Source organism: Vigna unguiculata, chromosome 11 (genome assembly GCF_037176805.1).
Source record: "Vigna unguiculata cultivar grain cowpea cultivar isolate G323 ecotype 2 chromosome 11, ASM3717680v1, whole genome shotgun sequence".
Classification (NCBI taxonomy): domain Eukaryota; kingdom Viridiplantae; phylum Streptophyta; class Magnoliopsida; order Fabales; family Fabaceae; genus Vigna; species Vigna unguiculata.
This window is the reverse complement of record NC_140802.1, coordinates 5,881,698-5,953,786: the sequence shown is the minus strand read 5'-3', so window position 1 is coordinate 5,953,786 and position 72,089 is coordinate 5,881,698. Positions and strand designations below refer to the sequence as shown.

The 72,089-nt window shown below is 32.3% G+C and overlaps 6 protein-coding genes and 1 pseudogene across 8 annotated transcripts; 3 read left to right on the top strand and 4 right to left on the bottom strand.

Moving 5' to 3' along the window:
- The first annotated feature begins 3,976 nt into the window (after nucleotides 1–3,976).
- Nucleotides 3,977–5,829, top strand: LOC114168304 (uncharacterized). The gene is made up of 2 exons (XM_028053067.2): nucleotides 3,977–4,394; nucleotides 5,033–5,829. The coding sequence occupies exons 1-2, from the start codon at nucleotides 4,090–4,092 to the stop codon at nucleotides 5,514–5,516; spliced, it is 789 nt and encodes a 262-aa protein (XP_027908868.2). The 5' UTR covers nucleotides 3,977–4,089; the 3' UTR covers nucleotides 5,517–5,829.
- Nucleotides 5,830–9,370: 3,541 nt separating this feature from the next.
- Nucleotides 9,371–14,545, bottom strand: LOC114170114 (uncharacterized; annotated as a pseudogene).
- A 2,492-nt stretch (nucleotides 14,546–17,037) lies between these two features.
- On the bottom strand, nucleotides 17,038–21,253 carry LOC114170113 (uncharacterized). The gene is made up of 11 exons (XM_085669172.1): nucleotides 21,091–21,253; nucleotides 19,532–19,680; nucleotides 19,185–19,452; nucleotides 19,007–19,097; nucleotides 18,801–18,928; nucleotides 18,627–18,726; nucleotides 17,919–18,042; nucleotides 17,605–17,775; nucleotides 17,454–17,513; nucleotides 17,293–17,352; nucleotides 17,038–17,208 (listed from the first exon to the last, which is right to left on the bottom strand). Exons 1-11 carry the CDS (start codon nucleotides 21,251–21,253, stop codon nucleotides 17,038–17,040), a joined length of 1,485 nt encoding a protein of 494 aa, XP_085525298.1.
- Nucleotides 21,254–23,254: 2,001 nt separating this feature from the next.
- On the top strand, nucleotides 23,255–32,926 carry CYCB3;1 (cyclin b3;1). 2 transcript variants are annotated; one of them, XM_085668550.1, is made up of 23 exons: nucleotides 23,255–23,386; nucleotides 23,550–23,616; nucleotides 23,715–23,778; nucleotides 23,873–23,905; nucleotides 24,366–24,423; nucleotides 24,545–24,593; nucleotides 24,677–24,767; nucleotides 26,691–26,748; nucleotides 27,233–27,290; nucleotides 27,372–27,426; nucleotides 27,554–27,580; nucleotides 27,675–27,729; nucleotides 27,876–27,924; nucleotides 28,004–28,097; nucleotides 28,951–28,996; nucleotides 29,302–29,643; nucleotides 29,724–29,843; nucleotides 31,154–31,243; nucleotides 31,352–31,513; nucleotides 31,602–31,658; nucleotides 31,949–32,047; nucleotides 32,203–32,381; nucleotides 32,458–32,926. In XM_085668550.1, the coding sequence occupies exons 1-23, from the start codon at nucleotides 23,372–23,374 to the stop codon at nucleotides 32,591–32,593; spliced, it is 2,004 nt and encodes a 667-aa protein (XP_085524676.1). In that variant the 5' UTR covers nucleotides 23,255–23,371; the 3' UTR covers nucleotides 32,594–32,926. The 2 variants fall into 2 exon arrangements, with proteins under 2 accessions (XP_085524676.1, XP_027909431.2); XM_028053630.2 differs by having other exon boundaries at nucleotides 27,666–27,729.
- Nucleotides 32,927–35,756: 2,830 nt separating this feature from the next.
- On the bottom strand, nucleotides 35,757–39,817 carry LOC114170730 (ribosome biogenesis protein BRX1 homolog 1-like; the record flags this gene model as incomplete). The annotated part of the gene is made up of 8 exons (XM_085669143.1): nucleotides 35,757–36,112; nucleotides 36,206–36,304; nucleotides 36,387–36,455; nucleotides 37,785–37,909; nucleotides 38,126–38,204; nucleotides 38,475–38,616; nucleotides 38,811–39,013; nucleotides 39,671–39,817. Coding segments are annotated over 8 exons (996 nt in total), but the record flags the coding sequence as incomplete, so codon positions are not given.
- LOC114168911 (S-adenosyl-L-methionine-dependent methyltransferases superfamily protein) lies at nucleotides 39,814–46,513 on the top strand. 2 transcript variants are annotated; one of them, XM_028053883.2, is made up of 8 exons: nucleotides 39,814–40,066; nucleotides 40,488–40,713; nucleotides 41,634–41,768; nucleotides 42,565–42,787; nucleotides 43,433–43,619; nucleotides 44,213–44,397; nucleotides 44,645–44,782; nucleotides 46,169–46,513. In XM_028053883.2, the coding sequence occupies exons 1-8, from the start codon at nucleotides 39,970–39,972 to the stop codon at nucleotides 46,295–46,297; spliced, it is 1,320 nt and encodes a 439-aa protein (XP_027909684.2). In that variant the 5' UTR covers nucleotides 39,814–39,969; the 3' UTR covers nucleotides 46,298–46,513. The 2 variants fall into 2 exon arrangements, with proteins under 2 accessions (XP_027909684.2, XP_085525268.1); XM_085669142.1 differs by having other exon boundaries at nucleotides 39,915–40,066; nucleotides 40,474–40,713.
- Nucleotides 46,514–48,657: 2,144 nt separating this feature from the next.
- Nucleotides 48,658–52,988, bottom strand: LOC114169545 (ALA-interacting subunit 3-like). The gene is made up of 8 exons (XM_028054750.2): nucleotides 52,588–52,988; nucleotides 51,911–51,969; nucleotides 51,748–51,822; nucleotides 51,546–51,656; nucleotides 51,348–51,418; nucleotides 50,521–50,818; nucleotides 49,729–50,018; nucleotides 48,658–48,847 (listed from the first exon to the last, which is right to left on the bottom strand). The coding sequence occupies exons 1-8, from the start codon at nucleotides 52,661–52,663 to the stop codon at nucleotides 48,793–48,795; spliced, it is 1,035 nt and encodes a 344-aa protein (XP_027910551.2). The 5' UTR covers nucleotides 52,664–52,988; the 3' UTR covers nucleotides 48,658–48,792.
- Between the last annotated feature and the right edge of the window lie 19,101 nt (nucleotides 52,989–72,089).

The window sequence follows — 72,089 nt, the reverse complement described above, 5'->3', positions numbered from 1 at the left end:
AGAAATCCTTTGTGATGATCGATTATCTTTGGTAGTTGTAACTTAATTTTTCATATTCTTAACCTAATTTTGAAATAGACTTTTACAAATAAAGTGATAAGTTTTCCTTTTTAATTATTTAAGCATATTACTAGAACCACAACAAATCTAACCATACTACTACTAGAACCATAGTGAGTTAAAGTTATTTCATTTTAAAAAAAAGCTACAATCTCTTTAAAATGTAGAATCTTCTCCTCCTTCTCTCTAAAGTTTCTAACATTCTACCCTTTTTTTAAATATTGAAGCATACTATAGGACTCCCGATGATAAGGCCTACATTGCTATCTGATCACTTTGTTGAACAAAGTAAGTTCCATTTTTACTTTTTTCTAGAATAGTTGGTATTGGGGTTTGCATTTAGGGTCATTTAGGGTTGCATGCTTAGTTTTAGAGCTCTTGATGAATCTTTGTTTAATTAGGGTTGTTAGGGTATTATTAGATCATTGATTTGAGTCCTTCTTGTGCAGATATTGCCTTTCTCTATGATTAGGAGTGTTTAGAGACTAAGGGACTATGTTTTTCTTGTAGTAAGATAAGGGAAGTTAGTTTATTTATAATGATTGTCTTGTTTAAATATTGATGATTTGAGTTGTGATGTTATGGTTTTAAATTGTTGATATGCTAGATTTTGATTTGGATGGGTTTATCTGTTTGATGGTGGTTTGTGCTTGTGAAATTGGTTTGATTGTGTTAAAATCATCTAATATGATATACCTAAGGTCTATTTTTAACTAAATAATGATTTTTTCACCAAAGAGGATCTAAACCAACCTAAACTGGGAGATTGGGTGACCTAACTTAGTTGAATCAATGTTGTTTACTGATACAACGTCAGGTGGTACTACCGAATCATCAAGAGCCATTTGAAAAACACAAGTCAGAGATTTATAAAGGTCTAGAATGTCAGGCGCTACTTCTGAACTATCGGGCACTCTAAAGTTAGTGAGTCCTAGGGGGGTTAGCGCTCGACGCCACCCACCTAGCGTTGGGCGCCACTCTTTTAGTGTTGAGCACCACTTACACACTGTTGGCTACCACCCTGTTCTAAGTCATCTTAGTAAAATTGGGATTCACATTTCCTTAATCGTTGGATTATGGTGAAATTTTTGTAGTTGGTATGAGACATATGATTGTTTACTTTGACTATTTGGATATTTGATTAGAGTTTTGTTATTAGAACAACCAATCACTCACAATTGCTTTATTTTTTAGGTTTCTCTTGGTTTCTCAATTGTTAATAACATTACTACTTTGGTGTGTTGGCCGATTTTATTTGTGATTTTGGTTTTACCTTGGAATAAAAAAAATGTATATTGATAATTTGTGATTTGTAATAGGTGCACTTGGGTTTTGATTGTTGGAAAAACGAGGTTGATATGAAATGTAAAGTATGTATATTGCTATATTATTAATGATGGATAAGTGTGATATGAAATATAAAGCATGTATGTTATTGTATTGTGAATGATGACATGTGATGAGAAAGTTGTATCAAATATGTGATTGTGATGTGTTGAATGTGGAATGACTTTCATGGGAGAAAATTTTTAACTCTTGTGTGTACGTACAGTACATTGATTAGGGACTCGCTAAGAAATCATCCAGACTTTACTAGGTATTCTAACTCATATAGAGGAAGATATTTAGTTAGTGAGAGTCGATGAAGATTCATATGACATGAATTGGTTTGAAATATAACATTTGTTCGCATGTCATAGTGAACTTCTTGTCATGTAAGAATACTATATAGAGCCATGTTATTATAAGTCAAAATATATTGAAATCCTTCAGAGGTAGTTGTTGTAGTTTGTCTACATAATGATGCATGATTGAATGAATCTATTGTAAATGATTGCTTGTTTTAAATCAAGTGATTTAATTATAAGTCTTTTTTTTTTTAAATACGCTAGCTTAAACTGGTTTGTAATTGTTTCTTTTTGCCATGATTGGGAGCAGAGGATAATGTTGGTAAAGAACTCATGAGTGATCTAACCTTGGAGTAGAGTAGATGTGGACAACTACTATGGATTACTATTTCGTATTGTATGACATTCCTCCTTTTAATAAATTATATTTTTAAAAATTATGTATGTATATTTTGAGGAATATGGTGATACATAAAGCCTTTCCTGGTATAGTCTTGTGTTCGATATCAAATTATATGATGCTCTAAATTAGTAAACAAGTGAGATGTTATTAACAAAATAATATGCATTAGAAACATTTAATATGATTTCAAATATTATTTAGAAGATAGTTTTTAAATTTAAGATAGTGAAGACATAATTTATTACATCATTAACCAAATATTATTTTAACTTGTCATCAAAAACCTGCTTTTTTTATTAGATTTTTATTTTTCAAGACGTTCTTTAATTCTCCTCTAACAATATTTGAGTTCAATGTCAAACTCACTATTGAAGTCAAATTAGTGAAAAAATCAAAATTTTCGTTATGGCCATCACCTTTTCGGTATCAAATATCAAGTTCAGATAAAATTTTCTAAACTTTGATAATAGTATTGTTTTTAATACAATCCTAAATTTTTCGTTGATTTAAAATCGACAAAAAAAAATGTAAAAGTATTTTTTTAATTAATTTCTTATAAGCTTTTCAAGAATAAAATTAAGAAGAAAGATAATTAAAGCACGTAACGCTTTATGGACCAATTCCATAGCCTGGATAAATTTAAGAGAATGAATTGCTATTTTTTAGTTATAGTTAAAATTTAAAATAAAAAATGGTTTAAAAATTAATTTTCTTATGTTATATTCCTTAGAAGATGAAAACATGTAATAGTATTTAGAGTGAATATTGTATTCAATATTAATATATTTCGGTTTTAATATCATAAAAAAATTAATTAATTCAAAAACTTTAGTTTATTTGGTTGAAATCTTTTAAGGTTTGAAATAATTAAACACCTGTTTAGTTTTATCTTATATTTACTAAAAATAAACAAATTAATGTTAATATATAATTAATTTTGTAATTATTTCAACTCTACTCACATATAAATTCATGGTACATGCTAACACAAAGTTAAATTACGCATAATAATTGATAATGAATTCAATTATATTCATTCTTAATATAGTTTAACTAAAACTAATGAATTTAAAATTACTTTTTCCTTAGTATACTGTATACTATAAATAAAATGACAGAATTACTTAACGGAATATTTAATCTAATATTGATTGTAACTTAAAAATGATTCATCTAGTAATTAAAATTCAATTACCAATTATAAGGCATAAATATATAATAATCTTTCCAATCAGTTCATTAAATACATTAAATTATTTAAATACTTAAAAACCATTTATAAAATTAATTATATTATAACAAACCACACCACCTATTTTTTTTCGCTAAGTGTTCAATTTTGTCATAATATATAGTGATTCAAGTGAAAAATAAAGTTTAATTAGTCGGATAATAAACACTTTATTTAGATATTTTGAGTTTGATATCTATTTTTTAAAAAGTGTTAATTGAGTCCCAATTTTAAAAAAAATGTTTTAATTAAGTAATTTTTAACAATAAATTATTAACACTGTTAACAATATTAATATTTAAAATGATTTACAAAATTAAGTATTAATATTTATATCAAAATTTAGTGGTTAAAATCATAAGTTAAGTTAATGACTTTAATAATTTTTATCTTAAAAAAATTGATTAAGACATTTTTTTTAAAAGTTGAGACTAAATTAACACATTTTAAAGACAGATACCAAATTAACAAATCTAAACAATAAAAATAGGTATATTAGACTTATTAAATCCAAAAACAATGCAAAATGATAGCGGCAAACATGCGAAAGGTCAAAACTTTGTTTTTTCATTTTTTTCATTTTGATTTCATGGGCACACTCAAAGCCACTCAAAATAGTTACCAATAACACAATGAAAGGCTCAAAATTCAGCTTCAGCGCCACACACGTCACCAATGCAAGAGACGAAAACAACACAACTCTCTCTTTTTCTCTCTCAATCAGATGAAGTGCTAAAATCTTGGATACCCTTTGAGCATTAAAGGCCATGGCTTTTCTTCTATCTAACCTCAAACCCTCTCTGCTTCCGCAAACCAAATCAAAACCCATTTTCCAAACGCTTTCATCAGCAAAAGCAACAACAACATCTCAGGCTACTACTTCTTTGTTCTTTTCCACCCTCCAAACTCCCACTGCACAGGTTGCTCTGGGGAGCACACCAACAACTGGTGCCAAAGATGAGCATCAGCAGCAAAAAGATGAGTTTTATCTCAATCTTGGCCTCGCTGTGAGGACCCTCCGAGAGGACATGCCCTTGATCTTCGTCAAAGACCTCAATTATGACATCTACAGGTCATTTTCTCATCTGGGTATCTGGCTTTCGTACTTGAGATGTGTGATTTTGGTGTTATCTTTGTGTGGTTTTATGTTTGATTTAAGAGGTTTCATATTGGGGGAAATGGGTTATTAGTGTTGAATTTGATTATTCTATAAATGATTTTTCTTCTTGTGTGATTGTGTGTGGATGGGTGATTTTCTGTCACATTTAAGATGGTTTTTGAGTTTTCATCTTTTAGGTGTGTGCTCTTGTGTCATGTTTGTATGGTTTTCTGTTAAATTTAAAACTTTCCCGGAGAGTAAAAATGGGTTTTTCAGTGTTGAATTTGTTCATTTCAGTATTTGAATTTTCATCTGTGTGTTTCTCTGCTGTGTGTGTATGTGTGTGGTTTCTGTTAGACTTAACATGTTTCTTACAGGGAAAAAAACTGGGCCTTTTGGTGTTGAATTTGATAATTTCGGCATTTGAATTTTCAACTGAGTTGAGATGTGTGGGTGATTTTCTGTTAGATTAAGATGATTCTTACTGGGGGAAATGGACTTTTGAATGTTGAATTTGATCATTTCAGCACTTGAATTTTCATCTTTGAGACGTGTGCTTATGATGTAGGTGTTTGAGGTGTGTTTTTTAAGGTTGAATTTGATTATTTCAGGGATGATATAACATTCAAGGACCCTTTGAACACATTTACTGGTATTGAGAAGTACAAATTGATCTTCTGGGCATTGAGGTTTCATGGTAAAATTTTGTTCCGTGAGATTGCTCTGGATGTGTATAGGATATGGCAACCTTCAGAGAATGTGATATTGATCAGGTGGAACCTGAGGGGTGTGCCTAGGGTTCCATGGGAGGCTAAAGGGGAGTTTCAAGGCACATCAAGGTACAAATTGGACAGAAATGGGAAAATTTATGAACACAAAGTTGATAACTTAGCATTCAATTTTCCACAGACCCTAAAACAAGTTTCAGTTTTGGATTTGGTCACTGCCTGCCCTGCAAGTCCAAACCTAACATTTTCTTGGGGTTCTGTGGATTCCAACTCTTCTTCATGGATAGAGTTTTATCAAGCTGTTAAGGAAACATTGGATCAAGAAGAGGTGTTGCTGCCACAAGATTGTGTGGCTACATGTTCATGATGATCACTTTTAGTATAAACTGTTCCATAGATGATATGTTATATACTACAGATTGTAATAGATTGGTTAGATATGATGAAATTTGGTGAATAGCATAAAATGGTTTTTCTCTAAGGACAAAGTGTATATAGATATAGGCAGTGATGCAGATGAGTACAAGTTGCCAATTCTGATGTTGGAGGAAATGAATGATTTTATGTCAGGTGAGTTTTCACAGATGAGATAGATCTATATGCTATAATCAGAATTTTATAATGCAGAATTGTTTTGATTCTCTTACAGAATGAAATCTTGCCATTTTTTTTGTTTCTCATATGATTGATTAAAGATTGAACATTCTGAAACTGATAAATTTTTACACTCTTTTTCAGCCTACTTGTAACATAGTTTCCCTGTAGTTAATTCTGTGCATATTTATGTATTTGTAATGGTTAAAATCTATGCATGAAATGAAAGCCATTGTATAAATTTGATTCCCTTGACCATGAATTGTTCTTCAAGTTTAATCTATATCTGGTGAGTCAGATATACTGTCTTTAGACACATCTTAGCTTAGTTGCATTTTTTATTGGGGTAGTGTTGATACAAAGATCTTCTTAATAATGTTTAGGCAAATCAAAATCAATAAGTTAGTATCTTATTCTTCTAAAAATAGGTGGATTTACTTTTTGTACACTTACATTTTAGATTTACTTCTGGATTATATAATTTGGAGAAAAAAATGACTTTAATATCGTAAAATCAGAAAACCATTTTTTCCTTTAAAAAAATTTAGATTACACAATCTGCAAATCGAAAATGACGTCCAAATTATGTAATCTGGAAACCAAAAATGACTTCCAAATTTTATAGTCTGCTTTCATTCATATCGTCTAATTTGGAAGTAATTCTTTTGAGAAAAAAAAAACTTTTGAATTGCAAAATTCAGAAATCGGTTTTAGTTTTTTTATCATCTGATTCAAAAATTATTTTTAACTTAAAAAATTGTATTCCGAAAGTTAATTTTTTAAGAAAATAATTTTTGGACTGTATAAAATGGAAAATAATTATAGTGTTACAAGGAAAAAGTTATATAGGTGCACGAAGAAACCCTCTTGATGATCTTATTATACGTAAATCTATACCCGTAAAACAATTCAAAATATATTTAATTTATTATAAACTAGTGCTACCCGTGCGTACGCACGAGTGGTGTTTTTTTTTTTTTTTTTTTTTAATGTTGTATTTGTAATAGAAAAAAATGTTAATTTTTTATGTAATGGGTATTTTTTTATGATAAATATCGTTAGACAATATTATAGTTCATAAAAGTAATAATATATGAACAATACATCGATGTTAATTTAACTTTCGTAGTTATGTAATTCAAATTTGGTTATATACGAATTTAGATATTTTATTTCGTATATTTATTTGCATTTTAAGACAACAGACAAGATTATATGCTAAATAGTATGAAAAATTGTTACCTTTCTTTAATTTGCAACAAATAAGTTAGTTTTTTTATAATATAAAAATGTGTTATTTTAGATGAGTAATATTTACTGGAAAAAATTAATAATTCTCTCATAAAACAAATAAGTAGTAATCTTTAATTCATCAAATAATAATAATAATAATAATAATAATAATAATAAAAGTAATAATTAGTACTGTCTGTATTTCAACTTATCATATATTCAGGATTTTCCTTATTTTTTAAAATTATATTAAGGAAGCTAATATAATTATGTATAATAAATTTTAACTTCATATTATAATTTTGCATTAATTAGTATTAAAAATAAATAAAACTTTTTTGTTTTGGTTGTAAATATTTTAATTATGATTTAAGGAGGTAATTAATATATTGTGAGATGTTTCCGGAAGAAAATATTATATTCAGTTTTATGTAGAAACTGCATTAGACTTTTCGTTTCATTCTCATTCAGTGTCACAGTCCTTGCCTTCTCTGGTTCGTTCTGTGGGTGTGGGAGAAGATGTCATTTTCGAGTAAATACAACTTCAAAAATCTGTCCCAAAACTCTATCTACTTGCTATATCCGGGTGATGTAAGTAGCATTTTACTTTTGCAATTGATTTGCGTTATTAATAATTATATAGCTTTTTTGTGAGCTTTGATTTTGTGATCGGTACTTGTGTTTTGTTTCTATTGATCTTTGAAATATTATTGATGCATTATTTGTTCTTTTGTCTTACATGCATGTCTTATATTGTCGTTTCCTCGCATATATGGACATTGCAGGGGTTTGGGGATTTTGAAGATGGTTTTATGCTTGAATGGGGAAAGAAACTGATTCTTGGGACAAATTATTTCACTGATCCAATGGGGAATGTTATGAACTTAGAGTTTGAGGAAGATTTGATAAGAAAGGGAATTTTTCGAATACCACCTTATTTTGAGGAATTTTATGAACTCAGAGACTTGCATTATGTCTGTACTGTATTTTGTGGTGATATATATTTTCGACTGAGGATTTTCGACCTACAGTGGACTGAGATAGAATATCGAGGTCTAGGTGATAGTTACATTGCAGAGGAAGATTTGGTGTGGTCTAGGTTCTTGTCTTCTTTCAGGTTTCTCTTAACTCCCAAAGAGGTGAATGTCTAGCATTTATCATTCTTGTTTTGTGTAAAAATAACTATTTCATATTCTAATCTAATATTGTATGATTTTCAGGGTACAGTCTACAATTTGCTTGGATGCTTATTTTCACCTATTCTGGGAGAAGAAAATCATTTATGGCCAGGAGATGGAGTTCGTAGATCCTTGTTCTAAAACTTTCAAGTTTAAGTTTGATGTGAAACCTAATGCGACAACGATTTTTCGTGGTCCAATTGGGAAAATGTTTAAGTACTATAATCTAAAGGATGGAGTCTACTTGCATATGAATTATGTATCACTGAATGTTTTCTTGTATAGGTTATTTTCAGTGGAAGGAATTGAGATTGCCTATACTACAAATGGTGCATCTTGTTCTGGTACTGCAAATAATGCTGCAGATGTTGTAGACGAAGAAACTGATAATTCCTTAATAAAATGTTTGAGTGCTTATGATGTTGGTGCATCATCGCTGGTATAGGACTCTGTTTTATTTATTTTAGTAAAGTTATTTGATCTTCTATTATATTTTGCAGTTACTTATAATATTTTTACTGCCTCTTTCAGTATCTGAATGCTTCTTTCGTTGCCACTACATTTTCGAGATCTAAGAAGGAATACCAATTATCAAATGGTAATGGAATGTACTGGCAGTGTTCAATTAGATGGGCTCAGAGATCGCGCACTGAATGCTATCTAGGGTGTGGATGGAGGAGATTTGTCACGGAAAATAAGTTATGCGCTGGTGATAGGATAAAGTTGGAAGTTATGAAAAATGAAGACAATTTAATCGTAGTTCAAAAAATTTAGGGTGTTGCTGGAATATTTAACTGGAATGTTTAACTTATGTATGATGTGGTAATATTTTGGTGCACTTTACGCACAAGGACATCTTTTTTTGGTTGGCACTTGTATTTTGGTATGTATGTCAACATTTTATTTAAATGGATGAACTATGGGTTTCTATATTAAACCATTTTTTTTAATCACGGTAATGACTAATGGATTTAGTTTAAATAATCGTAAATCTTGGATTTTTTGATCAAGTGTTGTTATAAAAATAAATTTTAAAGATAGAAAAGTAAATTAATTTTCAATAATAAGGATCAATTAGCGTGATTAATTACATTTAGAAATGAAGATGGAACATTAGTTAATAACCTATATTTTAACAGTTCATAATACCTTCAAAAACGAATACGGGTTTCTATAATAGTATAATGTAACAAACTTCATAAGGATTTGTTTTTGACTAACCCGATTTGCTCTGAACCCTAGAAACTGCAACATATAATTGACCATTGCTAAAGACTGGTTTTGGCAAATATAATCCAACCGAACACAAAGATTGCCCCTGTGATTTGTTAATTGTCATTGCATAAGATAACATTATAGGAAATTGCCTTCTGATTAATTTGAATGGCCAAGGAGATTGAGATGGAGACATAGAAATACGTGGAATATAAACTTCGTTACCCTTTTTGTTTCCACTTATAATCCTTGCTGCTATTACATGTTTTTGCAACATTGTAATAATTAATCTGCTTCCGTTGCACAGTTCCTCTGATTGATCCAAGTTTCTTAGCAACATTATAGGAGCTCCAATTTTGAGGGTTATTTGATGACTTGGTAAGCCTAATGTAGTTAATGAATTGAGGAATTCTGGAGTAATAACATCATATTCATTATTTATTGAATTATCTGTCTTATCAATTGTATCTGCACTTATGTATTCTTGTTCTTGTCCTGCAAAATAGTCATTGTATTAATTACTGGAAATATAATTCATATTCAATATCTAACATATGTGACTAAGAGTATCCTAATATTTACCTGGAATTAAAGATAATATGTATTTGTTGATTTCTTCTACTGTCTCTATTCTACTGGCCAGTATAGCTCTGCTCTGCAGGAAATTATCATTTGTATAGTTCTCTAATAGATTAAGATATAGGCTTAATACAATAGCTTCAATTGGATCGTTAAAATCAGAGATCAAAAATTCTGGTGGTATTTCAATATCCACAACACCATCATTGGGTTCACACAACATACCATCACCAAGTTTCACAATCCATCAGAGAATTCCTGAATTTCTGATGTTGAACTGGTTTGTAAACCTGGTTGTAGAAGTCTCATGTTCTTAGTCAATGTCAATACTTGACAATGCTGCCATAGGTATGAAACATTGATTGTTGCATGTACAATGTCTGATCTACTACCTCTAGGAATGACATGTAATATCTGTCTGAAATCACCTCCAAAAACTATTACCTTTCCTCCAAATACTAAATTTGGTTTCATTTTGTCTTTCATTATGTCATTTAACGTTCTGTCTAGAGTTTCGAAACAGAATTTGTGTGCCATTGGTGCTTCATCCCAAATGATAAGGTCAGCTAATTTTAGTAGCTCTGCAGCTTCAGAACCCTGTTCTATGTTACAAATTGAGTTTTCCATGGTTGGAATTGGAATTCTGAACTTTGAATGTGTTGTTCTTCCTCCTGGTAACAATAAAGATGCTATACCACTTGATGCAACAATTAATACGATTTTTCTCTTAGATCTCAATGCTGAAGAAAAAGTTCTTCACATGAAAGTTTTTCCTGTACCCCCATAGACATATAGAAAGAACATTCCTCCCACATTTTTAATAACAGCTTGAGTACCTTTTTCAAATATGTCCTTTTGTTCCCCTACAATTGTAATTCAGATATTAAGTACTCAAATAAAAAATCTACACATGAATTTTTAATTATGTTATACCTGTCATGCGATCGTAATTTTCCTGAAATACATTTGCTTCAGTGACAACATTGTAGTCAAGTTCTGAGTACACCAATCTGTTCCCACATTGAGCTATAAAATAACCATCTGGATATGACATTGTTGGGAATTGTTTTAGGCTTCTTCTATTGGTTTGTAGGAGATCTTCAATATGGAATAACGTTAAATTTCGCAATATATCAGGTGATAATTGCAGTTCTGCATTTAAATACATTGATTTAAGTCTACATTTTGCTTAATGCACTAACTTATTTCTTGAAGTTTAGAAATTTAAGTGAAACGTACCTGGATTGCCAACTTTTATTCTTTCCCTATATAATATGTCATCAGATAACCAATTCCAAGTTTTTTTCCCATAGATCATGTGGTTTGTTAACACTATTGGACAATGGCATTGTCACGAAAAGTTTCCTTAGATAATTTCCACTCCCCCAATCTTTTGCTTCTACATATTCCTTATCATCTACTAAAAATCCCAAAGATTCATATGCTTCTCTAAAGGTTGAATACAATATATTGTCCACCATCCTGATATGTTCATAAGATAAAGGACCTTTGACAACAATTAGCATCCTCTTTAGATAGTATAATTCCCTTGTTGATGGTGGAACCCAAATAAGTCTTCCAATTGTGTTTCCTATTTTCCTGGGTTTTCAACATCTGTCTTTCTTGACATAGACAAATTTTGACACAATCTCTGGGTATGTCAAAGTTCTTGCCAGTTCATACTTTTTGTTACATTCCATCCAACTCGTGAACATTAATTATGCAACAGTTGCTTTTCCTATGACTTCATCAATAAACTCATCATCTTTAAAGTACACTGATTGTTCTCCGGGAAGATGGAAAAATAATCGTTCAACAGCTGGATTCCTGCCATGAATAGGAAATGAAAATATTCTCCAACAGGCCTCGGATAGTGATATATATCTACAATCAAGATATTGTTTAATTTCATCTCCTGACTGCTCATGAAGAGAAGATCCATTGGTATTATTAACTATAGCAGCTGTAATTTTGTCATAACCCTTGTTGATGTATTTGAATAAGTACTTAATTGAAGTACTTCTGTTGCACCATTCAACATTTATATGACTTTCATATTTAAGTAACAATTTAGGATTATATGGAACCACAGATCGATTGTCTAAAGAAACATGATTCTTGACCACACATACTCCATTATCTCTTCTTCGATATTGTGGAAATCCATCTTCTGAAATAGTTGTACTACTCTGAAATTTTTTAGGAAAAAACCGTGAGAATTTACCATTCTTCATGCAAGGAAGGGATTTATTTACTACTCCACAAGGACCATGAATCATATGTTCCTTCACACATTGATGTAGTTTTGCATTTTCTATTGGGCATGGAATTTCAGCTGATATTACTTTATCAATATCATCAGCGGTTGGATATTTGTCATTCTGGTGCAAAAAAAGAAGCAGATGAGCATGAGGTAGACCACGCTTTTGGAATTCAATAGTATACATGTCTGCATTGTAAATTGATTCAATTAGTATATCAATGAACAAAAATATTTTTAGGTTATCAAATAATAGGAATAAAAAGATATACATCCAATGACCCTGCCCAACAAATGATTCTTCGTAAGATCTGTTAGAAGATGATCAAATTTGATTCGGAAAACCCTTGCAATTAAGTCTGGTCTATCAGATGCAGCTAAATTTTGTTGTGATAGAATTTTGTGTATTTCAGGCCACTTGGGATTGCATGTAAAAGTAACAAATAAATCTGGAAAACTAGCATGACTGTAAATTGCCATTCCATCAAAATAAAGTTGTTCCATAAATCGTGTCTCACCAACAAAAGTAGAAGGTAGTACAACTCTTTTGCCTTTCGTAGATCCTTCTTCTTGGGTAGTTGATTTTGATTGGAAGGGGTTATCGTACTTGTCCACTCTAAGCTTCGATTGGTTGTTTCTTATGAATGATAACCTTTCAGACTCTAGCATAGTATATCCATCAACAACAAATTGTTGGAACAATCGCCTAGATCTTAGTAGTGTCTGTGCTTCTAATTCTCTACTCTGAATCCGAAAGCAAAATCATTCCCTTATTGTCAAGCGATTTCTCTTCATGTTTTTTGAAGTACTTGTGACTCGATGATTAACATCATGCCTATAACCATCTTCCCCGTATGGGAATAGTAAAGGATAATGGAATCCTAGGTAGCTCGTGTGAAGTTCATTAATTCTTTGCAATTTTTCACTTCTATTTTCCATTATGATATCTCTTGGGGAAGCATTATCAATGTCACCAACTATTAGTGATGCTACTTCAGAAACGTTAGGTATATTGTATAACATTCCATCCTTATTCCTATCAGCAATTAGCCTGAATTTAAGGTCATGGAAAGGTTGTTCTCTGTAACGGTATCTAGCAACTCGAAATGATTTTGCATGAACATTGTATTCATCTAACATTTTTTTCAATTTGTTTACAATATCTACATCAATTTTGTTGTCATTGCTGAAAATGAATAGAATCTTAATTAATACAGCATCCAAATATCAAAATGCTAATACAAAAAAAATTAGCTTCACGTACCTTAACGATTGAATTCTGTTATGTGTTTCATTTTCAGTATCATAAATATATAGCTGGGCAAACTTAGGCATTTGTCCTGCAGGTGAGAGCAAACTACCTATTCTATGACAAGCTTGCCCTTGGATCTTTAGGTTGGATGGACCATGACCATTGTTATAGCTGTTATCAACTTTGGCACCTGGTGATGTAAAAGCAAACATCATATTATATGTACGAATATGTTGTTGGAAATTTTTTCCTTCTCTACTGTTGGAGTCAAACAATAATTGCTTCAAAACAGTAGGAACATCCTTCAATAGAGGTAACTGCACTTTTCCATTTCCACAACACAAATGAAACTTTGGAATTGCAGAATGTTTATGCTTGTCTATCCTTTCTTCATACCACATGTATGTTTTACAATAGGGGCACATGTATACTGGGTCACCTATATTTGCATAAGAAGTGAATGTGTATTGTTTATTTAGTAAACATATATAAAAAACCAATAATATAGTGAAGTAAAGGATGTAATTAGTAGATATCTTATCTTTCATCTAATTGTATGGAATAATCAGTGTCCGAAGTTGTATATGTTTTTTGCTTTCGATGTTGTTAACTTTTTCGCAATTTAACGCTCTGTTCAACTGTCATAATATAAAACAGTAAGAATTAATGAATTTTAAAATTTGCTAGTATATAAATTAATTAATACCTTGGCCATTGTCTGCAGTATCTGTATAACTACTGACTTGACTTATTTCTTCAGCCATATGAAAATGAGATGCAGTGAAGGAGGATTGTTCACAAGTACTACTCATATTCAATGAGCATTGATTATCTTTTTCCTGCTCTGAAAAAACCATCTGAAACCTAGGCAATAGATTTTGTCGATGAGAAGCATTACTATCTGGAACTGCATGTGTATCTTTATGACATTGCACTTTTCCAGAATTGTTAAGTCTTTCTCCAGCGAAAAATTTATATGTAACATCAGAGAGTGGAGTACACAATGTTCTAGCATGTTGGCTTTTAGAAAATACACCAAATTGTTTACCACATTTCTTATTCATCTTGTTTTCTTTCAATATCATTTTTTGCTTCAATCTTGCTTGGGTGCAAGAAATGTTGGATATTTTTTTATCAGCATCCATTCCTGTGTTTTTCAATATCCAACACAATCACCTCAGAATAAATTTTAAAAAATTTTATTCAAAGAAACTGAACAATTAATGCATATTGTAAAATGTACAATTATATTTTCAAGGAAAAAAAACAAACCTCTTGGCTGTCTAGTATTACTTTTTTATTTTCATAGACATTGCAGTAGTTTCATTCTTTTTGTTGCTTCTGCAAAGTATCATCCCTTCATTGCAGACCACATAACTTACATGTTTTATGTTGTAGTTATTGGAATTAGTAAATTAAAATGACGCCAAATAAAAAAAAACAATGGATATTTTTTAAATAAATCTATTTCATATATTGTCGTGTCAATTTAATGAAATTAGTATATGCAATGAGTGCTTAGTTTTTTTTTTGTTTTTAAAAGTTAAACTAAATAATTAAAAGGTCAGAGTATTAATTACACTGACATTTCATTACCAACCGTCATTTGAAACGGTAATTTTATTTAAAGTTTAATATTTATGTCATGTCCTTCGAGTTCTTTGCATTCCATTGTCCAATCATTCTGCATTGCATTTCAAAAATTTATTCCAATGGCTTGATCTTCTCGGAAGGCCATGATGTACTACCATCCATTCTGGGTTTCGGTCCTTAATCCAACAAAGGTAAATTTTTGATTTATTTGCTTTAAACTATGTATCATCTGTTTTCAACCATTGATATCAAAAAACAAATGCAAAAGGTGTATATATATGGGATTTTTTGCGGAGCGGCCATTCTAGTATGCATTTTCTATAGAAAAAGGAATATACTCGAACCCATTTTGGAAAGATTGTTTTTTTTTCTTGGTTTATTATTTGAAAAAATTAGATTAGACAGTTATACTACGTTCATAATGTTTCATTCCTTTACTTCATACATATTGCAGGAATACATTCAATTTGACTAAGATTTCTTTGTTTACTAGTCAAAAGAAGTTAGACACAATCTAAACTACTTAGTGGACCCAAGAGGAAATAAGTTAGTTGTCCGCATAGGTGAAAGTTTAGTGCCTGAAAACTTCTTTTGTGGAGGTTATGAAATAGCAAGTTTTTACAAGTTCAAAGACAACTATTATGTTGCAGTCAAATATTTAGAAAACAGAGTGTTTGACTTAAGGATTTTCGACATAGACATGACTGAAATACAATACCCTGCTCTAAAAGATCTGACTGATGTCACACCACATATCTCATTGCCCAGATTCTTCAACTGTTTCAATATCAAATTATCGATACAATAGGTAACATTATCGCATCAATATTATTTGATTGTAACTGGTTGAGAATGATTTCATATTAAAGATAAAGAGGTGTTATTTATGCTATAGGAATTTATAATGCTTGTTGATGCATTTTCACGATTTTGGGGTCCAACGTTTGCGTCTGATAACTTTGAGATGATTGACCCAGTAGGAAACATCCACGAAATTACCATTGCAAGAGGATTCTTGCATATGCGTTATATTAGAAAGGGAATTCTATAGTTTATTAAGTACTATGAAATCAAGAATGATTATGTAATGAGACTAACTTACATGGGAGATTACAAATTCCTAGTAAGGATTTTTGATTTGGCTGGTGATGAAATAACTTACATCAACAAATCAACTGATAGTTGTAGTAGTACAATGGAAAGCAATGATGAAAATCCATTTTACTTTTCAACAGAGAAAACATTAACTGAAAACGATATTCGCTCATCATCACTGGTAAGTCTCATTGCTTCTGAAGTTATTTTGTTATATGAATTTATAAAATTACTTGACATATTCACAATTTCATTTATAGTACTTGGATGCACAATTTGTTGATGTAGCCTTGGTAAGGAATCAGAAAGTGTATAACCTCAGCAATGAAAATGGCGGTTTATGAGAATGTAATATTAGATGGAGTAACAGATCGCGTATGGAATGCTACTTAACTTGAGGGTGGAAGCAGTTTTACGTTGATAATGGACTGGAAGCTGGAAACAAACTGATGTTTGGAGTTGACAAAAACCGTTCAGGAACAATTCATGTTTTAATCACTTAATGTACACTATGAATGTTTATATGTTAAGTTTGATAATAGTTTAAGTAGATTTTGTTAAATTTCTTTTTGAAAGACTATATATGATTCTGTATGTTTACAGACCTACTTAATATAATTTCCTTTATTATCAACCATGTATAGCCCTTTAATGAATGTTAGTACCTATAATTTTATCAATCGTCTACTATATACTATTGGAAGATGTTTCGATACATATATTCAGGAATGAGTCCAACATCAAACAAAACATAACAGAATCAAGCACAATGTACTTTAACCTAATTTACAGAACATATATAGCTAAAAAAGTGCTTAACCATAATTGTTCTAAAGCACACAAAATTATATACATCAAAACATATACAAATCAGACCATATAAATCAAATTAAGTTTTCTCCTTCTTGATAAGCTTCTTCATCTTAGTGCTGGATAGTTGAGCAGAATCCATGTCCTGAGAAGATTCGTTGCAATTTTCACTACATGGCAATAACCTCTTTCCTGGAGTTCCAATTACAACATAATCCGAATCATTATCACCAGTAGCACTCAAACTCATCTACAAAATTAAGAATAGAAAAATCATCATGTCAAATACTCTATAATTTACATTATGCATAAAGGAAATTGAATATGAATATACTATATCAGTATCAGTGTCTGCAGCCAAATTACAAATAGCTTTCTCACGTAATTCTGAAATCTACAAAACGAACAAAATCACATATCAATTTATGTAATATCTATTTAAAAACTAAGATTCGGATTAAGAAAAAATCGTAAACTGCACCTTAATATACTTACCATAACACTGGAACTCTCAGATACCAAATCCATACTGCATTTATCACTACTATCATCAATCTACATATACAAATACACATCAAAATATTTTACATTTACATGTAATTCATATACGAAGAAATATATAAATCATTTCAAAATTAATATTTACTTGAAGTGGAGGGATAAAACTTTTAACATGTGCCACTATTTCTGAAACATTTGAAACTTTAATGACAGATGCACACTTAGTTCTTGGTTGGGTTCGAACTTTAAATGCAAAGGTACAACCTAGCATTACATCCAATGCATCAGGAAAGCAAAGGGGTTCATCTTCACCAACCTATTGTAATTAACAACAATATAATATAAAACCAATTTCATTTCATAACAGTAATTGACAACAATATAATATAAAAACCATTTTTTTTTCACACCACTAATAGCAGATACAAAATAAACAATGCAAAATATAAAAAAGTTGACCTCAATCATTATTTTCTGGAAATCAACAACAGACAACCCAATGATGTTGCTACATTCTTGGTCCCATACAACAAAGTTAGCATAATTGTTTGAATCATCACAGACCTGGACTTGGAGCCTATACCTAGAAAGTAAAAAAAAAAATTACAATTAACAACTAAGATAGATTACATAATGTAAAATACAATATAACAATATACCAACTTGAAAACAGGCAGTGCATTATCCTTATCACAATAAGTGCACTTGAAAGAAACTGCTTCATAAGTCCTTTTGTTGCAATTGTTGCAAACCATATAATATCAGCCCTCATTATCTAAGTTAAACTTAACAGTCGTTGCAACAGTCACGCATACAACTTCCTATATCAAAAGAAAAAAATTTAAAGTTAAAATCCTTTAAACAACAGAAATGAAATAAAGTTATTCCTCAAAACTTGTTTTCATACCTTCTTCATTGATGGGATTTCAGACAAACTTTTCACTTAACATTTATATACAAAACGTTCAGCATCAGTATATTGGGAAGACTGAGTCAATTGACTTGCACACTAACTCAATATCACTTCATCAAGATCAATTCTGCAAATCAAATAAAAAATACAAAATCAACTATTGTTACTATATGAAAAATCATTCCAATACAAGTTCAAATAATTAACATGGTTTAATATTTCCCAGTTATTGTTTGAGTATTCGAATATATTACTCTTTCATTCGTTTCTTAAAATGAACTATTTGAGGAAAATCATTTTCCATGATCAACTTTGTATCATTCCACGTATTAGAAACAGAAATTGGCCATTCACCTACATATGAAAACCAATGTTACAAAAAAGAAAAATCACAGTCAAGGAAGAAGATGTTTCATAAAGAAATGTACCTGCAGCTGGTTTGATTTTAGCTTGAGTAATGATAACCACAAGCTTCTCCGAATTAGGTAGCTCATTAAACATCTGTACAAACTTCTTGTAATAATCATCCCACAATGTACAACAAATTGCAGCACCACTGCAACAAATAAAAATTTTTCAGTTCAAATAAATCAAAATATTAACAGAATATTACAGTACAATTATATTAGTTTACCTCAGATCCACCAAAGTAAACACCACATTCTTTGAGTCTACATTTTTGAACTGAGGCTTGATTCTCACATTCTCAACCACACCAATCAAATCTCAATGACACAATATATAAAATAGGGTTAGTATGACTATCATACGCAAATTTGTTTAAAATAAAACAGTTATCATAATTCTCATACCTATAAGCAAGTCAGGAATAAAATTGCCACTAACAATCTCTTTTATACTTTTAAAGGTGTAAGCCTTCATTGGAAGTTTAGCAATAGCTTGCGACTTCACGGATGTAGCACCAATAAACAATAACTTGTAAGGATGCTCACATACTCTGTATTGTCCTTCATTTTTCAGTATCTTGAAATTGTGCATGATATATGTTTCTCCCTCAATCAACTTGCTATCCCATAAGTCAAACTCCTCCCTGCGAACAATGCAATGTATTTTGTTCGCCTACAATAAATAATCAACATAAAAAATTAAAATATATAAGACATCAAAAAATTAAAAGGTTTACTCATGAAATACTTACATTTTCATCCATCAGAATCATCTCCAACTGAAGAGTAGAATCACGGGACTGAACATACCAATGATCAACAACTTTAACTGCCAGCTTTAGAGTTTCCCTCTTACCATCAATATCTTTAATCATATCCAGCTTCTTCGCCACTGCACTTTCTAAAATACACCAAAAAATTGGAAAAAAATAAAACATCAAAATATTTGTTGTAAGAAAAACGAGCAACAGAAAATATTCAAATAAACACAACAAAATAAAACAAAATAAAAAACAACAAAGAACTATAACAAGCATTAACTACAGAATAAAAATATCAAACTACTTAAAAGCAAAACGAAAACAATGAACAGTAAAAAAAATGGATATGCAAGAACATAAATATAAACTGGAGTACATATCATGAACAAAAACAAAAATTTCAACAAAAAACAACCTCTGAAACCTTTATAAACAATGCTAAAAAAACTTTTCACATCATTCTACCATTACCCATAAACATTGCAATAAAGAACATATACAAAAATACCTGGAGTAAGGTTAAAAAATGAAAGGAAGAAAGAATTGCAAAACAAACAACAAAAGCTAATAACAAAACTTCTTCCATATTTATCACGTAAACTTCCTTCCAAATATCATTCTATCATTACCCATAAACATTGCAACACATAAAATATACAGAAATACTTGGAGTAAGGATAAAAAATGGAAGGAAGAAAGAACTGGAAAACAACAAACAAAAACTAATAACACAACTTCTTCCATATTTATCACGTAAACTTCCTTCCAAAGCAAGCTTCTGCCTTCAAACCAAGCTTCTGCGTTCGAAATGAAAGGTGGTCAAATCAGATGCAATGTTTCAGATGCATTTAAAAGTTGGTGAAATTACCAAATACCCAAACACAAATTCACTACGGAGGAGAAAAGAGGGACAAAACAATAATAACGTTTTCAGCTGGTTAAACCATTCCAACAGGGTACCAAAATGACGAAAAAACCTATTTATTGGACTCATGTAAGATAATTAGATAGGGGTGTTATGGTAATATCCCCAGTAGTTTGTTTTCTTAGTTTTTAAGTAGATTAAATTAGTTTTTATATTACTTTTGGATCACATAAAAACAAAAAGGAAGTATTGTTTTTATATTATATATATATATATATGCAATTTTATTACAATAAGTAATTTTAAAGATATGGACGATATTTAATAATTTTATTATTTTTTAAAGATAAAATCATTGTTTGTACTATAGTAAAAAATAATCGCATTACAATAAATAAAAAATTTAATTATAAATTACCAGTAATATGTTAAAATCAAATTACACATGTCTAATTAAATTTTAAATATTAAAGAGTGAATTATCGAAGCAAAATAAATTTAACACTAAACTAATTATAATCAAAGGATAAGGACTAAATATAGCACTGTTGTTTGGTAAAATAATTTTTTTTTTCATGACCAAAACTCGTGATTGATAGAAGGAATAGTGTGAGAACCCCCTCTGCCACCACTTCACCATAAACAAAACACATTCTCTCTTTCTAATACCCTCTCTTTCCCCTACTTTTTCTCTGCCTTCTCTCTACCAAATTCACCCAAAGAATTACTGCAGTAGGTCTAATCCTCTTCCCTGTTGCAGAATTTAGGGCTGAAGCAAGATCAGAACCACTTCCCCAAGTTGAGTCTTCCTTTCCTACGCGTAAGTCAACTTGTATTTCCCCCCTCATATTCTGATTTTCGAATTCTAAGTAACTCCAGCATTCTGGGTTGTGGTAGAATCTGTTATCACCATTTGCAATTGTAATTCAGTGCCTTAGGTTGGGAGTTTGAGGTATTCTCTTTGGTTGAAGAGTCAATTCTAGTGGAAATTTCCAAAGGTAAGGGGAGTTAGCTAACTTTTACTCAAACCATTTAGAATTTGTCTTAATAAGTCTGAATTGCATGCTTAAGTATTGAATTGATGATTGAATTGCGTGATTATTGTGTGTTGTTGAGTTTGTGATGAATCTGGACTCTTGCATGTAAGAACAGGCTTGAAAACTGGTATTTTCGCTTGGGCGAGTGGCTCTCACCTGAGCGAAACTATCAGAGAAATCACCCATGTTCCTGCGCGAAGTCTCGCCTAGGCGAGCTGGAGTCGCTTAAGTGAGAGTTGTTCTCATCTAAGCGAACCAACCTAGCTTGAGCGAGAGTTCGCCCAAGTTTTTAATTTTGCCACTATTAGAGTCTCGCCTAGGCGAGATTGACTCGCCTGAGCGAGACGGCCTCTCGCCTAGGCTGGATTTTCTAGCTTGGGCGAGGACCACTGTAGTGGATGGCTTGAAGTCCTGTTTTAATGAGTGAAGTGATAAGAAGTATTGTAATTATGTGCAGTTACTCTCCTGTATGCTTGAAATATTGTTATGAATATAGTGAGAATCGAATATTTGATGATTGTGAAGGATGAGAAGTTGTGTTTGTAATGGAGTTTCAAGGGAAATTCATAAGAGCTTGTTAGTGTGTGTAAGGACATGAGGAATCCGTATTGGATGGCATCCTGAAATTCCAATAATCATTCATGCTCATGTAGAGTAGAATGGATTATGTCGTGAGGAGTAGCAAGAGGTCCTAGTCTTTGGACTCAATAGAGCCTTAGACGCGAAGGGGACTTACCCTATGAGAGGTTGGGTGATAACCCCTTGTGTCCAAACTCTGCAGAGTTTGGGAACCTTCACAGGTGCAAGCCACCAAAAGCTCCAATGTCGCTTACACAATCCGGATATCGAGTCTAGAATTTTATTATAATTGCAATATGTTTGTGATTGATGTTTTCAATATGAATTGTACGTTTTTCTCTCAAATCTCAGTTTGCTCACCCTTATCGTTCATGTATGTTTTTCCTTATGTTTTCTCCTTGCTATGATCACCTGCTGTTGGTGTGAGCAAGGCCGAGTCCAGATGATGATGCTCCTCTCTCTAGCAGGAGCTGAGTGATCGTTGAGTAGTTCCGTGGTAGTTCTCATGGATTAGATACCATGTAGTTTTGAGATGTTTTAGTTTATGTTTGAGTACCTATGTTCTTCACCAGAAATTCATAGGATATGTTTTTGGATGACTGTATCAGTTGTATAATCTATATTGCTGCTCTCTTTACTATCTGCTGTGCTTAATCATAATATAATATTTTATTTGATAACGTGAAAAACTATTAAATGAGATGTTACAAATAGAGAAATTAGGATTATTAGAAATGAATAAAGTCTTTTGGTTGATGAGTAAATATTGTAGAAAAGTATTTATACAAAATTTTTAGAAATTAATAACATAATATGTTGTTTTTACCACAATAAATGATTTAATAAAAATAACATGATAGTTTATTAATTTCACCCAAATACTTATTTAACTCGAGAAAGTTAGTTAGTTTCTACTTCTCTCCACGGGAACATTTTGGTGAAAAAAATTAGTCAAAAATCATTTCCCATAAATATTATTTGCTACAAATGTTATTTTTTTTATAATAACAAACTTTTCAATTTCAGAAATTAAAAAGAATTCTTCTATCAAATACCAAAATTATTTTTTATATAAATCATAATGAATTAATATCGTATTTGCATAGACTTAAAACTTATTTACTATATAATTAAAAATAAAAAGAAATTCCTATTTATTTTATTTCATGTCTTTTGTTTTTTAAAAGCAGAAGGGTATTAACGTAAAAGCACGTAAATTCAAAATCTAAAGACAAAGGCGCGTGATTTTCTCATTCAATTTTCACTCGCTCTCAACGGTACATTTTTTCTCTCCTTTTTTCCTCTGCTTTTTCTGCATCAAGCTCTTCAACACTTCAAACCAATACCTCAATGGTTTCTCTCACGGTAGGGGTTTCACTCTCCAATTCTCACTATTTCAATTTGCACCTTTCAATCATTACACTACGATTTTCAAATTTCGCACAATCCTGCTATTATTTTTCACGAGGTTTTCACCTTCGATTCTGCCTTTAAACCCTAATTCTTGTTTGGTTCTTTCATGCTTCAGGGAAAATCGAGAGTGGGCTCAACTCGAGCCTCTGTGGTCGGTGGTGCTGCCCAATCTCGCCCAAGCGGTATATATGTATTTGTTTGATTTTTTTTTTCCTGTGTTGTTTTTTGTTGTTCCCGAAATGTTATATGCTTTTGCTGATTTTGTATGTATATTGAGCAGTGGGTGGTAGGAATTTCAAGGTTTTTTCGGAAATTGACCGGACTAAAGCTGGTGATGGGAATACGTAAGTATTTTTTTTTTTTTTTTTGTGATTGGGAATTTATAGCAAATACATATGTGTAAATATTTTTCAGAACTGATTTTGATTGTTTCTTTAGGACTTCTGCCAGAGGAACAGTTGCAAGTTCAAGGTATGGTGCCTTAGTGGACTTAAAATGATGTGCTTTCTGCTCCATGGGTGGTTTCTAGATGCTAAAATCGTGAACAACTGTAGAAATTTAATGTTGTCAAAATGATTTTGATTAATTGTTTGCTTTTAATGAGATATCAGATAGATAAGGAAGCCCTTTAGTCGTGTCATATCAGTGAAAGGGGTTTTAGATAGCCGAGCTTTTAACGGCCTCTTGAGGTCAAATTGGATGGGCGTGTCTTAAGATTGTATCTTTGATGCTATTCATATGAAGTATGAATCTGCTGGCTTGTTTTGTGATTTTTATGTCACTGTCTGAAACGGTTGTTTTTTGTGAAACCGTGACAACATATGGCAGAATAATATTCATTTCTTGTAGATGTTCCTATATGCCTGAAGTATGTAAAAGCACTGTAGTGATCTATCTATATGTTCTCTCTGCTCCTTTGCAATTTATGCAGAAGGAGTACCGTGGTAGCAAGCAAAGGGAATATTCTTGGTAGTACCAGTAATCCAAAGGTAATATAAACATTCTGAACTTCTAATAGTTTTTGAGGTCTAAATATTTTGTATTCTTGAGTCTGTCCTTGGTTACATTACACTCCATATGTCTAACTATTATGCAACTTTAATGGTGAAGGGTGGTATCAAACAGAGTATGGATAAAAATAGTGGCAAATATGGTACTTGTAAGTGTTAACTGAACTCATTTTGTGTTAAAATTACGTGGAATAACACACTTCTCATTTTCTCTTATTCTGGCTTCTTATAGCAAATACAGCTGTGAGAAAGGCATTGTCTGATGTTAGCAATGTTGAAGAAAAGTTCACAGCAGCTCTTGGGCATGCTAACTCAAAAATGAAGTAAGAATCATATTTATTGTGGATAGAAAGAAAGTTAAAGGGAGGTGCTAGTATTACACTGTTTAAATAGAACATTTGCAAGTTATTTTTGGATACTTATTTTGTACAATTATATAAAAATTTCATATATATTTCATCTCACATATCAGCTGATATACAGTCCACTATTAACGTCATTCTTTTGTGACATATTTTGTTTTGGATTTTCTGATAGATTGCTCGATAATATCCAGTGGCAACCTAAACATTTTCACCTTTGATTTTGTTTGAATATCTAGAAATTTCCTCATAATATTTACTGTATCTTAGAGTGTGTTAAATATCTCTTACGAGTGGTTATGGATTTCAATTTCATGTTTCATGGATTTTTCACTTCATTAATTAGGTTACGAGTGGTCTAGTATTAGTAAAAAATAGTGGTTTATGAAAGTATTTTCTCTCACGTCATATCACGTCAACTGTCAACCTTTCTCGTCCATGCTGGAACACGTTTGCCCTAGATATCTCCGGTTATATCCAACCCCTTGTCCCAATTGGCCACCTTCCCGTTGCTATGTGTCTCCGTTGGACCACCGACTTTTCTTGTTTGGTGGTAAGATCCATTTCTTCTTTCCGTCAGTGTTGTCCGTAGTTCTAGACAATATCTAGTCTAATCGTGATTTTGTCCCGCTTCTGTCTCAAATGTAGTCCAAACCCAATTCAGCTTCATTTTGGCGCATCATTTTTAATTTTCTTTTCTTGTTAAATGTAACAACAAACTTATTAGCTTTGGCTTTTGACTTCTAGTATATTAAATGATCCCTTGGGAGTGGTTTCATATTTCATAGTATATTAAATGCTCCCATAGGATTAGGAGTCTACATTAGAATAAGTAAGGGGTTAGTGTTTATATTATTTTTTTGTATCATGAATTCATGTCTGTTTTAGATTTTAAGTAGTTTAACTCTCTTTGTCCTTCCTATCTCAATCCTTCAATTTCAACAAAATGTCAAAACTAACTACACAAGTTGGTAGGTTAACGCAGACGAATAAGTTTCTGCACAGAAGAAGAAAGAAGAGAGCAAGAAAAACACTCTGTGAACAACCCCCTTCCTTTTCTTATTCTTTTTAAAAACATAAAATAATAATATAAACAAAATAAATGAAAATAAAAATAATATTATTAACAATGGAATTAAACTAAATAATATTAATGCTAAAATAATTACTATTATTGATATTGTAAATATAAATATAAATAAAACCAAACTTTCTTTAAAGTTTATTTTTTCATTTTCTCTTTTTCAACTAAACAACTTCTATTACCATCCCATTTTCACCTATTTGTCTTCTCTTTTGTCACCTACCTCTTCTATTTCTTTTCTCTCTATCAAACACACCTAGTCTTGAAATCACATTCAATCATCTTAAGTTTAGATTATTAATTAGTTTATTCTCTGTCCTTCTGTATATATCCTATCATATAAAATACTTAAGCTGATGGGTAGAATCACATGAATATGTTATAATTAAGTAGCTTAACGTACCTTCTCACACAAGAGATCTTTGTTCTTGAGAACTGTTCAATGTTCAGAGACCTGTCTTATCAGATTGAAGCTTAATATTCCTCTAGAAGAATGGGGCCAAAAACAATTTTTTGCATTTCTTTACTATATGGTCATAGTGATGTTTATACTAGGCATAACCAAGTCTTCTAGGTGCTTAAGCTCCTAGATGGAAAAACTCTTGAATTATTTCATATTTTAAAAGCTTTCATATCTTTTAGTCACATGGACCTTTGACATTGAAAGAATTTGATCTTGTGATGTTTATTTTTGTCAAGCAGAGATTGATGCAGTATTCTCTCCAATTGCTTGATAGTATATTATTTCCTCTAGTGTTTGCTTTATTATTTGATTTTGTATATCTTATGTGCCTTTCCAGGGTTTCAACAGGTTCAAGTACAAAAATAGTGGGTGTATCTTTGAGGAAGTCCATCACGGTATGTTAACCACTTAACCAATCTTCTGTTAAGCCCAAGTTTATTAAACATGATACGTGCTTTTTGTAGAGGGGTACTCCTTTTACTGGTGTTAGTTATAGACTCAATACGCCAAAATGACCCAATCGATGAAGTTTTGGCTATGTAATCTACGAAGTGAAGTATAAAAGAATAATAAAGTGAAAAGAAGTCCTACAAAACCATCAACCCTAATTTCACACTTCTATTTTCTCTCTGTTTAAAAAGATATGATTATGCATAATATTTTTTTAAAAGTTGTTTTTCTGTTTTTCCAAAGAGCTCTATCAAAGAATATTTTTTCCATTCGGCAGCATCAACGGTGGTACATCTTAACTTTTTTTATCATGCCGAGATGGTCATGGTAAAAGGGAAGCATTTATAAAATATAAACATTAATTTAAACTTCCTTGGGTCTATACTATGATGAAGCACTGATAATTTTTCTTGTTTAAATTTAAATTAGGGAAGAGTGCAAAGAAATAATAGTAAAGCTGATGTTCGGTTAGATGCTCTCAATAAAGGTGACTGATTCATTACCTCATAAATATTTTTATTGTATTTTGTATGTTTAGAATATCATTTAGAGGTTTTTCTCCCATTAGATGATCAGAAGAATAATACAAAAGGAGGTCAATCAGTTTTTTCCACAAAGGACAGGTACTTAGGATACTTTCTTTTGTTCATCTTACATTTAATAGGATATTAAAGTTATTAATGGTTGACTTTTATGCTTCCAAGAACTTCATTACATAAATTATATTGCCTTTTATTTTATATTTTGCAGGTTTACATGGAAGACTACAGCTACGAGGTTTCTTAATATTTCATTTTATTGGTTCAAATTAGTTTTAGGAATGACGTGAACTGAAACCAGTATATTCTTTGTCTTTTCCAAGCACTTCAAGGAAGTCTTTACCGGTACCAAGCAGGGTAATCAGAGAAGATACGAGTAAAACGAAGGTAATATTTCTTGTTATTGTTTGTCTTTCCTAGTGCTAGAAAGTTCCAAAAAAATATAGCTGTGCTTATTCAGATTGCCATGTTATTCTTTTTCTTTTTTCAAAATCCTTTTCCTTTTCTTATACTTGCACTTTGCTTCCTTGCAGGAAAATGTTAGAAGTTCTCTAACAGCAAAAGGCCAAAGTTGTCTTCCCTGTAAGAAGTTTTGGCATAGATAAGCACTTTGAAAAAATGTCTGCTATGTTAATTAAACTTAGTATGTTATTGATTTCAGCTAAGGCAACAACAAATAGAAGAGAGAGTTCCCAACTGGTTAATGCAAGAAACCATCTATGGAAGAATCGAGTGAGTGATGGTTTTGTTCTGACGTAAGTGATAATTAATCATGTATTAGCTTCGTTCCTGCTTCCTCTGTTGTAAATTATGCACTTCTGGTACATTTTATCTGTTTGATTAGCTTTAAGCTGCAAAACTGAGGAATCTAGCTAGTTAGCCTATATAATTACGAAGTGATGTCTAGAAAACCTATACTAACTAGCTGCTTCTTCGACACTCTGCATTTTTGATGGGCCACATAAGGAGGCACTTGAAGGCGGTGATATTTAGATTACTCCTTTTTAGCGTAATCCACGTTCTACGATGTTGTTGATCTTTTGGACTATCTAATGTATTCACAGTATATAATTATGAAGTGATGTCTAGAAAACCAATACTAATAGCTGCATTCACACTCTTTATTCTGATGTAATTGCTCCTAAATGTCTGTTGTGAACTGTCATCATGGCTGCTAATATTGAACATTTTCCAATAGTACCTGCTAATAACATGTTTAAACATTCTGATATTGAATTATTACTACTTTCTAACAATATTAGTCATAAGTGCCCGTAGTACTCCGTTTAAAAGTTTTTGACATGTCCCCTCGAATAAACAGTGGCCTTGCAGCATATACAATGCACGGGCTAACCCTGCTCAGATTTTTTTTTTCCGAAGAATATAGGACAATAGGAACTGGACTTTAGGGTTTAGGAACAGGAAGACAGATGAATGATTTTATATCTACAGAATCTATGAAAGAGGAAATCATTATCATATTTAGTTATAGCTGAATGACTGTATATGCTCATCATTAACAATTAACATTCTTTATAAAAGATTAATTATCAATTTGATATATTTGTATATTAATTTTTCCTTTCATGCAATTCACCTGTTATACAGGGTTCAGCCTAATGTTTCACATGCATCCTCAAGGAAGTTTGCCAAGGTATGTTGGCTGCACTCTGTTGTCTGTAGTCTGCTGTATAATTATTGATAAGGCCGAACAGTATAATGTGGTTTGGTGAAATAAAATATACCAGAAAACCTTTTAACGCATACATGTATATGATATGATTGATACATGCACTGTTGTTCAAGCTTTAAATATTTTACTTGGTTCATTTAATGACAAGGAAGTGTCTTCTCAGTAAATAATTTCCTCTACATTTTGATTTTTTTTTCCCAACTTTGTGAGAAGTAATTGAAAATTTGTTGTAGAGTGTGAAACTGAGTTTACCTTGTTCGTTTCAGCCAATTGTTAAGACCACACTCAAGGCTTCCATTGCGCAAAGGACTTTAAAATCTAAATCCATATCAGCTCAGAGTAAATTAGAATCAATTTTTGCAACGTCATCTCAGAACAAATCCATATCAGCTCAGAACAAATTAGAATCAACTAGTGCAACCTTATCTCAGGAAAAAGAATCAGTTTCTTTGTCTCTTCCTGGGAATGGCTCGACAGTTTCTGATGATGCAAATCAAAGACATCTTCCATCTGAGAGCACTCTAAGAACTGATTTGTCAGAAATTATTCCAAGAAAAAAATCCAGCCGCCGAAAATCATATACAAGTTCATTAATCGAAGGATCTAAGGTTTTTGATGCTCAAATGAAACTACTAGTTCTTTTTTAGTTTCTGTAAATTTAAATGACATGTAACCTCTTATTTTGCAGTTTCTCAAGGAAAGTGAAGTTAGAGAGCAAGATAACCTACCCAGTATAGATAATGAAAGCAATCAATTTGAAGTTTCTGAATACGTTGATGACATATATCAGTACTATTGGGTTACTGAGGTAATACTCATCGTGCCTGTGATGTCAGCTCCTTTTTATGTTATGTTATCCTCTTTGTTACCCATTACTCTAAATATGTACCTTTTTTTAGTAGTTGAGTGAATATCTTCTGTGATGGTATTAGATGTACTTGAGAGGTGATAATATAACATGGATGGTTGAGAGGTTGATACTTGTAGCAACTATGAGACGTTGATGCTTCCTCCATTCTTTTACTAACAATCTTTCTCCAAGTGCACTCCTGCCCCAGTTGTAGTATTTGAAATTCTTGAAATTTTGATCTACTGCGATTTTTGACTTCCCCTACAACGATCTCATCTCATAATTATTAGTCTCTGCATGCATTGAATTTTCCAACCTATCTTCCTTACTTTTTACCTTGATTCTTCTTCAAGAATAGCTCCAGCTGCATGATGTCTATGATTCAGCTATTTTGTTTGCACTTTGTTATGTTACTCGTTACTCTAGAGAAATAATTTTCTTTTTATAATTGAGTGAAGTTCTTCTCTAATGAACATGCTTGTCTCTTTCTTTCTATTTCCCTCCCATTCCACTGCAGGCTTTAATAGCTCCACCAAGTATGGAATTAGTAAATAATTTTCTACAACAGACATTTTTAGATTTGTAAGCTTCCGAGGACTATGCATTTAAGAATAAAATCCCACGACGGATGTAAGTAGTAAACGTTTTACTTTGTGATATGCCCCCACCAAGCCTACATATAGAAGCTTTGGTGGAGCCTTTAAATCATCCAAAAGTCTTTCTATAATTTTAGTTTACTTAGAGAAAAATTAGGAGGGAAAAATTATTCATCTTTTTGAGGTTCTTCTTATCCTTTTTTTTTTCTCATTTCTTACTTTGGCCACTGAGTTATTGTTTTTTACTGTAATTGGTACCCCAACATTTCCAAAAGTTGACTGTATTAAATATAATTTAAAAAAACTTGACAATCGACCAGCAACTATCGTAATCAGCACTTCCAATATATACTGTTTTTTTTTTTTGTTTTATATTTTAAAAATCCTTTTATATGGAGGTCTTGATCAATTGTAATTTTTTATTTTGATGTTTTACTCTTCTCCCATATGCTTGAATAAATACTTTATTATACCAACAGAAGGAGATGATGCAACCTTGTTCAGCATCTGTCATCGTTTGAATGACATTGTTTAATTGATTTTGTGGCTTACTTTTTGGTGTAATCATGATACCACTAGCTTTCATCTATACAAATTTATATTTACATTTTATCAGTATCCTCTAGTATCAAGTAAAGTTTTTATTTATTAAAAAATTGCTTTCAACTGCAGGCACGTAATCCAGCTCTAGCAAATTACATGTCAATTCAGACTGACATCACACCACATTTGCGGGGCATTTTGATCAACTGGCTCATTGAAGTAAAGGATCTCCATGGCTTTTCTTTCATCATGTTGTTTCTTCCTTTTTCTTGTTCTACCGATTACTTATCAGTCACTTTCTTTGTCTATCATCATTGGCTATTGTAGGTACACTTCAAATTTGATTTGATGCCAGAAACACTGTATCTCACTATTACGTTACTGGATCAATATCTCTCCCTGGTGACTATCAAAAAGACTGATATGCAGTTAGTTGGTCTTACAGCACTTTTGCTGGCTTCAAAGTATGAGGATTTTTGGCATCCTAGGGTAAGAAGACATATTTGAGCATTTACACTTTTGAAGAAAAGAGGACATGCTTTATCGGGCTCATTTTTTTTTGTTGGATTTGTTCCAGGTCAAAGATTTAATTAGCATCTCTGCTGGGTATACTAGAGATGAAATGCTTGGAATGGTAAGAATTCCATATTATTAAGCATACGTAATTGAACTTCTCCCTTTCATCGTCATGTTTAAGAGTGAACTTGAATCTTGATATATTTCATAGCATGTGATGAAGGAATGGCTTAGCAAATTGGTGAAATTTTCATTCAGATAATACAGATTGATCGAACTATTCTTTTTTGCTCAAAAAATATGAATGAGGAAGTTTACACGCGGCAATGGATAAATTCTAAAATTTTCCCTTTGCTCAATTACTTGAAGTTTTATTCTAATTTGTCGTTTGGTTCTCTTTACATACAGGAAAAACTTATTCTTAGAAAATTAAAGTTCCGTCTCAATGCTCCTACTCATTATGTTTTTTTGGTGCGGTTTCTGAAGGCTGGTCAATCAAATAAAAAGGTATGTAATTCAGCATGCATGGTCGTACAAATTTAGTTTATCATTGCAGCTTGACGTTATTAGTAAAAAATCAATTTGAATATGAAAAACCAAACAGTATTTGCAGGAACACATGAAGTTTGATTTCTAACAATTTGTCTTGATTTATTTTCCAGATTGAACACATGGCATTCTTTCTGGTTGACCTATGCTTAGTTGAATATGAGGCTTTAGCATTCAAGCCTTCATTACTGTGTGCATCAGCTCTGTATGTAGCACGGTCTACTTTGCAAATATCTCCACCATGGACCCCATTACTTCACAAACATGCGCGTTATGAAGTTTCACAGCTCAGGCATTTACTCTTAACTTTTTCTGTCACTTTTAAAATTTGGGATGAATTCCATTTATGCTGACTGTAACATTTGTAGGGATTGTGCGGAAATGATACTCAAGTTCCACAAAGCTGCAGGGGTTGGAAAGTTGACAGTTGCATATGAAAAGTACTCTAGACCACAACTCTGTAGGGTTGCAGCAGTGAAACCTTTGGACGTACTTCCCCTGTGATTTGAACTCTGCTTGGTAGTTCCTATAAACTCTTGGCACATAAGCATGCACACTAAGATAGGGTTTGCATAAGGAGAACCGTTGGATGTACTGTGATTTGAACTGTGCTCTAGTTATGCATCTGTTACATAATATGATATTCCTATGAACACTCTAGTTATAGTATTCCTATGAAATCTCGAGGTTTTATTTTGGTCGAGGTTTTCTTGTGTACAAACTTGATTCTAGATGTAATGGGGTACTTTTTTTCTGTTAGAAACAAACTGATATTGCTGTTGATGTTCTTTTAAGGTCAACCTATGGAAAATATTTATTATTTATCTTCAGTTTAAAGAGACATTTCACTCGATTATCATGAAATGAAAGATGAATTTATTTGATTGATTCATTTACAGTATATAAATTATTCATTGAATTATTAGTAGGTACATCAAATATAACAATCACTTAATTTAATTTTGTGAAATAAATTACAGATTGATTTTTTTTTTTTATCAAATAGATCATCACTGAATAAGATTTCCAAGTATTCTTTAAACATATTAAAATATTAATGAAAATCAAAGGAAAATGGAATGGAAATATGTTTTTATATTTTGTTTAAAGTAAAATTAAAAATCATTAGTATTTATTTATTTTTATTACTGTAAAACTAAAAACTGTAAAAGGAGAAAAAAAAAATCCAAGAGCCGCCAAAATTGATTATGTATAAATTTGTTTGTAGTTATATACTTTTTAGGAAGTACTTTCAAATAAAACAAATAGATTTGTTTTACTAGTCATGATGTACTTTTACATCTAAGTTAGACTAAATCTCTAAACATGTATCATTATTTGAAAAATTATTAAAATAAAATAAAAGATGCAAAGAAATATACAACCTTCTATGATAAAACCAAATCTATAATAAAACTTTTAAAAAAAATTATACAATTTTGGACATGGAAAGATGAAGCTTATTATAGACTAAAAATCCAAACTTGTATGATAAAATAGGATACTGAATATAACCTTCTAAACAATATAAAAAATTTGAAATTGTGTATTTTTTAAACAAGTATAAATATTTGGTTTATTTTTCTCTTAACACCCAAGGCATAGTCGAAATAGAAGAAAAGACCAAATCAACAAAAGAAGAATCACATCCTATCTAAAACTTTCTAGAATTAATAATTCATGCATACTTTAACCACAAAACACAAAAAACAAGGTTAGGCAAAACATACACACTCAATTTTCTCTCAAAGCGAATGCTAATTCTCAATTTTAAAGAAGTAACAAAAACATCAAAATGAACAAAGATAAACCATACCCCAAAACTAATATTCTGCGTGAATAAAATTATGTACATCTAAAAATGAAGAAAAACTACCAATATATTTTCTACTACTTTTGAAAATATCTAAACTTTGCGTATTCAAGACAATCCCTTTAAGTGTCATCTTACTTATTTTGATCCAATTAATCATAGAAGGCTCTTAAAGAAGAACTTGAATATTGGAAGAAGATTTATCGTTAATAATAATAATATTTAATGAGGAATTTCTTTTTTTGTATTTTACTTCTATTAATATTTTAAAAATCCGTAGAAACACTCATTTAAAAAAAAATGAGAAGTATTAAAATAAAAATAAAAACACAATAAAATAAAATAGAAAAAAAACTAATAGGTAAAAAAGGCTCAACTTATTTAAAAAAAAAAGTAAGTGTCCATATTCTAATTAGAATAAACAGTCCATTCATTATAACAAATATACTATTAATTGGAAAAGAATCACTAAATATTTTAAATTTATAAAATAAAAAATAAAAGATAAAATTCGTTGTTGGTAAAGGGTTATTGGCTAAACTAGTTTAGGTGTGATGTGATCGTGCTTACCACAAAGTTAGACTTAGACCACGGTCTAATGGAGAAGGGAATTACTTCTTTTATTGCTAAATCTTGATAACCAAATAACAAATGAATTACAAATACATCAAAGGTGTTCTAAGTTTGATAATGAGTTGTTGTCAGTAATTTTTTTATTTATTATTATTATTTTCTTACACGGTTTTTCTTCACAGTTATATATTTTAGAATGAAGAAAAACCCTTCCTATAGTATATTTATACAAAAAATTGGTTATCTTATTTAAACTTTTGTTCTATGCCGAGATATTGTTCAAGCGAAATATCATCAATTTATAAGTTTTTTAAGAATATATCAGCTAATAAATTTTAAATTTGATCAATTGAAAAGTTAAAAGCTAGGCATAATTCAAGCACATGCTTTATATCGAACTGAAACTACTTGACGGATTAACTTTCCAAAAACATTACAAACAGGTGTATACTTTGATTTATAAAATTCGTGTAGCTTAAAAGGTTATCGAGAAAAAAAAAGTTAAATATATTTTTAATCCTTGAACTATGTAAATACATAAATTTAATATTTTAATCAAATTTTTTTAAATTTAAATTTATTTGATTTTTTAAACACATTTCATTTTAATATTTTAGTTTATTTATACTGTTGGACATATGTTCATTCCGATATTGACTAAGAAACACGTCTGAAATGTTAAATAAATTTAAAAAAAAAATTAATTTAAAGGACTAAATCCATACATTTCTAAAAATAAGAGACTAAATTATATTAAGATTTCCAAAAGAAACTAATTCTAATATTCACTAAAAATTAAAGGACAAAAACATATTTAACAAAAAAAAAATAGGAATAAAACAATAATTTTTATGTCAAGAATATTCCTTCTAGAATAAATTCTAACCTCTTTCAAAAAATTCATTCCAAAATAATAAATTTTATTGCAAAATATTTCAGAAAAGATAATTTGTGGTACAAACAAGTTCAAAAATTTGTTTAAAGGCATTTGTATTTTTGGGCCTTGGAGCCCCTTCTCTTTTGTTAAGAAAACCAGAAACAAAAAACACACCTAAATTTAACGACGAATAAAGAAGCCAAAAATCGATAATTCTGGAAAGGGAACTAAAATACTTTCAATACCTTTGTTTTGACAAAGAACAACCTAAACAAACTATATTGAAAACAATAACATGGTAAAAATGTCTACATATTTTTTCAAGCATAGGCCAAAATTTGATTCAGTTTTCGCGAGGGAATGAAAGCTCAAATGAATGTTTCTCAAACTCACAATAATAAACATATCATTCAAACCCAATCTTACTCAAAACTGAAATCTTTCTATGCCAAAATTTAATTTCCACAAAATCAATGTTTGATAAGAGAACAACAAGCCCCCGCAAGAATTACATGCATGCTATGGAGGATATTGCTATACATATAAAACAATTCACATCAAAAACTGTTCCATATAAGGTGGAATATGGTTTTTTTTTCTTACTCTTTAGCTGCTGCTGCATTTAAAATCAATCTTTCCACATATCTGCAAACTCATCAGGCTCCAGAGGATTAGACATCTCATGCATTTTCCTCCTTGTCTTTGCTTTGACCTTCTTCGCAAACTTTCCAGACTTCTTCTTTTTCTCCAAAGCCCGAATCTATCACAACCAGCAACCAATGACAGATATTATTATTAGTAGTAGAAAGCTTCAGAAATTCTAAGCATACATGAAAAATAAATTGATTGGTACCTGATTTGGAGATACATAGAATGGATTCTCATATAATGTTGGGCCTCCAAAACTGCCACCAAATATTTTAATTGGGTTCAAGCAGAACCGTGGACCCACCTAAACAAATAGTTTATACACAGATTAAATGAATGTTAGAAATTGAAAGATCAAAATACACATCAACAACCAGTTTTCAGACCTCAATCAATGTCATTTTATCAAGGCCTCCCCTTGGTAATTTGTCTGATTCATTATGATGAGCAGAAATCTGCAAGGGAATAAGGATGTAACTTTTCTCGGTAGGCATCAGCAACAGGCAGCACATAATACAATATTGTGTCATGAAAAAATTAATATTATATGGTTGGGGAAAATGAGACTACATCATGTTCGCATTAAACAGGAGTATTGCGAACAACTAATAATAACAATTATCTTCTACCGACTATGTCATGAGTATAACTGTTAACTCACCTTTTAGTCCATTAAAGGCTAACAAAACCCAACTTATCCCCCTGATGTAGTAGAGAAGATGACTTGGGATCAAATCCGAGGAAATGGTGCGTGTCAAGTTTTAGATTGTAAAATTAATCCTTTCTAAAATGAATGATAATGCAAATGGGGGAAAAAAAATTAAAACTAAATGAAAGTATTTGAATGAATCTACATGCATGATGTTTAAATGCTAAAAAAAATATGACTGATGCAGAATGATATTAACAATGCAGAATTTAAAGGTTAAATGCAAGTGACTAATCTATTATCACCCACAATGATATGCATTTAGAGTTCAAAAACAGAAGCAAGAATTAAATGGCATGCATGAGAACCTAAGCTAGGCAGATAGGGATGGAATGTATTGAATATAGGAATTGAGATTAATCTCCCTTGTGTAGAAAATACACATAGAGGCTGTATTTATAATCACGGTTGTCAAAATCGCGACACAAAACGTAAGATTGAACGAGTCTACGATCTTTTGCATCCTCTCCGATCCACTTAAAACACGCAATCTTCAAGGATCGCCGTTGTAAATCGCAACTCGGCTGGGAGTGGCCCCTTCCAATCGCGATGGTGCTAATCCCTTCCAAACAGTGAGGAAAAAATGAGCAGACCTTGTGGCGACAGTGACAACTGTAGCAACAACGCCCTCTATCACCGGCGTCGAGTCTCACGGCAACATTGACGGCGACTTTCGCATCTCGCAACAGCAGCACCAGCTTCGCATCTCGCAACAGCAGCACCGGCTTTACATCTTCGTAAAAGTAGATGGACATAACAATAACATCAATTGAATTTTCTCCGATCAGACACAATAAATTGAGCAAAAGCTCCTAGGCAGATATATGACAACCAAAATGTATGATCCCAGTTACATTGGTAAAGAGCACATGAAGCAGTTCTTAATTAGGCCCGAAATTCATGGTGTACAACTTCATGAACCTACAAACTAAGATGAAATCATCAAGCTAGCCTTTACCTTATGAAAATGCAAATACCAAAGTAATCAACATAAGTTAAGATTTCCTATTTCCTCGGATTAAACTAGATGGACAAAATCGAAAAAAACTTGCAACGAAAGAAACCACCCACATACCTGTAATAACATCTGCTTTAACAGTCTCCAATGTGCATCCTTTTCAAAATTTGCAGAAAACGTCAAAAGTGGTCGGGAACCTTTTAGGTGATTTCCCGTTAGTTTCAACTCCTCCATTGTATGCACTGAAAAAGCAGTGGAGGAAAAACGAAGATCACTAAAAGTGTATAAAAAATGGTCGAGATAGATAGAGAGAGAGAAACAAAAAAAAATCATAATTCACTGGGAAGAATAACCAGTGATGCCTAGAGTATACAGACATCATAACTCACTCTACATAATGGGAGCAAGCAAACTAGTGTTATATTAACAATACGACAATGACGGGATCACAAAACTACCTGCACTAACTAAAAATTTTACAGATGGGCCACTGGGGCATTTGGCCATCCAGAGATAAAGATCTTTTTGCTTCCTGCACTGAAATTGATACGAAAAAACGAGAGCAGACACCATTAGAATATAACAAGTTGACCAGACTCAAACTCATGACTACCATATTGTATTGAGATAGCATCAACAGTTGTAACCAACAAAAGAATTCCCCTACCTATCAGCATGCTTCATATTTTCCAAATAGTGCAAATATAATGCAAATACTAGTCTAGAGAACAGCACAACACATCAATCCTAAATTATTGAAGTAACACAGCACTGAAAAAACTGTGTTGTTGCATATAAATAAAATACCTCAAAAAATAAACACGAGGAACAACTTTTGAGCTCAACAAGCTCGTTAAGGGTAGCGCCTTTAGTTTCCTTTGATTCTACCTTGTTATCCTTCTTGCAATGCGGCATAAGTGACACCAAGTTCAACATCAAATGTCGGTATCTACAAATTAATGCAAAATAAACACTCCGCCCATGAATACCATACACCATAACAATATACAAAACCGAATTCACTATACAAGGTGTCTGTTCTTTAAACTTTGCACATCAAGACACAAAAATAGAGTAATCCAAACTAGAAAAAGCACACAAAAATCTGTAACTAAAAGTTATGGGGTGTGTATTAGGTTGTACCTGTAACTGATGCGTCTAGAGCAAGTGACCAAGACCTTCTCTTTGTTCCTAAATATTGGTGAAACAACCTTATTGTCGTCCACTTCATCAGTGACTTGACTCTTATCCTTCCAACCCAAAAGGGTCCTCGCTGGTCTCTCTGGGGCAGCATCTTCCTTTTTGGGCTGTGCAACAACTTCACTACTCTCAATGCGCTTTCTCTTCTTTCCCAAAACCAAAAATGGTAATCACAAAAACATAAAAAAAATTGTCAATGACCCTTGTCCTGGCATAAAGCGAAAGCCAAACGACATCATATAACTGCTCGACTTTTCCGGTTAAATTCATACTAGGCTTACGTATATCAAGAAAAGGTGCGTTTGCCAATTCTATAACATTCCGAGTAAATGACGAATGATCAGTACGAATCTTAAATCCTTCTAAAATAGAAGCAGTAGAAGAAAAAGTAGAAAGAAGATTAGTATTCTTAAAGCCAGCACCACTAGAACTAGCATCTCTTTCATTCAAAGACAGATTCAGTTAAAGCGAAGAAGATCGTTGTTCTTCTCGACTAACTTGACTACTTCGTTGAATGTAGTCATGTTAGGGTCGCGAACACTCATGTACCCTAAAGCAGTGTAGTTAGAATCGTAAGAATAGTACGGTCCGAATAGAATCGCGATTCGTTACAAAATTCTCCCCTACATATAACCTGAATTGTTCGTGATGAAGGAACAAAAACTGAAAAAAATCCGAAAGAACCACGTAGGAAAAGAAACTCAACGAAAATGAAAGTTCAGGGGAAAAGATAAACAGTGAAGAAAAAATGAACAGTGGAGAAGATGAACATCAACTAATAGAACCGCAGAGAATAAACGCACATGTGGAGATTGAAAAACTGGATTGAGATTTCGCCCGGTGGTGGCTACGAATGGATGAATGAGTGAGTTGCTACAATGGCGCAAAGGGTTTTTCTGCACAAAGGGTTTTAGAGTATTTAATTTTATATTATATGTTATTATTATTACATTATAATTTTAATATAGTATATAACAAATAATATATATTTAGTTATTTTATTTTTAATAAAGTGAAATTACACAAAATAAAAAAAAAATTCTAGAGTCTTTTTATTTTCTTCCATACTAACCAAATCGCAGAGAAGAACTCCGAAGAAGAAATGAAGCTGCAGACGCTGCTGATGAAGTCACTCTCAGTTTGTTCTCTACCAGCTTCTGCTTCCACCCTTCAACAAATTGCCCTCCATCAACCAAAAGGTGTCATTTTTTTCTCCTTCTCCCCCCGAATGTTATGCATGTATTTGGGTTTTTTTGTTCCTCAGTGAGAGAGTGAGCTTTTTGTTTCTCACTAGTTCAATTTACCAACTTTTTTAAATTAAAAGGAGTTTTGGAGAGAAGGGTAATTGAATGAGGGTTTTAAGTTGTAGTTCTCGTAATCGAAATTGCAGAAAATTATGGGCAAATGTTGTTCATGCAGTTACAGAGAGTTCTGTACTAATATCTTAAGCTTCGAGCTAAGAAAAACGTGGAACGTTTTTGAAGAATGGTTATTTTATTGATTAATGATGTTTTACTGAGAAAGCAGGAGGTGCTATGGATTAGTTCAAGAGTCATACATGGGAAAGTCATATTCTTTTAAACTCACTGAATGATTTTATGAATAGTTTGGGTTTGGTAGGTGTTGCAAAGGTTGTGCTGAAAAAGGGGAAGACACAAATCTTTAAGGATGGAAACCCTATGGTGTACAGTGGAGCTGTTGATAGAATAATCGGGCGGCCACCTCCTAAGACTGGAGATGTTGTTCTTGTAGCAGATGGGACCGAGAAACCAATTGGATGGGGCTTGTACAACTCGGTTTCTATGTTCTGTGTTCGGCTCATGCAGCTTGAAGATGAAGCTACAAGGTTTGTACATATATGTATATGTATATGTATGTGTATGTGTATGTATGTATATGTATGTATGTATGTATATTATGTGTTTCTTGGCAATGTGCTACCTTGATAAGCAAACCAAGACAAGAATCTAAAGGTACAAGTAACTCTGATAAGAACCTTGGAAGAACAACACCACAAAAGTTTGCTATTGTAATTGGAGAGTCCAAGGCTTAGAAGCCTCACATTCATATTCTTTCTGTGTGGGGCTCAAGTCCTAAAACTTGCCCTTGGATTCTAACATTCTACCATGCTCAGCACAGCCTTGGTGCCCATGCAAGTTTGCTGTGCCTCATTTGCACTATGAGACATGGTGGAAAAGGCTGTGATACTGATTGATGATTACAAAAACACTTGAGGGAACTCACCCTTCAATGATAATACCCAATTCCCTGTTATAGCATTGTTCTTGAGAACTGATGTCTCGGCTACTCACACTCTTTGAAGTTCACGGAGTGATTTCCTTTTTGGTTAGAACCTTCCACTGGTCAAAACCCTCCTCAGTAGCCCTTTCCGAGACACAAAAGGCAACTCTAATACTAATCGATAAGATCCTTGGGGAAACCACAGCACAAAAGCTAACTATGTGATTAGGGAGCTCAAGACCTTATATACCCCACAATAGAAGTCCACACTTATTGAGTCAAGTCCTTTACATTGCATTTGGATTGGATCTAACAAAACCTTTGATAATAATGTTCTATTAGCATGACATCATTACCAAAACGTGAATTGCTTAAGCTAAAAAATCTTGACATGATAATATTTACCTGAGAATATATTTTCCTAAATTTCATAAGAATTGCAATAATGCCTGAATAACTATAATTCTTAACATTGCTTTTCCATTGCATCGCTAGACCTCTGATCATTAATTCTTGATAATACAGTGATTCATATTGTGCACTGAATATGGAGAAACTGATTGAAACAAGAATTGATGCAGCTGTTGAAGTACGTAGAAGGTTGGGTCTTCCATCAGTCCACACAAATGCATACCGTCTAATCAACAGTGAAGGTGACAGGTGAGAGATGAAGGCTTTAACTTTTCTTTTTATGTTTCAAATTGTCAACTTTAATGTACCCTATCAGGCGCTCATTTATGCTAAAAAAATAAGAGTAAGGATCAGAATATGGATTTGATTTGTAGCACCCTTGCCAATGTGGCAAGGTGCATAGGATGGAGGGGGAAATGGTCAGAGTGCAAAGATAAAGGGGAGGGGAAATTTGGGAAAATGGCAGGGAGTCATTGGGTGTGTTTTTGGTGGAGCCTCTGGTGTGAGTGATTCTCATCTAACTTAGATTATTAGTTAAGTATGCTATATGTTAAACTTCATTTCATGATTTTCTTTAATAATACACATAGCATGCCTGCGTTTACCATTATGGCTACCAACCACTTTATAAATTGATGTATCATATCTTCTTTATTTTGCTAAGTGGGAAAGAAAACTGAGTCAAATAGTGACGAGACCATGTGTTTGAATGATGTGGAGTTGATTTATATAGGCTAGTTATATTAATTACACATAATGAGAATACTAGGTTTCCTCTATATCAGATAATCTATCTCTATAGAATTGCTATGCAATAAATACATGATATTTATCTTTATTTTCAAATCTTTTCTTGGGATGTTAACAATAATGTAGTTTTGCACAGCCAAGTACCAACAGTACATGGTATTAATATCTGGCACATGTTTTACCAGATGCATATATCTCTTTTTAGTTGAATTTCTATCCTTACAGCTTCAAATGCAAAGTAGGTCTAATCATGAAGATTGCATGATTTTGAATTGGGTTTGACTGTTCCCTACAGGTTATCAGGATTGATAATTGATGTCTTTGGAGATGTAGCTGTTGTAGCATCATCTGCTGCTTGGGTTGAGAAATACAAATCAGAGATAGAGGCATGTCTCGGGAAAATCAATTATATCAATCATATAAATTGGAGGCCATCTGTTGATATTTTGAAGGAAGACGGGGTGAATGAATCTGAATTAAAAGAAATGCCTCCATCTACATGTCCTGAAAGAACAAAGGTATGCAACGATCAACAATGCAATTTTTTTCTTTACTTAAACCTTGGGGGCAGGGCATACGTTGTTTTGTATGGGAAAGGCTAAGCCTGAGTTTGATCTTAGTAAAGGAACATGTATTCTGCATAGTCAACAGCCTTACTATTTTCTTCATGGATTTCTTTGCAGTCATCAAATTGATGTGTGGCACAAAATAAATAGCACAAACACAATAAATAATAAGTGCTCTATAAGGTTAATCACAAAGTTTGAAGAACCACTGAATCAACCTTCTAACATGTATGTGTTTAATGAAAATGTAATTGAACAGAACTTGTTAAATGGAAGCTGTGATGTTTTTACAGAAGGACGAAAAAAGCACACTGGAATTTCCATATTGAGTGAACTTAATATATTCTTTTGTGTTTTGTTATTCTCGTATTATGTGCATCACTTGTATATTTTTGCTCCACAATGTGTTATAGTCATATAAGGTGTCCAGAACTAAGGATCTGAAAAATATGACCTGCATTTTCACTTCTTAAAATATTTTTTTGTGAGTGTGTGCAATTTGCTGATTTGCTGTGTGTCAGTGTGTGCTCATGAAGACATGAAATTTACTGATTTGCTGATTTGCTGATTTTGGGACATGTTCTTTCTATCTGTCAGATTGTGGAAAATGGAATTGTATACACAATTTCACTTAAGGGCCAGAAGACAGGATTTTATGCAGATCAGCGTGAGAATCGGCAGTTTATATCAACAATTTCAGATGGTCTAAAGGTTCTTGATCTTTGCTGCTATAGTGGTGGTTTTGCTCTAAATGCTGTGCGTGGAGGTGCTTTAAATGTCACTGGTAGGTTATATGTTGTTAGTTCTCATTTTTTTTTTTCTAATAAGTGTCACTGCTTACGATTGACATTATAATGCTGTTGATACTTTGCTGTTTTACTGTCTCATGCTTGAAATTTGGAAAGGAAGGATGCATACACCTTACCATTCTTGAGCTAGTGATGTTAAGTATACCGACTCTAATACAAACTTGGAACTAAACTTCTCATCCTGTTAGACAAGAAGATCAAGAATTGGAATGAAAACTTAAGAGTGGGAATAGCTGACTCTATAGTTTGTCTCCCTACACGATATATAGGCCCACCCTAATATGTTACAATAACCTAAGAGCTATTCTGTATCACTGCCAATAGTTTCTTTTTTCTTTTTTCTTAAAAGTAGGTGAATTTCTTTTTACTGGCTTGAAATACTATGAGTCTTCAGAAGTAGATTTAAAATTCATCAGTAGCAATTGAGATTTTTCTTTTTATATTATAATAATCTTCTAAAAAGTCTTTGCAGGAAACAAATATATACAGTGATAGTTTATTTGATCAGTATTACACTGTGGCTACTGAACTGATTTAACAAGTCTGATTATTCCAACATCCTTGTTAGGTATTGACACATCACTGCTAGCTTTGGAGCTTGCTAAAGAAAATGTTCTACTCAACAGCATTGATCCTGGAAGAATATCCTTTCTGAAGGAAGATGCAACTGAATTTATGAAGGGTGCTCTCTCGAGAAATGAATCTTGGGATATTGTCATCATCGATCCTCCTAAACTAGCACCAACAAAAAAGGTACCAATTATGACAGCAAACATATTGTTATGTTACACCATAAGTTTACACTTGGTTTTAGCTGAGGTGACTAAGGACTATAGAGGTCAAAGTGATGCAAATTGGTTTTAGGCTTTCCACTTTAGTTGGGTTTATTGAATGAAATGCTTGTGGATGCAAAATGAGTATGTTAATCCTACAATTGGCAATACCATTGTTTCTTCTGCTCACTGAGTTTTCTATCTTTGAATGTTTTATCACCTTACAGGTTCTACACAGTGCATCTGGCATGTACAGGAATTTGAATTCCCTTGCCATGCAACTCACAAAAAGAGGTGGTTTTCTGATGACCTGTTCCTGTTCTGGAGCTGTGACCCAAAGTGGAATATTTTTACGTATTCTTCAGGTAAGTTATATGCTTTAGATCTAAAACCTGAGGTTCATCAACCAAGACTTTTTGTTTTTTCAATGATTTTTGAAGGTCACCAAGTTTAAGAATCCTAATTTTATGTCCTTGTTTTATCAACAGACAGTGGATAGTTTTTGAATAATAAAAGAAAATGTTCAGTGAAATATTTAGCCTTTGTTTTAGAACATATTGCACTTCCCTTGTATTAAGTTATGCCAAACAACTTTCAATCTCCCTCTGGTTTTAAAATAAACACCCACCTCTGTTATGCTTAAATGACATTCACATTCTTGCTGGTTTTTAAATATACATTCACCTTTCTTATGTTTTTAATAAATGATACTCAACTTCTTCCTACTTTTTATAAACTGACTCATACTTCTCTTATTTTATTTAAAAATATCATAATGACCAAAACTTAAATAAAAATTATGAAAATTAAAAATTAAAGTTTTAAAATGAAAAAAGTTTAGGCTTTTTTTAAAAAATGAAAGGGTTTTTTATAAACAAAAAACTACAATATTTATTTTTTATAAACAAAGTAAGGTGAGTGTCACTTTATTAAAGACATAAGAGAGGTGAATGTTATTTATTAAAATCATGAGACAAGTTAATGTCTTTTTAAACCATAGTGAGTATGAGTGTCATTTAATAAAAAACATAAAAGAGATAATTGTCTTTCTCTGGACTATAGGATATGTTAGCATCATGTAAATGTAATTTCCCTTTGTTTAATCATCACTTATTTTTCAAAAATTGTTGAATACCAAATTTCGTGGCTGCCAGTTTTTGTGCAAGTTTTTCCAAGACGATTCAAGTTCTTTGGTTTAAGTTGTACAGGAAAAGCAAAAGTATAACAAAATGTTATCTATATTGAAATGAAATCTATATTTAATTTTAGTTAGCTATCCTCAATATTTTTTGTTCAGATATATTCATATTCATGAAAAATATTGTGCAAATTTTATTTATCTGTTTATAAAAGAAACATTGATGACAAAACATGAAAGACAAACATTTCAGCAAGTTCTGATGCTGAAATAAAATAGAAACATTATTAATAGAAATAAAAAACCAGGATTCCTTTTCATTATTTACTAAAAGGGATTTAATCATACTACTCTAGCATTTTTGGTAAGCATACTCTAGCATAAATTTATTTGATTGTAATTAATTATAACAAATTAATGGCTCTGTTTTGATGAGAAAATTTTTGTGGCTTTGGGATCACATAGCATTAAATTAAAGAATACTTACTAATTCCTTACTCACAAGAACTTTCATTTTAACTTGATTTCTTTTAAATTTGTTAAGCAACCTTGGATGTATATACTTATAAGCAATTTCTATAAAATCTCTAAGAATCTTCTATCTCTTTATTAGGGTGCAGCATCTATGGCAGGTAGAAGAATCACTGTTCTCAGACAGTCTGGAGCTGCATGTGATCATCCTATTGATCCGTCATACCCTGAAGGCGCATACCTGACCAACATTCTTGTGAGAGTTTCATGAGTAATGTATTTAAGTGATTTCATTTCATTCATTCAAGTTTTTTTTTTTTCATTTAATTATTTATTTTAATGCAACTTTGCAAAATATCCTCACACCAGATTCAGTGAAAAAACATGCTTTCAACATCAGTAGAAAGGAAGAAAAAATGGTGATAGGTTTGTCTTAGTTATTGTCATACTAAATTTTATCTTGGAAAATGGAAGCCCCTTTTGTTTTCTTGTTTTCCTTAAGCATAAATTTTATGATATTTCTCTTATAATTTTTTAAATTTATATTTTTTAACTTGTGGATAAATTAATTTTAATTTATAAAGAAGTATATTCTATTCTTTTTTAATATCTCTTATAAATTTTTTAAAGAAAAAATTGTCTAAATTGATTTTAATATATTGGGATTGTTTTGTAGAAGCCTGTTGGGTCAAATTTTATAAACCAAATATTATCCATAATAGGATTGAGTTTACCTTTATTTAGCAATTTGACTCGATTATAATTAGATAAGGTTAAATTATTAAATTTGTTAATAATTGTTTAACTCATCAAAAAGACACTTTAAAATAGTATCTTCATTCTTAATTTTTGAGCAGGGAGTAGTTTTGCACTTATAATATCAGAAAGTTAAAATAATAATAGTAAATTTATTTTACAATTCAATAAATGGACCTCTTAGAGAGAAAACTTTACATGATCTCCTACTACAATATTAATATTTACTTGTAATAGTATGTGTAATATTAAATGTTTAGCAATAATATTCATATGATAAAATTTCAAATTAGAAGAGTTTTGGTAAAATATCTCATTAGGGGGAATTGTTTTTTTTTCAATGTCTTTCTTTGTAATTAATACATTAATCAATAGGTTTTCATGCCTACGTTAGATGAGCAATCAACATTGCCCTATATTCAATACAACGATTTAATCCTTTCTAGAAGATTTTATTTATTTATTGTTTTTAACGTTAAAAATATTATTAATTATTCTTTTGTCTACTAATCCTTCTATTTTTAATTTCATTTTAATTATATATATTGTGGTACAGAAATAATTTTTTTTATAATCATTTAATTAAGATAGAGAAAATTTATTAGTTTATTTTCTGTATGAATAATTTAAATGGAGAATATTTGAATTTGAAAAGTGATAATAATATATATATATATATATATATATATATATATTATTTTTTGAATAGAAAACTAAAATATTCGAGTGATCCTAATAAAATAACTGATATTGTTAGAATCTTTAATATTTTATGAAATTGTTTTTCTATTATAAAATTTTGCAAGAGAAAAATATTTTTTATTATCTTTTGTATGAATTTTAATCGTCTGAACAATTATTTCTTACAAAATTATATAATTCATATAATTCGTTAATACTTTTTACAAAATTTTATATTTTACAATAAAAATAGTAATATTTACAAACTATCATTCATAATAAAATTCATAACAAAATTTGTACGTGTTTTCAGAAAACAAAAAATTGATAGGAAATATTATATATTTTTTTAGTAGTGATAGATTAGTAACATTTATGATTCTAATAAACTATAACCGTTAATAAGAGTTATGTTTGATAACATTTCTAAAATTTATTACTGTTATAATTTATTCTTAATATCCATTTCCTTAAAATCTTTAAACTAAAAATTGTAGGTTAATCTACATTTTCTTCTAGTCATTAACTTTGCAATTATCATTGATATCATTTAATTGTCATAATATTTTAACAAAAATTTGATTCAATATTTTAATTATTATATACATAATTTCAATTAAATTTGAAGTTTCATCTTATTAATTAATACCTATCTTTACTTGCCCGAATTATTAACATGAGTATTATCAAATAAAAATGGTAAAATATTACAATCAATTTCTTTTCCCATTATTATGATAACTACAAAACCATAGATGTATGAAAATACAATAAACATTATAGTGAGTAGTATACCTCTATCCAAAGACACCATGGCAAGTGTTAGGATACTACAAAACTAAGAAACTTCAGTTCAACAAAAAAGAGTAGTTGTCTCAATTCAAATTCTTTCTTAATGTGTATATTTTATCATTTTTATTTTAACATCAATATTTCAGCACAGATTAACATCGCATCATTGAAGAATGTGTCCTACAAGTTTAAACAAAACCACTTCTTTTTCTTTTTCGCTCAAGAAAAAAGCCAAAAGGTGTAGCTAGCAGGAACTTTCCTATGTTTCCCAATTTGTATAGAGGTAACTAGCTCATATATTGAACACTATGTCATCACAAAATACAAGATATTCAGATTCTGATGCAGAAAACCGAAAGGCATTAGAAGAATTTTTGTGGGGTATTGGACAATAACAACACCTAACATCTTAATAGTTATTATTATTAGCATGTGTGAATATTGATTGATGTACAAAATTACAACCGCCACTGTAGTTTGTATAATGCACAAGCCGTGTAAAAATCTATGAAGATGAAGCACATTCTGTTTCTCTGCTCATTGCCCTCCAGGGTTCCTATTCCATGACAGATAAGAGGGATCTCCAAGTTGCCTAAACAAAGAAACAATCATCATATTAGGTGTTGAAATATATGAACTTCAGACAAAACAAGAAACTACTTAGCAATTTCAATGGATATAGAGTTGAGTGTGTTACAAGGGAATCAACATGCATCATGTACTCCTGATATTTTGGCTTTTGCTACTTAACATATTCAAGTTTCTAGTAAAAAATAATGCCATTTTGTTTTTATTTGTTCCATCTTTCCTTGCCAGAAGAAAACTTTCACATAACATGAACTACATCAAATACACAATTAATTTGCAATACACTAGGCAAACAATTAACTAGATAAATATGTAGCTTCTAATCAAATAGATTAATGGGGTAGTGATAAATAGTTCAGGGTTTAAATACAATTTTAGTCTGTAAACTAACACAAAATTAGAATCTGTCCATGTTCGAAACTATGATACAATTTAGTCCTCAAACTTAAAAAATGAATGCATATAATCTTTTTAACCCAATTGCATTAATATTTTTTTACGTATCAGGTGGTGTTTTGGTTGATGTTTGAGTTGTTCATACCATTTGACAGATTCTAGCACAAATGTCAGTCTCGAAGGCCATTTAACATGTAATAAAAAGTTAACACATTTGAGTTAAGAGGACTATATCCAATCATTTTCAAAGTTGGAAAATCAAAATGTATCAAAATTTCAACCAGGGATGAATTATAAGTGCTGGTATGGGAGAACTTTAAGTTAGATATGCTAATGTGTGCAAAAAGTGAGGGCATTGAACACCATTTCTGGGCAAATACATATTTAAGAAACTAAGGAACAGAATGAGGAAGTGCATTATGCTATGCCATGAACAGAATAGAGTCAAAAGAGACATGCAAGGTAGAAAGTAGAAGGGGATTTGGTTACCTAGGCTTGATAAGATATACAACAGTGAAGGCCATAGCCAAAAAGAAGCTCAATCCTCCAACAGTGAGATAAGCAATGCCAAGGAAGTCATTCTTCCCGCCAAGCCAGGTAGTAGTTGACAGAACAAGCTTCTTCTTGCCATTAAAACTGTATGTGTTGTAGTTATTGTTCAAATTCACCTTAATGACATCACCTTTCTCCAAATCCACTTCAATCCTTCCATACAACTTCCTAAATGTTGGCAAAGCTGCCGTTCGCATCCAAACAATAAGATCCTCTTGCTCACTCAGCTGTTCCATAAACATTCAAAAAGTGAGCAACTTTTCTCATTGATGCAAGCAAATAGAGAATGCCAAGACAATCACAGATGAACAATGAACAGTAAAAGGATTAGCTGAGTTGTTTAAGCCAGGTATATTCAACACAGATAGTTAACCAGATATTTCTACTATTCCAAACTTTAGCATGATAACCATATTGGTAGTTTCAGTTTTCAAAATCAAAATTTGGTTTAGAGAACAATTTTAGTAAGAAAAACATAAAGATCAAAACAATACAAAACCTATGTGCACCAATCATTACTAGTAGACAGACTGAAGTGTAATTAAGTAGCATCAGAACAATATTAAACCAAAAGTTGGAAGCACAAATGTTTATATTTAAACAGGGACTTACAATAGACTGATGCACATATCAAACAACCTCAATTTATGGACTTTATGAAAAAAGGAGAATCATGCACAAAAATGCTTCTTTTTTTTTATCAAAATTTGAGTTCAAAGAAAGACTTACAGATCTGTTTTCATCAAGACGACCACCCCCTATTAAAGTACCACTCTGGAAATTTTTAGGAAAAACATCACTTCCAAATTTGTGATCCCTGTCACTTTTCCATGAGATATCTTTCTTGTTCACTGTCAAATTAACGCTGTTGCGTGAGAAGCTGTATGTATCGTTGAACAAGCTCCAAGCTATAAGACCACAGGGTACAATTGGCATTCCATTTGCTGAATCTTCAGGTTCACAACCACTTGTTGAGTTAGCATTTTTGGAATCCCTCAGCTGCTCATCATTTCGGCTTTTAACATACCTAAATTACCAAATAACATAGTTATAATAATTACATAAAAAAAAAAAAAAAACCATTTGCATTACATTCCACTATTAACCAAACAGACTTTGAAACTGAATTATTGAAGGAACCAGTCACTGAAGACATAGAGGTGATGAACCATTCAGAATATAAGATGAATGCTTGAAAAATAAAGAAGTTCATAATTGCCTCTTAAACTTTTATATCTGATGCACTTCCGTTAACCTCTTCAAGTTAAAAAAGAGTCACAACTTACAACTCAAAGATTTACAATTATTATTTGTTAAAATACATTTTGCATTGTTTTAAAATTGTAGCAGACAAGCATGAAACCAAATCTGAAGTTCAGTGCAATGCAATCCAATGAAGGAGAGGGTTGCGTAAGATATTTGGCAGTCAACCATAAACCATTGTTGAATGCTTGAATCCTTATTAAATAACAATAAAATTCTCATTGGCTGGTAAATATAAAATTCAGATTGGTGATAGAATTGCGTGGTTCACAAGAAATAAAAGGAGTATATACCGCCTATGATTCTGGTAAAAGTTGTCAAGCTGGTAGTAAACATAGATAGGAGACTTCATACGCTTGTCCACCTATTCACAAGTATTGAAAATCAAACACATTAAGCAACCATCAAAATTTGAAATCCACAATCATCAATTATGGGAGCAGAGCCATGGTTAAACACCAATAAGAGAAATCAGCATCAAGAAAACTTACATGTAGCTCCCTGTTGCATGGCTTTTCACCAGGAGTTTGAATGTATGCCACCTTGTCTGTCACATTTGATGGTATGCACTGAGAGTCATACCTATCAATAATTTCAACAACCTGATAGATATAATCAAAATCAGCACTCAACAGTACTCATAATATACAGAACTGGTAAGCATAGTTCAAAAAGTATTGCACTCAAGCGTACATCATGCGAAGCAATTAACGAAGCAACTCCAATGGGAATGAACACAATGGTGACAATCAAGAAGGCTGAAATAACCTGCATGGAAAGTAACACACCATGTAAACCATGACTTCTAAAAACATGAAGAAAATCACTGACAACATATCCAAACAGGTAGACCTACTGCTCGGGGTGTGAGAATAGGTTTGCACGCTGGTAGTTCTTGTTGTGTAAACTTTGAGTCTGGGAGGCAAAAAAGGAGTTGGAGTTAGAACCAACAAAAGACACAGACACAATTGTTGATAAATCAAAACTTTGATGCATAACTTCCTCATTTAGCTCAACAATAAACCTCCTCAACTAGCTCAAGAAATGTCAAAAGCATCTCTTTACACACTAACAAACAAAACAAATAAATGGGGATACAAACACAATTGTTGATAAATCAAAGCATACTCCTAACTTCAAGAATTTCAAAGAACTTTAGTCAACAAAGTTCTGTGCAATTAGAAACAACAAAGGACACAAACACAAACATGATGTATAACTTCTTAAAATAACAAAAACCCCTCAACTAGCTCAACAAAAAAATCCATGTCAAAAACATTTCCTTACAGAAACACCAACAGATAGATAAAAAGGGGCAATGTTTGCTAAACAAAGTATAATAAATTCTCGAAACAACAGCTTCAAAAAGGGTCTTAAGAGAGAAACTTTATCCTCCTTTGAGAAACAAACCTCAACAAAACCATCAACCCTTCCCCATAAAAAAAAACGAAAATTCACACGACAACACAAGAAAACCCTCAAAAATAAAAACGAAAAGCCAAAAAGTAAAGGATAACAGAAGAGAATGATTACACTTGGGTCTCTTGCTTTGTCTCCTGCCAGCATTGGAATCATTGGATCCAGCACCCCCAGCGGCGGACGTAGACATGGCCAAAATCCAATCCAATTCAAAACAAAAATAAAAACTAAACCTTTTCCAAAAACTCGTATACCCAGATGAGAATTAAGAGCAGAGATGAAGAAATCAAGATATGAAGATTGAAATTTGAGAAAGATGATAAAAGGGTCAATATATGTGCATAGTGAAGGGAGGGGACCGGTTACCGGTTGGGTAGGTGGTCACGAAATTGACTTTTATTGTAGAAAGGAAGGAGGGAGGAGGGTACGTTTGGCGGGGGCGGCCGGTGACCCTTTCTCTCTCTCCCTCTCTCTCTTCAAAGAAAGAACAGAGAAAGGAGAGAGAGAGCAAAGACCAGTCAAACAAATACAAATATACATATAAACAAACAAATTCACACGCTTTCTTCCATTGAATTCATCTTTCTTATGTTATGGGCTATTGTGTCAAATTCTTTTCTCTCCTTTTTGTTCTTTTCTTTCTAATTTTGGTTTTTCAAATCTTCCAGAATGCAGACATAAAATTCAAATTTTTATTAAATTTCATTACTTTGATTCCGCAACATTGGGAATGTTGAAATATTAGTGCTTTTCCTATAAGGTAAATAAAATATTATTGTGCTTCATATCAAAATCACTTTTAACAATGAACACAATTAACTTAGGTGATTTTTAAAAATATCATCCATGTATTAAACTCTCTTTTATTTATCTTGTATTAATACAGGATATAAATAATCAAATATTTCATATAATTAGTGATTTCTTTCAAAAATAAGTCTTATAATAGGAACCGAACAATGGAATAGCATTCAAAACTTAAAACAAAATAATAATTTTACTTTTTTTTATGATTAGTTATTTATTATTAATTTAATCTCTAAATATATATTTTAGTATTATTAAAAGCACCCTTTCTTTTCTAGTTTATACTAAAGGATTCAAAATTCGAAGAAAGAATATTTTAGTATTTTAAAGTTAAGAAGTTATATATATTTTAAAATTAATTACTTCTTTTAGTTAAATTTTTATCTTTTTAAAACTTATTTTATTTGAACTTTCTATATATTATATATACACATTTTCTTTATAATATTGCGTTACGAAAAGAATTAGTCATAACTATATACTTGACTTTTCGATTGTTGTGATTTTATAAATTTCATAATTTAAGTTTTTTTCCCTTAACAATGAACTATTGTAAGACCCACTTGTATTTTTGTTTAATATTTAAGGGTTGTCCTAAATCAATTTGGGCCTACCATAGTGTGCCAAGATCCCTAAAGCAGCAAAACACTCTCATTTGACACTTCCTTGTAAAAAAACAGCCACCTTACTCTCTTCTTTTCCCTCAATAGAAGCTCAGCTTGGGTTTAGACCTCTTTCATCTTCAAGCTAGCTCAACTCCGTTTCTACGTCACATAAGTTGGTCTTCAACCTGTATCCTCTTCCCTCTAGCTATATTTTTGTGATTTCAGTTAGGGTTCACCGTAGTAAGCTTGTCCTAAATCTGTTCCGCTATTTTCCAGCTCTTGAATCTGTTCCCTTGAGCTGTTGTGCTCCGCTATTTGGTGTCGAGTCTTTTGCTAGCTCTTTTCAGGTAAGGGAAGTTAGGGTTTCGTATTTTAAATCGATCTTTGCCTATCTTTGGGTTTGTATCGTGTTTCTAATGTATGTATGGTGTTTAAAATGATATAAACATGTACTGTGCATTGCTCTGGATGAATGATTTGTGTTGACCTGTGCAAACAGTGGAGGAAATCTGATATTCTCACCCAAGCAAGTGGATTTCGCCTAAGCGAGAGTATCAAAAACCTCTCCCAGGTGTTGTGTGAGTTGTCGCTCAAGCGACGAGCTCTAATTTTGAGCGAGAAGCTATCTCGCCTAAGTGAGAGAACGCAAGAGTACCACTGTTCCCCTTTTCGAGCTCTCGCCTAGGCAAGAGGAGCTCGCTTGAGCGAGAGAACCCTCTCGCCTGAGCGAGGCCTTTCAGCCTAAGCGAGAACTGGGCGAGAATGCGTCAGATTCTGTTTTCTTCTCTATTCTTATATGTTTGCCCCATGTTTGGTTGGATTACTATGTTAAAATATGAAATGAGTGGTTTTTGCATGTATTGAATGGTTTATGGGCTGAAATTGATGAGTTGGGTATGATCTTGGCATGTAAAATGACTGGGATGGTTGGTTATAAATATTGACATGGATTTGGTATGTGTAATGACTTTTGTTGGTTGGAGAAATACGAATTTGGTATGGTCAGGACGTAATTCCACGATGGTGGCGATGTGGTGTCTCATTTAGTCAGGACGTAATTCCATGAAATCTCTAGGTGAGATCTCATGGTGGTGCCTCATTGGTCAGGACGTAATTCCACGATGGTTGCGTGGTGGTGCCTCATTGGTCAGGACGTAATTCCATGACCCCTATTAGTGGGAGCTCATGGTGGTGCCTCATACTTAGGACGTAATTCCACGAAGTTCGTAGTGGTGCCTCATTATATAATTTAGTAAGGATTTAAGGTAAGGATTGCATCCTGACACTCTAAAGAGTTAGTTAGTCTCACGTAAAACGTACTGACTCAAGTGGTGAGAGTAGCAGGAGGTCTTAGATCTTTGAAGGCTAACCTTGTGAGTGATACGGTGAAGCCCATTGGCAATTAGCTCTGCAGAGTAGTAGAGGTCACCATAAGTGCAAGCATCCAGTGAATCCGACTAATTATATGTATCCGGATAAGTCGTGTCTTGAGTCTTAGTGTATTGTTTGCGAGTCATCACACGATTGGTTGAGGTATGTATCTTTGATTATGAAAATGTATGAAATCGTATGATAATATGTTTTTCCTACTTGAGCTTACCCTTTTTACTTGTTGTATGTTCTGTGTGTGTGATTTTCTCTCTTTGCGATGATTATCAAATTTATTGATGGGAGCAAATACGAGAACTCCTCGTTGTCAACATGGAGACTCTGTTGCATAGCTTTGGGTTGGATTCCGCTTTCCAAGTTTCTTTTAAGACTGTAGCCCATGTATTTGTCTGCCTCTTGGACATTCATTTTGAATATTGTCGATCCTTGTACTTTGTTTTGTATTGACATCGTGGTGTGCCTCAATGTTCCATTTTAATTACCTTGGATATTTGTAAGGAGTGACGTTATACTCCATGACTTGCTTCTTATATTATTCTGTGTGACATTTCATTTAATTAAGGCTATTATTTAAATGGGGTGTTACAACTATCAAGGTTTTCGTTTTCACATATTTACCATTTATTTTTTTTCGCACACTTCATCATATTTTATCGTTATGTTAATAATAAAACGATGTTATTTTGAAAAAAAAATAATAAAATGGTGTTATTTTAAAGATTGTCACAACTTTATTATACATTCAACAAATTAGTAAAATATGAAAGAAAAAGTATAATAATAAAATGTAACTACAAGAAAATATCTCATTAACAACTAATTTTAGTGATCAAAAGTTGTTAGTTACTATTAACCAATTTAGATATCAATTTGTAAAATAAAAAATTATTAGTTACTAAAATAATCACGAATAAAAAATTATAATTGGTTGTTAAATTGATCACTAATTAATTGGAGACAAATTTAGAAAATAATTTATTTGGCAGCAAAAACCAATGTCGCTAATGTTTAGGGACCAATTTTCTTTGATGTTAAAATCTTGATAGTTAAATTTTAAAAACTAATCTAAAGACCAATTATAATTTTTTATTCATAATAGTGACTATTTTAGTAACCAGTATTTTTTTATTTTATAAATTGATAATTAAATAGGTCACTATACTGACAATTTTAATCACTAAAATTGATTATTAATGAAATATTTTCTTATAGTAAAAGATAGTACGCAGTCAGATTTATGAAATGCTAATGATTAAAGGTAGCATTTTAAGAAATTACTAGTCCTATTTTTTGTGATTAGATTTTTTTTTTGTTTAATTACACTATCCCACTGTCTAGGGTATAATTTGTTTTGAGCAGTATTATCAAATTTGAATTTTTTAATCAAATGAATGACTTCCTAAATAATCATATTAATAAAATACTTTTTTAGGTGTTTAAAATTAATAATGTGGGTGCTTGTATTTCAGTCATGATATCTTATTTAAATAAATTACAATTTAATGATACAATATTATTCAAGTATTGAGGTAACCATTATTTTCATTTGATTCTTCCTTTTAAGAAATAGAATAGATAATAATTTGCTGAAATAATAGTTGAGTGACATTTCAGATAAGGAAGTGCGTTTGGTAAGACCTTTTTTATTTATTTATAAAGTTAGTGTCTTGTTTCTTATAAACTAGTTGACCAATAGAAACATAATCATATTAGTTTAATGTCCAACTAAACCAAATGCTATAAAAATATCATATTAATTCAAAATGATTATCAATTATAGTAAAAATATTTTCTGAATGAACACAAATTAAATCAGGTTAGTCTCCCAAATGGTCATGGAGCCATAAGATTGTTCTCTACAAACCACAATAGAAAAATGAACATAATTTTTGTCTTGCTATGTTTTATTTGCAATTGTATGACGCAAAACGAAAGTTTTAAGGAACTTACTTTGGTTTGAAGTTGGGAGGTAAAGTAATTATGATACAAATGCTTTTAATTATGCAAATTTTGAATTAATTAGAATTATACTACCACGAAACATGTTCTTTTAAGTCTTATTATTTTGGATCTTTTAAGTCTATTTTAGAACAAATTTAGATTTGACAGACTTAAATTTTAGGTTTGTTGTGGAGCAAGAGACTTAAATTTCAAATCTATTGTGGACCAACAAACTTATATTAATAGAGTTTTAAATAAAGAAAACATCGATTATTTTTTTCCTAGTCTTTTTCTATTCATAATTGTATTACCTACGTCGATATATGAGTTAAATATATTTTTGGTTCGTGAAAGTTAGAATTAGTCCTATTTTAAAACTTTGGTCCAATTTAGTTTTTTAATTTTAGAAAATATCTGAATTTTATCATTTTAATCAAATTTTGTTAAAATTATTTAACGTTTCAAACACGTTTTACAGCTAACATTGAAGCAAAATTGTGTCAAACGATGTAAACAACTCAAATGCTATCCTGAAACATGTTCGAGACATCAAATAAACTCAACAAAATAAGGTTAAAATGACTAATTATATTTTCAAAAGTTGGAAAACTAAATTGGACCAAAGTTTCAAAGAAGGACTAATTCCAATTTTCACTAAAAGTTAAAGGATAAAAACATATTTAACTCATATACAATTTATAAGCAAAACAATTTCATTAATTTACTTTATCCAACAAATAAAAGAGACTTGGTTATGAAATTGTATATAAATAATTGTATACATGTTAGATAGGCCTGAGCAACGGTCGGGTTGGACCGGATTCGGGTCCAATATGTCTAATCCAGCGCAACCCAAATTTATTTTTTCAAATCCCAACCCGACCATTTAGTGATTCGGATTAGACGGTTTCAGATAAATTCGGATCGGTTTATTACGGACGGATCACGGGTTACCCGAATTGCTAATCGAAGAGAAGAAAATCAACGTAACACACACCAAAAGCTCGTCAACGGCATTCTATAAACATCACCACCACCGTCAACGCTCTAGTTCCTCCCCCTCCTTTAAACGCCCTCGCGACCTATGAACTAGTTGTTGTCACTGTTGCTTATGAACTTAGTTGTTGTTGTCGTGGCCTCTTCCTCTTCCTCTTCCTCTCCTCTCTCCCATTTGAAGACAAGGCAACAAGTTGTGAACGACGTCACAACTGACTTCGAAAGCAACACAGCGGGAACTACAAATGGAAGATGAACAACAAAGGAGAAGTCTCAACACAACCACTGTGAGTACACAGATCTGCATCACAAACGCAAGTCAGTCCACTTCGCCGGAAAAAGTGTGACTACGCAGATCTGCATCGCGAACGCAAACCAGTCCACCTTGCCGGAAAAAGATAGTACCTTTATAAAAGGAAAGTTTAGTACCTTCCAATGAGCATGAAGGGTGAGTGAATTCAAAGAAAAAAGGAAAGTTGCGGAAGAAAAGGAAATAGATTGCAGGAGAAGGAGGAGAGGAAAGGGACGAGCGACTAGGGTTTAGATGGTGAAAAATTATAATGATAAAACTTTAACGGGTCGGGTTGGGTATTTGGGGATTTTCTTTTTCTGATCCATATCCGACCATATATATTCGTTTTACCCAAAATTTTTTATCCATTCAAATCTGAATTCGTCTAAAACCGACCCGCATTCTACTTTTTGATTCGGATGGATCGGTTTTGGTCGGTTCTGCTTTTTTTTCTCACCCCTAATGTTAGAGATATGACACTACAAGAATACAAGATAATAGAGTCCAAAATATTGTGTTCGTCGATTAATGGGACGCTATTAGAGTCCATGTTAGAGCCGGTTAGACAAGAGTAATAAATTCAGTAATGTAGCGTCGGCTACACTAACATTCAGAGGAAGCTACAGACCGTATAAGATTAAAAAAATAAATACATAAATTTTTGTGATAGTAAAGTTAACTTTTGTTTAAATATTTAAAAGGAAGGCTTCCATTGTCCGACACAAATAGAAAAAATAAAATTGAAAATGAAAAATTAATAAGTTAATCGCTTGAGCGTGGTTGAAGTTGATAAGACACCAATGTTAAAACAATAATGAATCAGGGGTTTTGTTTGGGGTTTCATTTGATGTGAAGTAAAGTTAGAAGTAAATTTGAAATTTGAAATTTCTATATTATTTGATTTTGATGTAATTTTATGACTGGATTTAGTTTGTGTTGTGAATTGAATCAGTTGGTCTTAGGTGAAGTAGAAGTTTCTGGCATCGAGGTGAAGTTGTGTTGGCTGCTGAAATCTTATTGTAAGAAATTAGTTTAAACAAACTCACTATGAAAATGTCTATTATACAAATAAACAATAACATATAAATTCATAAATATAGATAGTAGTAGAAGATAAATGAGAACAGGAAAAAAAATTATGATTTTAAATATTATTCAATCACTATTTTTTTTTTCAACGAGTCACTCGTGGTTTAAACAAGTATTATTTCAACAACAAAAAATTGTCCTAAGATGTATATATGATTTATACTTTCCTTTACCAAGTTATGTTCTTCTTTGAAACTTTAGATGGCTAAAAAATAAATTAGTATTGACACTATACACTGTGATCACTTTTTTTCTTCTACTTCTCAGAGTGCATTATATAGATTCTAAAAAAAATATCCAATGTAAACTTGTTTATAGTCGTTTAACGGCTTCAACTTTATTTTAATATTTTCCTTTATCCGAAGAATTTGATATTGATAGATGCATTTAATGCACTTCTTGCAACAATAAATATTTTTTAATGCAACATCCCTAGATGTACTTATCTTGAGGTAGTTTGCATTTTCTTGATTTTTCTAAATTGCAATGTTATACAAAGTAGACCGTTCTTCTTGATTTCTTCTAGAGTTGACAATTGTTTTGTTCAAATAATTGTTGAAGAAAACCAATTTTAGCTTTTTAATGAGATCCTTTTGCATGACTTGTCTTTTATCTAACGAATTTCTTTTGGTCAACGAAAGTGGTAAACATTTTCTATAATATAGAATAAGGATTTTATGTGTTTCTTATTTAGAATGAGGGTGATTTACTTCAATATGTTATTTATTTGAGCATATTTGTGTCATGTCAAACTTAAAATAGGTTTGCATAAAGTTGTATCATCTCTCAAATGAAGAACTTATATCTTACATGATTTGTTGTTGAGATTAACCATCATCTTTTAAATAAAATATGATCATGTTAAGGATCACACAAAAATAACGTGGTTGAATTAAAGTATTAATGACCTTCAATCTGCATCCACAAAATATTTATTATATTCTCATATTATAACTGTTAGAATTAATTCTATTATGTAACTCATTTGAAATATTATTTAAAATATTATGATAACTCAATTGTGATTTAATAAAATATAAGGATATATTGGTTATTATGAGAAATCATAATAAATAAAATAAAGATAAAATAAAGTTCAACCTAACTTGATGAACATTGGCTTATAAAAGGGTATTAAGGTTCCGGACATAAAGTTCTCTCACAATAAACCATCAAGAAAGAGAATGTGAGAGGAGAAAGAAAGACAAAGAGATAAATTGATAAAAGGAGGTTGATGAATAGAGATTAAAAAACGCATTCCATTCTCATTGAATCTCTCATGAGTTAAGGTTAGTATCCCATTATGATTTATATACATGATGCGTGAGAATCATAAATCTTAAAATGTTAGAGTAGTTTTCTATAATAAATTATTATCGCATGAAAACTACAATTTAATTTAGAGTAACTTCACATTTTCTCTCAACAAACTCACCAGTGCAGAAAGGACTTTTGACCCCGGTTGTTTTTGTTATTCTGCCTCGGTTTTAAAACCGAGGCATATTGGGGTGAGGCCAAAAGGTATGACTTTTGGCCTCGGGTGTTAACCGGAGCCATAAAGCGCTTTTTCTGCCTTGGCTAACGTAAGAACCGAGGCCATAGGGGACATTTTTTTTGGAACACCACTGCAGTTGTGGTAAGTCGTTCGAGCACGGTTGAAGTGCACTTTCATTCTTCGTTTCAGGGCTATGATTTGATGAACTTGTTGATTCATACATCTCAGGAGCATCAACAACAACTGAAGATACATCCTCAGTTGAACTAGTCCCTTTTGATTTTGGAAGAATCCCTCAGTGGTATCATCCTCATTACCATCCACATCTGAAAGTTCATCTGGGTCATCAAAATTATCACAACTCGTTGAAACTTTGTAGGGAAGTATGAATGTGAAGGAAGAATCGCAATGTTCTTTGCTAGAAACTATTAAACGACCCCGATTAGCTCAACCTGTTCCAAGTGCATCCGTGAGAAGGAAAGACAGTCGCGTGTTGGTCCAGCACCATCTTCGTTCCAGATCTGGTTTCAGCCTCTCTTCCACTTTGCATTTCAGCCACCCTTTTCAACAAACCCTAAAAACTACATATAAAATTTAATCAAGGAATCAGGAAATGAAGGTGGAGGAAATGGAGGTGCAGCGAACCAACAACGGCAGTGAACCAGTGACGGCAGTGAACCAGCGATGACAACGAACCAGTGGCGGCAGCGAACCAGCGGCGGCAGCGAACCAGCGACGGCAAACCAGCGGCGACAGCGAACCAGTGGCGACAATGAACCAGTGGCGACAGCGAATGCGGATGGGTAGGTTGCATGGAGAGAGAAGAGAGAAATGGAGTTGTTGAGAGAAATGGAGAATGCAGCGGGGAAGAAGAAAAAGAAAAAAGGGCACGCATTTTGGCACCAGTTGTCAATCACCCGAGGCCAAATATGTGAGTTTTTGTCTTCGTTTCTCCCCAACCGAGGCATATGCTAGCTTTTGGCACCGATTTTTTATCAACCGAAGCATAACATCATTTTTGGCTTCGGGTGTTCTGTAAACCGAGGCATAAAGTTGGGTGGAATTGCAAAAATACCACCGTTCCATTATATGCTTCGGTTTTTTGATAACCGAGGCATATAAGGCGAGTTAAAAACAATAATCTGCACTAGTGACTCTTTCTCAAGTACAAGTGAAGTGTTAGTTTTATTTGATGATACAAAGGTCTTATTTATATAACAATATGATTATAACTAACACACATGAAACATGTCAAAACTAACGAGGAAGACGCGTAAACAATGTTTCTCATCTTTAGCTAACTTCCCCTTGGAATCTATTCAAATACAATACTTAGTATACTTCTTATAGTTGTTTCACACAACCATTTCTTGTCTTCCACATTAGTATTGATTACCATCATAAGTATGCGTGATTGTTTTTACAAATGTCTATTATTTCTTCTTCATTGTGGTTTTGTAAATTACCTTATTTCTCCTTTCACATTTGCATATGACATACCTCGAATGTGGTGGGTGGGTATGTGTGAACATAAATAAGCATATTGTGAGACAAGGGTTGAGAATGTTTCTTCTTTGTTTGGTTTCTCCTCTTCCTATGAATTTGTTTAACTAATACATGATCTTCCCTGTATATAAAGGATCTCCTTTTTTGGTGTCTACTTTTTTTTTTCATTTTTACCCTTGAAGTTACCATTTTATTCAAATTTAATTAATTTTTATATTTAATTATTCTTTTACTTTAACTATTTTTTAAGTTAAATAAATAAAAATCATCTACTAAATAAATAAAAATCATTTACAAAAATAAATACAAATTATCTATAATTAAATTGTAAAAATTATTTATATTTATTTTTAGGTTTATTTATGTTTTTAAGTTTCTAATAAATTTAGAAACTTTCAATTGAATTTAATTTTTTGTGATCTATTGAGTACTCTATATATTTAATTTTTTTAATTGAGTCTCACTGTTAACTTTTTTCCGTTAACGGGTGATGTGGCTCTTGAATGGCTAACATGATCATTATTTTGTCATGTCACCTTATTTAGTTGTTGTCACATGTCATATTATTATTTTATTATTTTATTATTTTATAATTTTATATTTTATGGGTTTGGTTTGTTGCCCTCATAATATTTTATTTTCTTATTTGATAATATTTTCATCTAATGTCATATGATAATTGTGTTTTGTGAAAACCTAGAAAACAACTCAAGAGCATGGGTGGTTTTTATAAAAAGAGAACACTACAATATTTTAATAATAAAAGGTTTAAGATATATAAAGGTTTCAAATAAGTGACATTCATTTTATAAAATCACCCTCTCTTTAAACCTTCTCTATAGGATTCCTTTCTACTTCTTTGCTTTTGAATCTAATCTTCATCTGATTGAAGATTAAAGACTATATGATTGATCCAATCAAATAGTCAAACGTAGTAAGTTTTTATTTTGCCTTTTTTTTAGGTGTTTTAGCTCTTGGGTCGCATGTGAGCCTAGTGTGAATAATATGACTCAAGGTTGTTCTCGGTAAATATATGTTGCTCTCTAATCATGATGTCATTTTTAGAACTTTAATTGGAGTTTTGATATATTGATTAGGTATTTTGTGTGGTATAGGGGTTTTAGAGAGCAACTATATGAAAAAGGAAGTCGATTTCAAGTGAGAGAGGCTAATTTTATCTCTTTCATGTTTGAATTTGTTGATTAATTGTCTATAACTATTAAAATTTTTATTGTGTGATGAATTATCATGTTTGATTATTATGAATGGTTGATTTTGGAATGTAGAATATGTCTTTATATGTGAAAATTGATATTAGGATTTGGCATGAGAAATGAGTTTGTCAATTTGATTATATTGGCTCAGGTAAATGGTTTTATCATGTTTTGGATCAACTATGAATTTGTAAGCATGAAAATCTTGAGTTGATTTTGATTAAGAATTTTTTTTGAGATTTTTGAATTAAACTAATTTGACACTCCCTTAGATAAGAACCTAAATTTTAAAATTATTATAAGGTTTGTTAACTAGGGATTAATTCAAAAAGGGTCACTCAGTTAAAGTTCAAAGAGGGAGTATAGGAATTTGATACACCGTGGAACATAGTTGCATCATTATTGGACGCAACTTAGACAATGACCACTAAATCGGGAGTGCTAGGTGCCACTTTTGAACCATCAAACACTCTCAAATACTACTATACATCATAAAATGAATATGAAAAATTAAAATCAACAATTTAAAAATATAAATGGATTTCAAGATGCAACAAATATTTTTCTTTAAAGCATTTAAACCCCAAATTTGCTCATTGTACAAGACTAAGAATAAATGATTTCAAGAACCATATATATTATAACTTTTAAAATTTGCTCATTTAAACTCTTTTTTATTATCACTTAACTAAATCTTAGTTACAATCCTATATATTAAGAACCAAATACACATAACTGCATACTAAATGAAAGTTTAATGTGACATACATCAGGAAGGCTCACAAGTCTATCTTGATGAAAGTTTAGATTTGGTCCTTCAACCCTAAGACAGTTACAAATATCTCTTATTCCTTGTCCATGAGGAATAGCCATGGCTCTTTTGAATGCATCTGATGCTGCATTGCAGCAATCAGAAGATGGATTAGGTTTGTTATTCACCAAATACTCTCCACATAAGCTTAGTAACTTTTCATCTCCATTGCATGTTGCAGGAGCTTGAGAATAACTCAGTGTTGTTACTGTAAAACCATAAGCCATCACAAACATCACAAAACCCAAAACTTTCTTCTCTCCCATCTTCTCTTCAATACCTATGCCAATGCCAACTTTCTTTTCAATGATTTTATTGACCATTTGTAGCATAGCATTGCTTATATATACACTTATAATATTTATTTTAGAATAACTTTGAATCCTTGTACAATCTTTTTCAATATTTTTTATAAAAAGTATTAAATAAGTTGACAATAAATTGACAAAAATAATTAATGGAAAATATAGTATTATATAAGTTTTTACTATGTATTTAATTCCTAAGGACACACAAACAATGTTAAATGGATTTTTCCAAATAAAGTTACGTTAGTTATAACTATGAATTTTATCTTCGTTAAGTGATATTATAAATCATTTATTAAGTAAATATATTAAACTATTTGTATTATTTTTATGAATAAAAACTAAATTAGTTAACTTATTATTATAACGATTTTCTTTCCAAAATAATGATAAACTTTGAATTATATATACATAAAAAAATGCAAGAATTAAAGATGATTTCGTTCCTGATAAATTTTTATTTTGTTTAAACGTGTTTTTATTAAACATTATTATTATATTGTTTGAAGTTAATGTTTTACCTTTCTATTGTCTATTTATTTCCGTCTAGGATATAGTGTTGTTTTGGTAAAACTTAGAAAGAGAATAAAAGTGTGAAAAAATATTGGGAGAGACTGAAGTCAAACAATCAGATTTTACCAGGATCAAAGCATAATGAACCAAAATTTGTTATTTTTTGCTATTACTTAAAAAGTTACTTTATAGAACGTGTTTAAAAATGGAAATTTAGAGTAGTCAAATATGTTCAATACCTGAATTTTAAATTCAAAGTTGATTTACCAAATATTTTTTAAATGTATTATTATTTATTTAAATTTTAATAAAAATATGAATTGAATATACGTTAACAAATAATTTTTTTCATCACAAATTTTTATTTAAATAGGCAAAAAAAACTAAATGTTTTACGATTGTGTTACTATGTATTAAGTTTCATAGTTTAAAATATATTTTCCGTTGGAAAAGTTTAAATGTATGCTAACATATCAATTCTTATTTAATGAAATAATTATTTTAAAATATTAATTTATTCAATTATTTATTTAAATATTAATCTAATTAAGTCATTATTTATTAATTATTTAAATATATTTTTGTTGCTCACAGTCCATGATCCATGTGCATTAGACAAAATAAGTTAAATTTTGAAAACACAGGATGACAAATCAATTCGTTCATGTGAATATTGTCTAAACTCATCCCTGTTTTGATGAAGAATTTTCGTATTGACTGAGTATTGATATAAGTATGAAAAATACCTGATTATTTCAATTGGATATGGGAATATACATATTCATCCCATTCTTGTCTGTAAGGCCCATTAATTTTGGGCCTAGAGTTGGCCTTGTGCTTGGGCCTAGAGTTGGCCCAACTGATAAAAACCCGTTTCAGTTGTCCTAACGCTTCACTTCTTTGCATTCACAGAAACCACAGCCGTTTTCCCTAACTGGTACACTAGAGCTCTGTTAGGGTTTGTCCTTTGTCTCGAACCAGTCCATTCCAAAAGCTCAACTAGTGATTTCTACTCCACGTAAGTAACTCTAAACCTACTGTACTTACCTTATAAAGTTTTACATTCATTTTCCACCGATTAAAGTCCGAATATAATCGTGTCCTCCGCTGTTTCGCCAGTTTTGCAAGCCCGCCTTTCAAGTTGTTGTGCTCCGAGGTCCCGCGTCAAAGTTCTGTTAACCCTTTTTCAGGTACGGGAAGTTAGGGTTTTAATTTCGGGTCATGCTTCTGAACCGTGTATGAGTTGGTTATTAATTTGATGGCGTGATATTTCGTTTTGATGCGTGAGAATATATTGTATGAACTGTTTGGGTGAAGAACTTGGCTGCTGCAGGTGAAACAGTGGCGAGACCTGTTAAACTCGTCCAAGCGAGCCAGACTCGCCTAGGCGAGATGAACAAGGAGCTCGCCCAGAGATGTTGCGCGAAAGGTCGCCCAGGCGACCAGCTCGACTTTTGAGCGAGCAGACAACTCGCCCAGGCGAGAGGGGTCTCGCCTAAGCGAGATCCCGCGTTGTCCATGCTTGTGTTTTTGTGCCCTCGCCTAGGCGGAGGGGGAACTCGCCTGAGCGAGACTGCCTCGCTTGAGCGAGACTGCCTCGCCTGAGCGAGACCCCTCAAGATGTACCAGGACCTCAAGGAAACTTTCTGGTGGCAGAGGATGAAGAAGGATGTGGCTCAGTTTGTATCCGAGTGTCTGACGTGTCAGAAGGCGAAGGTGGAGCATCAGAGACCCGGTGGCGTTCTACAGTCGTTGGAGGTACCGGTTTGGAAATGGGACAGCATCTCCATGGACTTTGTGACTCATCTTCCACGGACATTTAGAGGACATGACGCCATCTGGGTGATAGTGGATCGACTGACCAAGAGTGCACACTTTTTGGCGATGAACTTGAGGATGTCTATGGCCAAACTGGTTCAATTGTACATTAAAGAGATAGTAAGATTTCATGGGGTGCCCTCGAGTATAGTTTCCGACAGAGACCCGCGGTTCACATCCCGGTAATGGCAGACGTTACAGAGTGCTATGGGTAGCAAGCTCACCATGAGTTCAGCTTATCACCCTCAGACTGATAGCCAGTCTGAGAGGACGATCCAGTCGTTAGAAGATTTGTTGAGAACTTGCATATTGGATCATCTAGGTGCTTGGGACGAGGTGTTGCCTTTGATAGAGTTCACCTACAACAACAGCTTTCACGCGAGTATTTGCATGGCGCCATACGAGGCTCTTTACGGCAGGAGGTGTAGGACTCCTCTTTGCTGGTATCAGGATGGAGAAGCCGTGTTGGTTGGACCCGAGTTGTTAGAACAAACCACCAAGAAGGTGAGGATGGTGAGAAATAGGATGTTGGCTTCGCAGAGTAGGCAGAAGGCCTATGCGGATCGCAGGAGGAGGCCTTTGGAGTTTGCAGCGAGAGATCATGTGTTCTTGAGGGTGACCCGAACCACGGGAGTGGGAAGGGCTCTCCGCTCACGGAAGCTTTCGCCTAAATTCCTTGGCCCATATCAGATCACTAGGAGGATCGGGCCGGTGGCCTACGAGATAGCTTTACCTCCACAGTTGGCGAACCTTCATCCGGTGTTTCATGTGTCACAGCTGAGGAAGTATGTATTCGACCCGGCTCATGTGTTGGAAGCTGAGGATATACAGATCAGGGAAGACCTCACAGTGGAAGTACCACCCAAAGCTCTTGAGGATAGCAAGGTTGAAGAACGTCGTGGAAAGACCGTTAGTCTTGTTAAAGTCATCTGGGATCGGAGGACGGGTGACTCGACTTGGGAGTTAGAGGAGGACATGAGAAAATCACATCCACATCTGTTTACCTGGTGAGTCTTTATTTTCGAGGTCGAAAATTTTCTTGTTGGGGAGAATGTAAGGCCCATTAATTTTGGCTTACTATTTTTCTGTCTTAGAGTAAATGGCTGCCCTTGTGCTTGGGCCTAGAGTTGGCCCAACTGATAAAAACCTGTTTCAGTTGCCCTAACGCTTCACTTCTTTGCATTCACAGAAACCACAGCCGTTTTCCCTAACTGGTACACTAGAGCTCTGCTAGGGTTTGTCCTTTGTCTCGAACCAGTCCATTCCAAGAGCTCAACTAGTGATTTCTACTCCACGTAAGTAACTCTAAACCTACTGTACTTACCTTATAAAGTTTTACATTCATTTTCCACCGATTCAAGTCTGAATATAATCGTGTCCTCCGCTGTTTCGCCAGTTTTGCAAGTCCGCCTTTCAAGTTGCTGTGCTCCGAGGTCCCACGTCAAAGTTCTGTTAACCCTTTTCCAGGTACGGGAAGTTAGGGTTTTAATTTCGGGTCATGCTTCTGAACCGTGTATGAGTTGGTTATTAATTTGATGGCGTGATATTTCGTTTTGATGCGTGAGAATATATTGTATGAACTGTTTGGGGGAAGAACTTGGCTGCTGCAGGTGAAACAGTGGCGAGACCTGTTAAACTCGCCCAAGCGAGCCAGACTCGCCTAGGCGAGATGAACAGGGAGCTCGCCCAGAGCTGTTGCGCGAAAGGTCGCCCAGGCGACCAACTCGACTTTTGAGCGAGCAGACAACTCGCCCAGGCGAGAGGGGTCTCGCCTAAGCGAGATCCCGCGTTGTCCATGCTTGTGTTTTTGTGCCCTCGCCTAGGCGGAGGGGGAACTCGCCTGAGCGAGACTGCCTCGCCTGAGCGAGACCCCTCAGCCTGAGCGAGGTGCTGGGCGAGAACGTGCTGTGTTTGGCTGTCGGTTTATTCCTAAACGATCTGTCTTGGTTGAGTATGATTGTATGATGAGTGATATGTATATGATGGAGCATAAGGTATGTTTGGCATGATTTATGAATTTCGTATGACGGGTTGGGTATGTTATTGGCATGTGAAATGAATGAAAGGTTTGGAACTAAAGGAATACGTTATTGATGTGAGATGAGGCCCTAGATTCATGGGGTGGTGATGATCCGAGGTATGGATTCGAAATATGATGCGTATGAGGAATTAATCTCGAGGGTTGCTATAGAAATGTAAACATGATTTAATGTTCTCCTATTGCTGAGTTATGAATGTTGGTCCGTGTCAGCGTGTAAATTCCTTGGGGTCTCTAGGCGAGACTTTCAGGGTTGCGCTTCAGTGGTCGGGACGTAATTCCATGGCTCCTGTTAGTGGGTGCCCATGGTGGTGCCCCATCTGTATAACTAGGTAAGGATTCAAGGTAAGGACTGCATCCTGACACTCTAAGGGGCCAGTTAGTCTCACTTAGAGCAGACTGACTCCTGTGGTGAGAGTAGCAGGAGGCCTAAAATTCATTAAGGGCTAACCTTGTGGTGAGGGAGATTTGATTCACGGTAACACTTGTAACACATAGCTCGGAGATGAGCAGCTCAGAGTCGAGCAGGGGTATCCACCACAAGTGCAAGCATCCGCTGAATCCGACTAAGTTATACGTATCCGGATGAGTCGAGTCGAGTCGAGTCGTAGTGTATTGAATGAAGAGTCGTGACATGCTTGGTTGTTATATGGATATAGGATGATGATACTGTGTTTGACTGTATGATGAAAATGTATTGGCTCTAGCTTACCCAGTTTGTTGTATGGCTGTCTTGTATGTGGTACTTCTTCTTGCGATGATCATCAATTCGATTGATGGGAGCAGATGGGCGAGGTCCTCGTGGTCAGCAAGGAAATGGAGATTCTGTTGCTTAGTCCGCTTGGATTGGACTATATTTGTTGTTGTACTTTTCTTTAGGGCTATGGCCCCTGTTTTTCGCTGTTCTTGGTTTTTTGTAAACTTTCGGTCGAACCGTTATTCTGTTTTGGTTGGCATCACGGTGTGCCTAGTTGTAGGGGTGGTATTATGAACCCCAGGACTGCATTGTTGATTATCTCTGTGTGACGTTTCCTTTAATTTTACGTATTAAATTAAATGGGGCGTTACATTGTCCTCGTCCCTGTACCCACCATAATCACTACAAGAAATCAACTTATTATCTACGCTAGTTTTTCGTAGGTAATGTTCTATTTTCGTAGGTAATGCGTTGTTATTTACGAAAATATACTTCTTAGATAGCGTATTTACGAATATTATCTACAAAAGAAGACATAGATGATTATCTACGAAAATAACTCGTAGAAAAAATATTCGAATTATCTATGAAAAATTTGATAGATAACTTATCTACAAAAATTTTTGTAGGTAATATATTTGTAAAATTCTACCTAAATAACTTACCTACGAAAATATTCATAGATAATTTACCTACAAAATTTTTCATAAATAACTTAAATATAAAAAATAATAATACATATTATAGAATTCCTACGGCCATATATATCTCGAATAATATATCTTAAATATACTAACAACAATCAATTACTAAAATTAATTCTACACTACCATCAACCTCGCTTAAATATATATATACTTTACAATATAAAATAAAATTTCATTCTATCGAATAATTATGTTTATTTAAACATATCAAAAGGTTTTAATAGTAACGCGCGCTCATAATTGTTTAAAAGAAAATAGCACCATAAATAAACACTCATATTTTAAAACCCACATGCATATATCATGTTTTAATTTGTTAGCAAAATTGAAAAAAAAAAAGTGGTTTAGGACCTTCAAGTTTACCTTCAAAAGGAATATATTCATTCGTAACCCACAAAGATGCGTTAAACAAAAGCAAACATGTTGCACACAAAACCGAACCTACGTTTTTATGATTTTTTATAAAAGCATTTCTAAAAAGTGAATTTTGTACTTTTCTTGCTTATCAGAAACCCATGTAGACAATAGTAATCTATTTAAAAGTCGAGTTTAGAGAAACTTCTCAAAAAAAAAAAATAATAATAAAGAAAAATAAAATAATAAAGTGAGCTTATTAAAAAATTTAGTTTAGGCATATTAAGAAATTTATATAAATTTTTATTTTTTGGAAAAAATTTACATGGAAGTCTGTTTATAAAACAAATCCTTAATTGGAAAATATAACTTCCATATAAATTGAAAAAATAACTCTAAGAAAAAAATTTCTAAATAATGACCAATTTTAATGACAAAAATATGTCTATAAACTAATTCAGTGATCAATTTTCTAATTAAAGATCAATTTAGAGATCAATTTCTTTGATAGTCAAAACATTGGTAGTTAATGTTAGTGATCAATTTAGATACCAATTCATAATATAAACTATTTTAGTTACCAATTTAGAAATCAATTATAATTTTTTATTCATAATATAAATTATTTTAGTGATAAATAATTTTTAGTTTATATTAATATCTAAATCGGTCGGTATAGTGTAATTATTTTTGTCACTAAAATTGATAATTTTAGTAATCATTATTCTTGTAATGTAGTATATATATATATATATATATATATATATATATATATATATATATATATATATATATATATATATATATTTAAAAATTCACATAAACTAAACTACTCTATAAATTTTATAAATATACACGTTTAGAGCTATTAGATTATAGAGGGAAAGTATAAAATGTAAGACAATATAATACTAACAACCTTTTAGATTATCTTGTTAGAAAAGAAGATAGAAATATGGAAAAATGAAAATTGATTAAGTGAAATAATATTTATATAAATAAAAGTAATATAGAATAAAAATTGTAAATGAAAAAA

Bases quoted from the DNA above. Each gene is read 5' to 3' on its own strand.
- LOC114168304 (XM_028053067.2), top strand. From the start codon at position 4,090: ATGGCTTTTCTTCTATCTAACCTCAAACCCTCTCTGCTTCCGCAAACC. The intron at 4,395-5,032 runs GTCATTTTCTCA...TGATTATTTCAG, and splicing joins CTCAATTATGACATCTACAG to GGATGATATAACATTCAAGG.
- LOC114170113 (XM_085669172.1), bottom strand. From the start codon at position 21,253: ATGAGGGGGGAAATACAAGTTGACTTACGCGTAGGAAAGGAAGACTCA. The intron at 18,043-18,626 runs GTAATATATTCG...TTTACTTTCTAG, and splicing joins TTTAAGAAACGAATGAAAGA to GTATAGGCTCCAAGTCCAGG. The intron at 17,776-17,918 runs GTCAACTTTTTT...TAATTACAATAG, and splicing joins TCCAGAAAATAATGATTGAG to GTTGGTGAAGATGAACCCCT.
- LOC114168911 (XM_028053883.2), top strand. From the start codon at position 39,970: ATGAAGCTGCAGACGCTGCTGATGAAGTCACTCTCAGTTTGTTCTCTA. The intron at 40,714-41,633 runs GTTTGTACATAT...TTGATAATACAG, and splicing joins CTTGAAGATGAAGCTACAAG to TGATTCATATTGTGCACTGA. The intron at 43,620-44,212 runs GTAGGTTATATG...CATCCTTGTTAG, and splicing joins AGGTGCTTTAAATGTCACTG to GTATTGACACATCACTGCTA.
- LOC114169545 (XM_028054750.2), bottom strand. From the start codon at position 52,663: ATGTCTACGTCCGCCGCTGGGGGTGCTGGATCCAATGATTCCAATGCT. The intron at 51,970-52,587 runs GTAATCATTCTC...TTTGCCTCCCAG, and splicing joins ACAAAGCAAGAGACCCAAGT to ACTCAAAGTTTACACAACAA. The intron at 48,848-49,728 runs GTAACCAAATCC...TTCTTTGTTTAG, and splicing joins GTATATCTTATCAAGCCTAG to GCAACTTGGAGATCCCTCTT.